The 62427-nt window shown below is 44.0% G+C and overlaps 1 protein-coding gene across 1 annotated transcript; it reads right to left on the bottom strand.

Moving 5' to 3' along the window:
* Positions 1-8787: 8787 nt before the first annotated feature.
* Positions 8788-35419, bottom strand: LOC124043552 (ETS domain-containing transcription factor ERF-like). Its single transcript, XM_046362249.1, has 5 exons — positions 34722-35419; positions 15835-16069; positions 13903-14015; positions 12023-12906; positions 8788-11913 (listed from the first exon to the last, which is right to left on the bottom strand). Exons 1-5 carry the CDS (start codon positions 34741-34743, stop codon positions 11347-11349), a joined length of 1821 nt encoding a protein of 606 aa, XP_046218205.1. The 5' UTR covers positions 34744-35419; the 3' UTR covers positions 8788-11346.
* Positions 35420-62427: the final 27008 nt, after the last annotated feature.

The following is a 62427-nucleotide window of genomic DNA, read 5'->3' as shown; positions in this document are numbered from 1 at the left end:
TCTCTTTCCCTAAACACACACACACACACGCATGTTCTCGCACAAACACGCACACAAAGTAACTCTTGGGCTTTGAGTTTCTGCTGAGTTCCTGTTTACAAAAGGGGCCTGATGCAGTCTGTCTTTAATTGGTTACAGGGACCCTGGATTAAAATTACTTTAACTGGAAACAGTACATTGAACATACTTTGTACTCCAAGAGTTGGCTTATCTTGGGTCCATGTAACCAGTCACTTATGTTCAGAAAATGATTATAATGGAGGTAGCTTCGAAACTAGCAGAGAACAATATGTGATGTAAACCAATGTAAACAAAGGCAAGGACAAATGTACACTTTTGTCACATCCTGACCATAGAGAGTCGTTATTTTCTATGGTGGAGTAGGTCAGGACTGACTGGGGGGTTAGTCTAGTTTATTATTTCTATGTGGGGTTCTAGTTTTGTTTTCTATGTTGGTGATTTTGTATGGTTCCCAATTAGAGGCAGCTGTTAATCGTTGTCTCTAATTGGGGATCATATTTAGGTAGCTTTTTTCCACCTGTGTTTTGGTGGGATATTGTTTATGTGTAGTTGCATGTTAGGACTCCATTGTCGTGACGTTTCGTTTAGTCTTCATTGTTTTGTTGTGTGGTTCACTTATTTCTAATAAAAGATGTGGGACCCAGATCACGCTGCACGTTGGTCCGAGTATGCTTCCAACGATCGTGGCAACTATGTAACCCATAATGCAATAGGCTGGAGTTCTATAGATGGATACCATCTGAAGCCTATAAACCTGCATGAAGCAGACAATGCCCAAGGTTCTATTGGTAGAACGATATTTTACAGCACATGAAGTTGCATATTTACTACAGAATGTTAATTGCACTGTAATAACCTATGAATAACTATTTGTTTCTACTACTTATCAATACATTATGTAGTTTTGTTTTATAAATGTTCTGAAATAAAACTAAACTGAACAAAAATGTGAATGCAACATGCAACAATCTCAGAGATTATACTGAGTTACAGTTCATATAAAGAAATCAGTCAATTGATATAAATTAATTAGGCCCTAATCTATGGATTTCACATGACTGCGAACGCAGATATGCATCCGTTGGTCACAGATACCTTAAAAAAATAGGTAGGGGCGTGGATCAGAAAACCAGTCAGTTTCTGGTGTGACCATTGTTTGCTTCATGAAGCGAGACATCTCCTTCGCATAGAGTTGATCAGCCTGGTTCCTTTCTAGGTTTCTTCCTAGGTTTTGGCCTTTCTAGGGAGTTTTCCCTAGCCACCGTGCTTCTACGCCTGCATTGCTTGCTGTTTGGAGTTTTAGGCTGGGTTTCTGTACATCACTTTGAGATATAAACTGATGTAAGAAGGGTTATATAAATACATTTGATTTGTTGATTGTTGTCTGTGGGATGTTGTCCCTCCTCTTCAATGACTGTGCGAAGTTGCTGGATATCGGCGGGAACTGGAACACGCTGTATAACACGTCAATCCATAGGATCCCAAACTTCCTCAATGGGTGACATGTCTGGTGAGTATGCAGGCCATTGAGGAATTGGGACATTTTCAGCTTCCAGGAAATGTGTACAGATCCCTGCGACATGGGGCCTTGCATTATCATGCTGAAACATGAGGTGATGGCGGCGGATGAATGACACGACAATGGGCTTCAGGATCTCGTCATGCTATCTCTGCGCATGCAATTGTGTTCATGGTCCATAAGCTTATGCCTGCCCATACCATAGCCCCACCGCCACCATGGGGAACTCTGTTCACAACATTGACATCAGCAAACCGCTAACCCACACAACGCCATCTGCCCAGTACAGTTTAAACCAGGATTCATCTGTGAAGAGCACACTTCTCCAGTGTGCATTGAAGATGAGCATTTGCCCACTAAAGTCGATTTCGTTGCCGAACTGCAGTCAGGTCAGGACCCTGGTGAGGATGATGAGTTGAGCTTTCCCTGAGACGGTTTCTGACAGTTTTTGGAAATATTATTTGGTTGTGCAAACCCAGTTTCATCAGCTGTCCGGGTGGCTGGTCTCAGACGATCCCGCAGGTGAAGAAGCCAGATGTGGAGGTCTTGGGCTGTCATGGTTGCACGTGGTCTGCGGTTCTGAGGCCAGTAGGACGTACTGCCAAATTATCTAAAACAACATTGGTAGATCATGGTAGAGAAACAAACATTCAATTCTCTGGCAACAGTTCTGGTGGACATTCCTGCAGTATGCATGCTCCCTCAAAACTTGAGACATCTGTCGCATTGTGTTGTGTGACAAAACTGCAGATTTTAGAGTGGCCTTTTATCATCCCAGCACAGGGTGCACCTATGTAATGATCATGCTGTTTAATCAGCTTCTTGATATGCCACATCTGTCAAGGTGTATTATCTTGGAAAATGAGAAATGCTCACTAACAGGGATGTTAACCAATTTGTGCACAATAATTTTGAGAAATAATATTTTTGTGCGTATGGAAAATCAGCTCATGATACATGGGACCAACACTTTATATGTTGCATTTATATTTTTGTTCATTGTAGTTCCCTCAATCACAGAGAAGTTCTGTCAAATAAATCAAATCACAAAAGCAACATTAATGTATTTGCTATCCCCACTAGCTGACACACAACATTCTCTGTCTGTGTTGAGTTAGTGAGAGCATAAAAGAGTCGGTACTACGGCAAGACACACAATGAAGGATAATTAGCCTTGTTCTTTGGGGCCCAGCCTCCATCTCTTCTCAAGACTTGGACCTCAGCCCTCGCCCCAGGCCCAAGCAACATCTCTCCCAGCGGGTAGCTTAAAGTGCCCTGTCAATCAACCTTTGTGGGAAGCACCCCCCCCCCTGCTCTAATGAGGTGGCAGTCAGAGTGGTGACGTCTCACTGGGGACGAGCTCATTCTGAAATTGCACATTCTGAAATTACTACCTATCGGCAGCACCATGCAGATGCTGCCGACAGGTCGGGTAGGCTGTTTGGGGTGTTTATCCGACTGTATTTAGGACTGCGCTGACACCACAGAGCTGGCTGACAGGCTGTGTGAAGGAAAAGCTTCTGGAAGGCTGGCTGGACCAGCACGGGAGAGTTGAACATGGTTCAGTGTGTTCCTGTTGCACTCTTTCACCAAGTTGTAAAAGGTAGCAGAACAGAAACGGTCTACTCTTTAGTTGACTGATATAGCTGGAAAAAACGAAACAAGTGTTTATTCGTAGTGCTGAGCTAGTATAGTAACTGACATGTGACGTTAGCTAATGTTTTATCCCTTCTCGACTGAGGTGAATGAATAAGCTACGCTAGCTAGTAGCTACCACAGCCAGGTCAGCTCCAGCTTCTAGTTATCTGTCAGATAGCGAGGTGGCTGTTATTACTATCTAACAGCAGTTGCTGACCAAAAGTTGGCTTACATTAGCTATTATTTTTGCCTCTATCGAACTCTACCTGAATCAAACGATTCAACTATCAGCCAAACGATTGAAGATTGATATTCTGACTTTTTTTCACTGCAATGTGAGTTGTATTAGTCAAATAAAATGAAATGTTATTGGTCACATGCACATACACATGCTTAGCAGATGTTAATGCGAGTGTAGCGAAATGCTTGTGCTTCTAGTTCCTACCGTGCAGTAATATCTAATTAGTAATCTAACAATTTCACAACAACTACCTTATACACATAAGTGTAATGGAATTAATAAGAATATGTACATATAAATATATGGATTTTTTTTATTTAACCTTTATTTAACCAGGTAGGCAAGTTGAGAACAAGTTCTCATTTACAATTGCGACCTGGCAATGAGTGATGGCCGATTATATAACGTGGCATTGTTTAAAGTGACTAGTGATACATTTACTACATCCCATTTTTAATTATTAAGTGTCTGGAGATTTGAGTCAGTATGTTGGCAGCAGCCACTCAATGTTAGTGATGGCTGTTTAATAGTCTGATGGCCTTGAGATAGAAGCTGTTTTTCAGTCTCTTGGTCCCAGCTTTGATGCACCTGTACTGACCTTGCCTTCTGGATGATAGCGGGGTGAACAGGCAGTTGCTCAGGTGGTTGTTGTCCTTGATGATCTTTTTGGCCTTCCTGTGACATTGGTGTAGGTGTCCTGGAGGGCAGGTAGTTTGCCCCCGGTGATGCGTTGTGCAGACCTCACTACCCTTTGGAGAGCCTTACGGTTGTGGGCGGAGCAGTTTCCATATCAGGCGGTGATACGGCGGTATCAGGCGGTAAAAGTTTGTGAGTGTTTTTGGTGACAAGCCAAATTTCTTCAGCCTCCTGAGGTTGAAGAGGTACTGTGGCGCCTTCTTCACCATGTGGTCTGTGTGGATGGACCATTTCAGTTTGTCTGTGATGTGCAAGCCGAGGAACCAGAAGAGCGCTCCGTCTGCCCTCTCTACGGTGCCATTGATTTGGGTCGCCAACTGGGATCCGATCCAATGTCCTGTGTGGTGGTCCAAACAGAGGATCCGCTTCGGGAAAGTCCTATTCCTGGTCGTGATGTTGGTATGTTGAGTTTGCTCTAATATCCAATAGTTCTTCCCGGCTGTATGTAATAAGACTTAAGATTTCCTGGGGTAACAGTGGAAGAAATAATACATTAAAAAAACTAAATACTGCATAGTTTCCTAAGAACGTGAAGCGAGGCGACAATCTTTGTCGGCGCCATCACATATGGCAATATAACTTTATTGATCTGTCAGTTTCCCTAGCGAATTTCCCACTTTTCACACAGACAGTCAGTAATAAACATCTCTAACTTTACAGGCTTCACTGTCATGGTGCACATTAGATCCTTATATGGAATACTGCATGACAAAAGGAGTCTGTATTGAAAACATGCCCACATCAGGGGAGATCCTTATATGGGCAATCTCTAGCTGCTGGGCTGCTCAGTCCTGGCCCTGCGGGCGTGTCGTACTGTCGTCACTCAGGCCTTGCCCTAACACACCTGAAACCAATAATGAATGTTTCACTAAGATCCTAAAGTGGTGTGGGGTGTGTTGGGGCGCTACAGGGCTGTGGATCCCTAGGTGCAGGATAGGGTGACCCAGCTATATTGTGTGCAAGTAAAGAGCGCTCAACAGCCCTATGATATGAATTATATGACGGATGTACTGTTCCTGTGTGTTAATGTGTAGGTGTATGTGTGCTTTCCCTTAAGACATAAAAACAAGATGGGAAGGAAGTTGTGGTGGGGAAAGAGTTCAGTTATTGACTAGACTGGTGGGAGTAGGCTGCTCGTAGGCTGCTCGTGTTGGCTGGGCGGTCTGGCTGAAATTTGATATAGAGTATGTCTTAAAGACAATCAATTACCATGGATCTAGTTCAGTCTTAGCAATCACTTAAACATATTTAATCATCTCTTACCTAGCTTGATGACTGGGGATGTTTTCTTATTTCTTACTTTTTGTTGTTCTAAAGAGATTTGCCAGGTCGCAGTTGTAAATGAGAACTTGTTCTAAACTGGCCTACCTGGATAAATAAAGGTGAAATAAATACATATAAACTGGCTAGAAGGGCCATGGGTCATATTAGATTGTGTAAACATGCAGGAAATGTTCTTCGGATGCCCCTAAAAATGGGAGGACCCCCAGACTCCCTGCCAAGTACATTTAATTTACAATCTGTAGAATCTACAAGAATAGAAAGGTTCAGAACTTTTGTGAAAAATCACCGCACAGTTGAGAAATATGTCAAATAGAAATCAAACCTGGATGGTGTTCAAAGATAGATGGGAGGGGTTGAGTGGAGCTTGAAGGGGGGAATAAAAACAAACAAAAGATAACTATGGTAAAATATTCTGTGTCCTTAAAATGTAAAAACAAATTTATTCTCACTGTCAACTGTGTTTCTTTTCAGCTAACTTAACATATGTAAGTATTTGTATGAACACACGATTCAACAACAGAAAAACTGAACAAGTTCCACAGACATGTGACTAACAGAAATTGAATAATGTGTCCCTGAACAAAGGGGGGGGGGGGGGGGGGTCAAAGTCAAAAGTATTAGTCAGTATCTGGTGTGGCCACAAGCTGAATTAAGTACTGCAGTGCATCTCATCCTTATGGACTGCACCAGATTTGCCAGTTCTTGCTGTGAAATGTTACCACACTCTTCCACCAAGGCACCTGCAAGTTCCCGGACATTTCTGGCGGGGAATGGCCCTAGCCCTCAACCCCCGATCCCAGACATGCTACATGGGATTGAGATCTGGGCTCTTAGCTGGCCATGGCTAGAACACTGACATTGCTGTCTTGCAGGAAATCACACACCGAACGAGCAGTATGGCTGGTGGCATTGTCATGCTGGAGGCATGTCAGGATGAGCCTGGAAGGAAGGGTACCACATGAGGGAGGAGGATGTCTGCAATGACAAGCTCAGTCAGATGATGCTGTGACACACCGCCCAAAACCATGATGGACCCTCCACCTCGATCCCGCTCCAGAGTACAGGCCTCGGTGTAACACTCATTCCTTTGACGATAAACACGAACCCGACCATCACCCCTGGTGAGAAAAAAAATGTGACTCGTCAGTGAAGAGCATTGTTTGCCAGTCCTGTCTGGTCCAGCAATGGTGAATTTGTGCCCATAGGCAACGTTGTTGACGGTGATGTCTGATGAGGACCTGCCTTACAACAGGCCTACAAGCCCTCAGTCCAGCCTCTCTCAGCCTATTGCGGACAGTCTGAGCACTGATTGAGGGATTGTGCGTTCCTGATGTAACTCGGGCAGTTGTTGCCATACTGTACCTGTCGAGCAGGTGTGATGTTCAGATGTTCCGATCCTGTGCAGGCGTTGTTACACATGGTCTGCCACTGCGAGGATGATCAGCGGTCCGTCCTGTCTCTCTGTAGCGCTATCTTAGGCGTCTCACAGTACAGACATTGCAATTTATTGCCCCGGCCACATCTGCAGTCCTCAAGCCTCCTTCCTAAGACATGTTCACCCAGATGAGCAGGGACCCAGGGCATCTTTCTTTTGGTGTTTTTCAGAGTCAGTAGAAAGGCCTCTTTAGTGTCCTAAGTTCTCATAGCTGTGACCTTAATTGCCTACTGTCTGTAAGCTGTGTCTTAACAACCATTCCACAGGTGCATGTTCAGTAATTGTTTATGGTTCATTGAACAAGCATGGGAAACAGTGTTTAAACCCTTTACAAAGAAGATCTGAGGTTATTTGGATTTTTACAAATTATCTTTGAAAGTCAGGGTCCTGAAAAAGGGACTTTTCTTTTTTTGCTAGACTTTGTCTCCCGTGGACATTACTGGTTAAACATGGACATAACACACTAATTGAACTAATCTCAAAGCATTACCATAAATGACCAGTAGAGGGGGGCAGTCTCCATGTTAAAGCCATTGGAAATTCCTAGGACAGTTACATCTTTCAGTACAGCTTACTTCTCTGTTATGAAAGTTTGGTTGGTCGTGATGTTCACTGGACTGGCCTTCAACAACAAGAGCTAGTTGTTCGTGATGTTTACTAGCTTACAAGTGCGAGAGCTATTTTATTTATGGATGGGTTTGAAAACGTCACAATCAAGGGGGAGCGGAATCTTAAATGGAGTTAGATGTACAATGACACCCAAGACAGATGGTGTGGGGTTATTCTAAGGGACTTAAACAAACCGTTAGGAACACACACAATTCCTACTGCATGAGCATTTCTATTACAATAGCTACATTCCATGTTCAAGGACACTTCGCATTGGCGGTCAAGAGTCATTTGCTAGATGGCATTTTGTGAGCTGTTCAGGAGAAAAGTGTAAATATTGTCATTGTTGAACTTGGAGAATGTGTCTGCTACACTTCAGTTTCCTATGGTTCATAAAAAGTTCATAAAAAGTTACATCTGCACAGACCTTAAAAGGGCACTGGGTAATTGTTAACCAAGGTGAAACCTTAGAATACCATTTTGAATCAAAAGGTTGACGTGTCTCTGTGACTAACACATTCACAACAGTGCGGCAGTAAAACGTGTCAAGGTGAAAGAAAACCTGCTCACAAATATAGTACAGCTAAGCAGGGCGAGGTCGAAAGGCATTACCCTGAAGCGCCTGTAATGAATATAATAACTCATGTGTAGCTCATATATTTTTTTTAAATACAAAGAAAGACACTTGTCCATTTTTACCTGTTTTAATTAACCCCGATTACAATTTAATTACAAATGAGGGGAAAAATACAAGAGAAACAGAAGGTATACATGTTGCCTCATGGTATGGAGTCCTCGCTGTTTGACTGTTAAGTAACCACTGAAAGGAGAGTGAAAGCAGAGTGAAAGAGTGAAAAGAGAGTGAAAGAAGAGTGAAAGAAGAGGGAAAGAAGAGTGAAAGGAGAGTGAAAGAAGAGGGAAAGGAGAGGGAAAGGAGAGGGAAAGGAGAGGGAAAGGAGAGGGAAAGGAGAGGGAAAGGAGAGGGAAAGGAGAGGGAAAGGAGAGGGAAAGGAGAGGGAAAGGAGAGGGAAAGGAGAGGGAAAGGAGAGGGAAAGGAGAGGGAAAGGAGAGGGAAAGGAGAGGGATAACGACACCATTCAAATAATACAATGTCAAAGCAATAGAATGTATTTCTTACCGAGCCACCCCCAAAAAAAAAATATATATATACACAAAGACCCAAAAAGATATTTCAAAACAAAGGTAATGTGATAGGATTATGTGAGCTCCTCTTTTCCATGTGTCCATAATTACAAACACAACTAGCTCAGTTGGAGTTAAAACTACTATTTTAGTTCAGCTAATAGTAAGATGGAGGAGTTGTCGTTGTCTGGAAAATACATACTGAAAATATAAAATACATACTGAAAATATAAAATACAAAACATGAGGGATTCAAATAGCCATGGAAAAGAGGTAGGCCCAGAGGGGTACAAAATAATCAAATAGTAAATCATGTTAATAATAATAACAACAATGACAGTAAATAATCATGAGGGACAAATAATAAACAGCAACGACGAGAGGGAAAAGTGGGAACATTTTTAGATTATTTTCTTTTGAAGCAACAAGGCAGCTGTCAGTTACAATGCAAGGCAGGACAAAAGACTGTACTGGGTGGCTACGGCAACACCAACATCTGCATACAGACACCCACTTACACCATACTAGTGCTATGAACATACTCTTGAGTCTTTTTTTTGGGCCCGGCTCCTGTTGAGTCACAAAGGCTGGAGGGACCCTAGACGGCACCCGCAGAGCGTCTTCTCAGATTACGGGAAGTCCCTCTCTGAGGTTTTGTGATGTCATATCCTGCATGGGTGAGGGTTGTTTCTTTGGTTAAGAGTCTTCCAACCCAGAGAGACTAGTACGGGGGTGGGGGATCATGTCGCTAGTGATGTCACCTTCCTTTTACTCTAGGTTAACCCACATTACAGACCTCTCAGCAGACCAGGTCTACCTCAAACATGTACATATTCAGGTGGCGGAGTGTTACTGATGCATTCTCCTAGTATAGTTCATGGTCCAAGACAAAGGCCAAGTCCAGACAAACGGTGGGTTCAATAGACAACAAAGGTGCCCTGTCCTTGTGTTTCCAGGAGAGTTTGGGTTGCTGAGAGGGGGTGGGATCCTGGTCGTAAAGTTGGGGTTCGGGTGGGGGACAAGACAAGCATGTCTGTTCTTTAGTGATGGCCAGAAAAGGTGACCCCAAAATCTTAAAGTTTCCACGATGCAACATTTCTCCATTATTTGTTCATTTACTGGTCACTTTTCATCCACCAATCTTCAAGCCCCCCCAAACAGAACACTTGTTTTTACATTATATGTGTTCCGATTCCTCTTGCACATGAACCCTTTCCAATTCAGCTCCACTGTCAAGAGAGGCAAGGTGAGGAGAGGCTCCCTCTTATATATATATATATATATCCGACAGAGTTATCATTAAAAATAGCATTTCTTGCATTTCCTGATTCATATCAAATTATAATTTTTTGAATTATAACATTTGTATTTAATATATTCAAATAAAATATGTGTAGTATTGGTTTTAGTCATTCAGATTCTGTTTCTTGGTATAAAAAAAGGCAAAGTGGCAGTACGGTATGCTTGAGGCTTCTATAGTGTGTAAGTGTATACATTATTTGGCCAGGGCAATTCACGTATAGTCGCCTGTCAGCTTAAAAAAAGCACAATCTCAATTTGTGTTGTTTGTTTTTAAAAAAATGGGCTGCGTATTTGTAAAATACAGAAAATAAAATGGAATTTTAAAAAGTTAAAAATGTCACTAAAAGGCTTTGCATGAGCTCACCTAGGTACTCGCATTCATTTCACTGTATACTTTTTTGGGGAGTGAGAAAAAATATATATATTCGTTTCAGTTCAAGAACATTGTATATACAGAGGTACTTCTAACCCTCCGTGCACCGCGTCTTCCCAAATACTGTCCTTTTTTTCTTTTTTGAGGCGCTCTCTATGGGAGAAAGAAGCAGCTCAAACCAGGGGAACGGAGGAGACCTCTAAAATACTCTTTCAACACCATTCCAAGCGGACAAATTACCAATCTCCTCATTTCACTCTCCTTATAAGATTGTGCAAAAGTCATGTAGGGTCCCCACATTAATGGCCCCTAACATGTAGGGCCCCAACTTGAAGGGTTTTTGCTGCTCCCCTTTTTGGACCCTGCCCAGTGCACGAGCTGTCCATTAAGGCTTGGATGCACGCCATTTTGGTCTTTTTGTCCCTACGCTCAAGTCGATGGGGGACGATGGTCAAAGAGAGAGCGCTGACTCAGACACAAATTCAGTCCTAAGTCTCTAAGTCAGTCCCTGTGATTAGACAGATATGGACAGGGAAGTCTCTTCGTTATGACTCCTGAGCTCCCTTCCCAGTCAAAGGTCATGGAATAGTTGACAAGAGTTGGTACGAGGCCCCTCGCTTTCCTTTGCTTTGTAAACCATTGTATGTGAAGACAGGCACTTCTGTAATCTCTTTTCAAGTCTGTTGAAGATAAGGGGGGGGGGGGGGGCGGGATTCTTTGCCATCTGTGTTGATGCATCTCTGAAATGCAAAAGGAGCTATGGGTGTTACTGGGAGATGTTGAGGAGAGATGGGAGGCACCTAAAGGCAGTGTACAGGTCTAAGGGATTTAGGCCCAGGGGTCTTTCGTTTAGAGGGGGTGTCAGTATTAATTTGTGTCTATGACCATCCCTTAGTGTCTCAGTCACAGAATGCTGAGCTGTTTGTTAATGTTCTGGGTTTCATGTGTTGCAAATGGGAGAAAAAAAAGCTTTTTGCCCAGGCACTTGTTTCTATGTGCATGCTTGGTTATATGAGTGAATGTGTATGTAGGTACGGGCATGTGATTGTGTGTATGCGTGTCCACGGTTTGTGCGTATCCCTGCCTCAGCAAGCTCCATGGCTCTCCAGAGACAGCTGGGCTGTGGCTCTCTGCAACTCGGAGCTGGCCCTGCGCTGGGCCGGAGGGGGAGGAGCGCGCAGACTCAGGGACAGGCTTCTCCTTGGCCCCTCCCCATTCTCTGACTCCCTCCTTGCTGGCTCCACCTGTTTCTCTGCCCGCACTTTCTTGTCCTCGGCCTCGTCACGCTCGCCATCGGCCTCCATCTTCTGGTCCTCGCTCCAGCGGCGCTTGAAGCGCAGCTTCAGGGGGATGCAGAGGGTGCCGCCAGGGCTGATGGGAGGGCCTTGGCCCGGCTCGCGCTTCAGGGCCAACAGGGAGGGGGTTAGAGGGCCCATGGGAGGGGCGGCGGGGGTCTTGAACACGTCCTCGTCCAGGTCGTCCTCGACGATGGCGCCCAGGTTGCCGTTGGTGATGGCAGTAGGGGCGGTTCCGTTGGTGGGATGAGGGGGGGTGAAGACGTCTCCCTCGTCATCATCAAGCAGCTCGTCCTCCTCGCTGATGTCGGTCACCTCCACCTCCTCATCGGACTCAACGTCGGAGACGGGCTCCACCTAGACAATAAGAGACAACAGATGAGTCATTGTTGAGAACATCTCTTTTTACATTAACAAACTGGTGGTTCGTCAGGCTAATCTTGATTCTGGTTAGGAATTGGCTCACCTTGATTTTTGGGCCCACTGAGGAGGAGGAGTTAGAGAGTAGTCCTGAGGCAGCGTAGGAGCCTAGGCTAGAGGAGGAGCCCCCGGTAGAGGAGGTGGAGCCGTCCTTCTGTTTACGCCCCAGCGGAGGCGGCTGCAGCTTGAACTTGAAGGGCGAGGGGTGCTGCTCCTCCCCTTGGTGGTGGTGCAATGAATGGGAGTGGGGCATGGGCGGGGCATGGTGGTGGGCTGTCATGGGCTTGTCAGGGACGGCAGAGGGCCTGTGGGGCTGGGGGACCACGATGTTGGGGTAGTGGAAGAAGGCTCTGGGGCTGAGGTGGTAGTTGTAGACACTCTGGTGGTGGGCCTGCAGGTAGCGCTTCATGTCGTCCGGGTTGAAGGAGAAGTGGGAGCCCAGCATGGGGCTGAGGGAGGGGGATGGGGTGTAAGGCAGGTGGGAGCCAGGGGTCATGGAAAGGGCCGGAGACAGGGTGGGGCCCAGGAGGCCCCCAGGGCCCGGCAGGGGGGACACAGGGAACGGGGACATGGGGTCACCATGGACCCTGTGGCCGGGCGGGGGGCGGCCTAGCCCACCAGGGCCTCCGTAGGCGCGAAACAGCGAGTCGTGGGAGAGGCGGGGGTGGAGGAGGCCACGGAATGCCCGTTCAGGGCCCGTGCCGCCACGATCTTCACCCCCCACGCCTTCCTCCAGCTCAGAGTTGGTGGAGGTGCCGTCGCTGCAGTCGGAGACAGAGCCACGGCCCAGGCGGCGGGCCACGCTGCTGAACATGCCCGGGCTGCGCAGGTCCTCACTGGGGGAGAGCACATCGGACGGGGTGGAGGGGGGAAAGCGGAAGTGGCTGCCCCCAGTCGGCACGGGAGGGGCGCTCTGGGGGACTCCCCTACCTGGAGAGACGACGAGTGAGTTAGAGGGTAGGAATGAAACTGAGGTAATCAGAGAGTAAAATAAGAGAAAGAGAGACGAGGAAAACAGTAGAGGAAAAACAAGTGAGAGGCACTAGGTGACAGAACGATGAGTGACTGAAAGTGAAACCAAGTAAGAAGAAGCAGGTGAGTGAGAGGAAAAGTCACTGTATACCGAGACCGAGAAACACACGGCTCACACTGGCCACGTGTTTACATTCCACTTTCCGACGCTTCCATGCCAAATTGTGGCACACAATAAATTCTTGGCATCCTTGGCACACAATAAATTCTTGGCATCCTCGCCCGTGCCAAAATTAAATATTGGAAAGTTATTTTTTGCCATCACAAACATGGATCAGGTTGCTCCATTTCCCTAAAACCGCTGAGTGAGTTAACGTCGGAGAGGCATGGGTGTGTGTGTGTGTGACCGTTATATCAAAACACATGTCAAAACCCCGGAACCACATCACATATGGAGTATAATAAAAACATCACGCAGCAGTTATGCCACATGGTATCAGAATTCAAGTGTGCCGTATTTACACTGTGGTGGTTGTGATCACCGCTGGAGGGGATTTAAGGGAAAACAATTGGTATGAAGCGGATAAACACAGATGCAAACCTCGCTGCACTACATAAACCCGATGGGGATGGATTCGTGTTTTAGCATTCAGCCCGCGCCATTACCAGTCAGTCGGAGTAGCGGTTTCCATTACAAAATGGCGCTACTACGGGTTAAGCTCTCAGGTCTGTATTAGCGTAGTCTTTGAAACGTTTGTAATTGGACAGATGCATACAAATGAAATAAAACATCTCTGTAAATAACACGAGGACTTCATGGAAATGCTTCCAAACGACGGACGCGCACAACGTATTCAGCTATGCTCAAACTGCTAACAATGTTGATGTCTCGGATCACTCTGTGCCAGTGATCATCGCTGGTGGATTTTTAACCAGACTAGAGAGAGTACTGACCAGAGCCCATGTCGATGAAGGGGTAGTTGACCAGCACCAGCTTGTTGAAGTTGAACTTGTAGGTGAACCTCTTCCCTTTGGTCTTGTGGAGGATTCTCTTGTTGTAGTAATATCTGTTGGGGGGGGGGGGGGGGGGGGGTTGCATGGTTACTAACCCTTTGTTCAATTTCCATGTTTAAATAAGGATTAAATACATTCAATCACATACTTTCCAGCATTACTGAGTGCAATACACAGAAAACCCCCCAGAAACGTGCAGTATCCATCACTGTGTAGTTGTTTGTCTAAGGGTCTCATTATGTGCCGTAACCAACCATGCCTCAATATGAAACGTAATGAGTAGACAGTGTAGTATACTACGCCTCTCTTGCAAGATGCGTTTTACCTCAATGAGACAAATATTTACAAACGACGGTTAACTAAACACACTGGGAAACTGATTCAGGTCTCGAAGAACTCCTGTTGCACTGAGTGGGAGGAAGTCCTCAGAGACTGAGTGCACTACAGTGGCTGCTGAACCAAAAGGCAGCTAGTTCTAGCCTTTTCATTGCCGATCCTCTCACTCAGTGTCCGCACTGACTCGATGAATGAAGGAAGGGCCTCTTCCCGATTGCTGCGACTCCAAAATGATGACTAGAGTGGGCTCCCACCTACACACATGCTAAATGGCAGTGGTAGTGGAGGGCTGCCTGGTGCTTGCTTTGATATAGATGATGTGAAGTGGAGACGGGGAGGTTTGGACTGGAACATAATGTTCACAGGCGCAGAAAGAGAGGACTCGAACACGTGGGTGGGGGGGGGGGCAGGAAGTATCACGCGAGCGCCAACACAAGCACACACTCTGGAGTTGACAGAGACAGAGAGAGAGAGAGAAAGAGGGAGGTAGGCGAAACATGCGGGGACACACACGCTCACACATGGGCTGCGGTGCTTTGAAGAACATTTGAACTCACTTCAAACAAAGCACAAAGGGCTAACATTACTACTGCCTGAATGCCACAGCTTTAAAGCACCACATTTTGAACACTAACGGAGCTCGTCGTCCCCGAATCAAAGCCTGAACCCTAATGAGGAAAGAACATTGCAGTCTTTCAATTACTTCCGAATGGAAAACTACTTTCATTGAAGAGTTTTACGACGGAACAATAGTACCAGAGGTTAGGGTCCGTCCGCCCGCCAGTCCGTCCGTCCGCCCGGTCCAGGAGACTAGTTTACTATAGAAACAAACCCACAAGGCGCAGATGGGATGGAGGAGGACTGGCAGAGAAAGCAGCAGTGACGAGTCATTGGTAGGATGAGCACTAGCTGACCCACACCAACCTACGACTTGAAGGTGATGCTGACAAGCTGGTATGTGTCCAGCGCTGGCTGCTAAGTGTGTGTGTGTGTGTGTGTGTGTGATAGCCAGAGATGTGTGCAATTGAGTGAGGGAGTGAGTACAGACAGAAGACTAAATAAAAGCTCTCCTCTTCCCACGTGTGTGGGTTTCTAAAAAGACAAAACGTTATCTAAATGAGTGGTCACATTAAAACGAGGGACCTTGACGTACGTCGGAGATCAACAAGTCGCGATGAGCCGCGCTCCCGCTTGCTCCTGCGCTCTCCTCCCACTCTCATTGAAAGAGTAACGAGGAGGGAGCCACTCCAGAGCTCTCATTATTCCGGCCCAACTTAAATCAGCTAAAAGCGGTCTTCACATGGAGAGATACGAGTTGGGTGTGTTTGAGCAGAAGCAGAAGTTTAAGCACACTGCAGCCCTGAATACAGATTTCCCCCACTCCTGGTCTAAGAACAAAATACCACTCAACCTGTATTTACACAGGTTTCTCACACTGAAATAAAACCTATTTTGCAAGAGAGATTTGTTCACATCCTTCCATCCTACAATACCCAAAACCCCTACGTCGTAGTGACAGTTGTTCCCGTTTCTTACCGAAGCGCCCTGCTCAGCTTGTCGTAGTTCATCTGAGGTTTGCACTTGCGGGCGCCCCACAGTCGGGCCACCTCTTCGGGGTCCTTGATGACAAACTCTCCGTAGTCGCCCTGCCAGGCGATGACTTCATGGTACTCCTCCTTCCGCAGTAGCTCCAGGATGAAGCACCACAGCTGGATCTGTCGCGAGCCGGGGCTCGACTCGGGCTTGTAGGCCCAGTCGGGGAAGGCGAACCCTGTTGACGGGGAGAAGGAGACAAGGGGTTAGATGGAGACGTAGTGTTCATATGCTGGGGGTGGTGGAACATGGAGCTGAGAAAAGCAGAGGCAACAGGGAAAAGGCGGGTAGTGGAGAGTCGACAAAGGGTTGAAGAATGGGTAAAAAAAAAACATCTTTGAATTGTGTTTGATTCCCATGTGGCGGGTCACAAGAAGATTACTGACTAAGTCACTTTGGATAAAAGGGTCTTACAGAGCTGTGCTGGGATCAGTGTATAAAAGCAAAGGAGTGTTGGCTTTTGGGGTAAACTTGTTTTGAGTTTGAAATCAAAGCTGTACAGGGATTGTACCTGGCACTTTCATATCAGTTTCATGTTGGTCGTATATCAGCCTTGAGTACGAAGAAAAAATAAAAGATAGAACGAGCATTAGAACGAGCATTAGACACAGAACATGTGAGAGCAGTGAGAGTGAATGTGTTTTAGCGAGGTAGGTTGTCCTTAAAGACTCAACACCACTTCAACGCAAGGCCAGGCAGACTAGCAGAGACACCACGCACATGCACACACACCTCCTTAGGACTAAATGTGCTCTAGCAACCATGCCAAGAAAATCTCTCATAGAAACATATGGGCACAATACAACACATAAAAACGCCCTACGGAGTGCATACCAGAGATATTTATGTTGTCATAGGAAAACATTAGGACATATCTAAAACACTAGAGTAAACGCATAGATAAAAACACACAAGAACACAGTCCGCAATGCAGACATTGTCCCATTGAACCACCTGTTGGGCCAAAGTCCACATTTGTAACTTTACATCTTCATTCCAGTTCAAATGCTGCTGCACCAGAATGACTGTGATGCCCATTGTCACTAAACATCTTTGTAAGCCGACACGTTGAAATCATGAAGGTAGAATCGATTTTGCAAGTCACCCAGTTAAAAGCCTATGACACGTGACTCATTCCGAGCAATCGGATAGGCTAAACCATTGAACTACTTCAATTGTCTCGTCTGAAATGACTAAACAATGAATGGTTTCTGATGGCCATCCGATGTGTCGCAGCCCATAAAGCATACGCATATCATTCCCACATCGTAGACGATAAGGGCCCAGATCAATGGCGCCACTTCAGCATCTGTACCACTTGGGCAGATGCTGGTGCCAACGCACATGTAAAGTCCAGCAGGAACAGAGAACATGAAAGCAAGTGAGCAAATTGAACAAACACACATGTACAGAAAAGGTAAAAGTGGGCGCAGAGTGCTCACACACACGAACAGCAGCAATGCCCACTGAGCGTGCGTCAGTGCTGACTCATGGCCTGTTCTTGTTTGTCATTCAGCTTTCACATGGAGTACGCCTTTCCCCTCCGCGCTGCCATCCCTTTCTTTTCTTCGCTCCCTGACACCATCGCCTAGCAACAGGGTATTTTAGCTCTATAAATAAACACACCGAACAAAAAAACTGTAATTCAATTAAAAGGTTCCTAATTTTTCCCCCAGAAAGTAGGTGGGGGGGGTGAGAGAGAAATTGGGCGAGAGGGGCCATGGAAGAGGCGTCAAAGGATAAAAAAAAAAAAAAAGAGAACATCTTGTCATCTGTGGTTTCACTGATGAAAGTTCACTGTTCCGCTGTCCATTAGCCGGCTGCCTTGGGAAAACGACAGACATCCACCGGTGTCCGTCACATACAACAAATCTCCAACACTCACAATGCTGCTCCTATCTAGACAGAGTGAAGGGAAGAAAACAAAGAGAAAACAAACGCACAGCTATTACAAGCCTGTTTTCTGCTCTGTTGCGCTAACTACAAGTGGTCCTGGTGGGACTGCTGCTGGTCCTGCGGGTGACAGTAACTATGATAGGAATAACACACAGATAAACACGCTCATAGCTCGGCACCATAATAACACACGCGTGTGGTGTGCTGATACCTGGGACGACAGTCAGTCAGTCAGCCATAATGACCCAACGAACATCAAACGTGTGAGGTCAGTAAGAAGGCACAGTTGTCCAACCATTCTCCATGGGTCTTTAAGGGAAAGAACGGAAGGAGTAGTGACAGAAAGTGTATTTTTAGGACAACCACAAGAGAGCCTATTATTCGAGGAACCTGAATTTCCCTTCCAGCAGAACACACAGGATCTTCACACGAGAACCATTTTCATACAAGGCTTTCAATACAGCTATTTTTATTTAAAAAACGTCCCCCTGATGTCATGTGTTTATAATAGTAGCTTTAATAACAGGTGTGCATTGTACGCCAACTGCTCTGAGACCAGGGGCTCCGTCTCTTTCTCACCCTGTTCCCGCCATCAATTCCCCCTTTTCCCTCCCTTCCTCCTATTCTTTCCTGGCTCTATATTTAACTTCAGGAAAAAGGTTGGCTGGCCTCCGTTTGCTAGTGATGGCTGTCTGGCCACAGAGCTGGGTAGGTGAGGGCACGGGGGCGAATGGACTTGTTCTCCATGTGAGTAGAGCGTAGTCACTGGACTACACTCCATTGGCTTTCAACAGGGACATGCCATGGTGCACTGTTATTGCGAGAGGGCGAACACTGTCAAAAAAACAAGCACAAAGCTGCTTGATGCTAAAAAGTGGATGCTAACATTGACTCATGCTCGCATAAGGGCTAATAGTTCCCGATCCTAAAGACATGGCCATCAACACCAACTCGTGATTTTATTTAACTAGGCAAGTCAGTCAAGAACAAATTCTTATTTACAATGACGGCCTGCCCCCGGCCAAACCCTAACGACACCGGGATAATTGTGCGCTGCCCTATGGGACTCCCAATCGCGGCCGGTTGTGATACAGCCTAGAATTGAACCAGGGTCTGTAGTGACGCCTTAGATGCAGTGCCTTAGACCACTGCGCCACTCAGGAGCCTTAAAGCCAGATAGGTCCAAGTATTAAAAGTGAGAGAAGGGGGTGGCTTAATAAAAACAGGAATGAGACAGAAGAAAAGCTAATTAACATGTAGAAGAAAGAGGGGGGGGGGTATAAGGAGAAGAGTAAAGAAACTCTTGATATGCGATCGTCATCTTCACGTCAACAATCGTCAATGTCGAAGCCACAGAGATGAAAGCGGGTTAGAATGCAACGGTGGTCGGACCGATGTGGGGCCAGACTGCGACGGTGTAATGGATCCCGAGGTGCGCCGGGGCCAACTGTGCCCAGACAGAAACCAGACGCGTCTCGGGGAGTTCCGTGCAGTGCAAGCTGTGATTAAAATCAGCCCTAGATGGTTAGACAGAGTGCGTGTTTGCGTCAATTTCCCTGCTATGTGAGGACTGTCGAGTAGGAGTGCAGGTCTCGCCTCGTGCGGGGAGGACTCGGAGCCAGTGTTTAAGAGCACGCCTGTGCAGGCTCTGCTCAGTCTCCACCCTCAGCAATAGATCCCTGGGACAGACGTCCTAAATACTAGTCCTGGAGACCTGAGGTTAGGAAATGGAGTTGTGTTGATCTCCATAATAACTTGATTTGTGCGTATATTATTAGCAACTAAAACAGCACTCATAATTCACTATAAAAGTATTTGGTAAAGCTCAACCAATTTGAAGATCTGAGTAGGAATTGTTTGACCAGGCTTGACCCTTAACACTAGAACTGCTAAAACAGTCATTTGGACAGCTCACGAATGAAATAAAATAAAGGGTTTTTAAAGTACAACTGCCATTTTTAAAGTCATGCCCCACTCTGTCCTTGACTTTTCCTAAAATAAGTCTATATGACACACCATTGTTGTTAGAATCTTAATATCAAACATAATTGAAGGTAACCAGTTTTAGGAGGGAATGTCATTTTGTGAATGGTTTTCTCTTTGTCCCTCCTTTACCCGACAGTAGGGCCTGCTCCTCTCCTCCAGAGAGTTGAAGATGCTGTGCCCAGCTGATAATCACCCTGATAGTGGTCTAAAACCTGAACCACACCGAAAATTATTTCACAACAGAATAAATAAATGAAGTGTGATGAATGAGAAAGGAGGAGAATGGGTGAGTTGATGAGCGAGGGGAAGCGAACGACACAATTATGTAATCACCAAATTGTGAATGAGCAGGGGAGCCATTCTATTGAATCAGTCTACCTCAAAATGGTATGCACCCGTTATCAGTCCACCGAATCTAAGCCGTTTTAAATCAGTCTACTCGGAGTACACAGTGAGAGCGTGAGTAATGTACAAATGGCAAGAAGAACAAGACGAATGGATGCAACATGCTGCGTTAGGGTTGCTACAAAATCTCAATGTAAAGAGTCAAGATGGTAGGAAAGAAATGAATCATGACACCTGATGATTTTGTCTTCTTATTCTCCGCCTGAACCGACACCTCCGAGGCCTAAGCTCCAACAAAAAAAAACAAAAAGCCAGAACGGTACACGTGCCCGCACCACCACCAAATGAAAACAGAGAGACTTGAGAGAGGAAGGGACAGCACTGTTTGGATAGAACCTGCCGGTGACAATGCTGTGGCCCAATTGACAGCACAACATGTAATTGAGAGGGTAGGCGCTACATCTTAAGGGGAAAAACAAACATCCGTAAAGCGCTCACCAGCTTTTGTTGTTTATGTGACAACTGCCAACTGATGCCATTGTGTGAAGATGCTCCAATTGGCTGAAAAACATTGAAAAGTTCACTGTTGTGATAGACACATTCATTAGAAATGCCAGTATTTCTTTTGTGCGGATTTGCACGATTTACCGAGCACACTTGGCGCTTATCATGATGTTTAGGCTACTGAGGTCATCATTTGACCAGGCATCTTGGAGGTATGGAGCCTTTTTTGTTATCGTAAATAAAATAGAAACTGTTACCGCGTTCCAACACATATGCTTTCAGTTTCATAGTTGTAACAAAGGCATTCCAAGAATAAAATCGATTGAACACTGGGGGTGTCACCCGATGCCGAGCAGTTCTAGTGTTGAGGAAATGGTAGAATAGCAACACAAAAAGAACACAGAGAGGTATTTGCACACTAATCTAAGCCTCATCATCCCAACGATGAACCATGTGACTTCATAGAGAGGAGAGCCAGTGACCTGGAGGTCCTGGAAGCGATCAGAGGGGACATGGAGGATTGTCGGCTGGGTAAGCCTGGCTCAGTGCAGGCTTTTTCCTCCATGCTCTGGGCTTGTACTAAGAGGGTCATTTGTAAGACCAAATCAGGTCCGGCCCAAGTGAGAGGACGACCGTGTATTTATTGTCTAAATCCCCACTACCCCAGAGAATCAAATCAAATGTTATTTGTTACATGCGCCGAACACAACAGGTGTAGTAGACCTTACCGTGAAATGCTTACTTTACAAACCCCTTAACTCTTTGTTTCTTCTTAAAACTGCCTTGTTGGTTGAGAAAATATTTTCTAAAACTAAAGTTAAATAAAAAATATAAAAAATGTTTAAGTAACAATAAAGAGGGGTATCGAGTCAATGTGCAGTGGTACAGGTTAGTCGAGGTAATATGTACATGTCAGTAGGGGTAAAGTGACTGTGTATATATAAACAGTGAGTAGCAACAAAGTAAAATGTTGATGAATTGTTCAGCAGTCTTATGGCTTGGAGGTAGAAGCTGTTCAGGAGCCATTTGATGAATTGTTCAGCAGTCTTATGGCTTGGAGGTAGAAGCTGTTCAGGAGCCATTTGATGAATTGTTCAGCAGTCTTATGGCTTGGAGGTAGAAGATGTTCAGGAGCCATTTGGACATAGACTTGGTGTTCCGGTACAGCCTGACTAGGGTGGCTGGAGTCTGACACTTTTAGGGCCTTCCCCTAACACGGCCAGTTATCAAGGTCCTGGATGGGCGGAAGCTTGGCCCCAGTAATGTACTGGGCCGTACGCACTACCCTCTGTAGCGCCTTGCGGTCAGATGCCGAGCAATTGCCATACCAGGCGGTGATGCTACCAGTCAGAATGCTCTCGATGATGCAGCTGTAGAACTGTTTGAGGATCTGAGGACCTATGACAAATCTTTTCAGTCTCATGAGGGGGAATAGGTATTGTCGTGCCCTCTTCACGACTGTCTTGGTGTGTTTGGACTGTGATAGTTTGTTGGCGATGTGGACACCAAGGAAGCTCTCGACCTGCTCCACTACAGCCCCATCGATGTGAATGGGGGCGTGCTCAGCCCTTCTTTTCCTGTAGTCCACAATTAGCTCCTTTGTCTTGATCATGTTAAGGGAGAAGTTGTTGTCCTTGCACCACACTGCCAGGTCTCTGACATCCTCCCTTTAGGCAGTCTCATTGTTGTCAGTGATCAGGCCTACCACCTACCACAGACACTGTGGGGCATGCTGTTGAAAGAAGTCAGCTCTGATTGGCTTTTTCTCATAGACAAGAATCCTGGCTGTGACATGGAAATGGGCCAATCTAGAGGGCAGTGGTCTGAAGGTGGGTTCTGACTGGTCTGTCCAGACAGCCTCCCAGACGGGGTGGACCCAGATTGGCCCGTTTGCACAGTTGGCCCTTTCAGTCCCCTGTGGGTGACAAAGACGGAGACAGTCGTCTGGGCCCCAGGTTATTGGTGGTGGTACAGGGGCCTGGCAATCACACCATGGGGAGAAATGCAAGTGAGTTCCATTGTCTTAGCTCATGTCAGTTTGTTATATCTTACCCCCTGCTCCTCTGGTATTTGTTCTATTATTTGAGACACACCATCTCCTGGCTGTGCTCAGATTCTTATTCTGTATCATTCCGCCAAGGAGGGAGATTCATGATATGGTGCACTAAAGTCGGCTTCTGAACTCAGGGGCATCCAGGCAGCACAGATTAGAGGTATGGCCTGTGCTCTGTTGGAGACAGACGGGGCTTTGGCCTCTGTAGACCACAGCCGTGTCTGGCTTCTTCTAAGCCAGATCGGTCTGTTCAAATCCTCAGACAGCGCACGCTACAAAACTTCACTCAGCGAGGTAAGACATCTCACGTCTGTGAGTTCGCAAAAACACCAAGACTTGCTGGATGACGGGAGAGATTCTGTAAAAGTAAGAGCAAACAGAGCAGGAGAAAGTGTGGGGGGGTGACATGGAAGAGAAGGCCAAGAGCTAACATGGACACTGAGCCATTCAGAAAGTCAGTGAGAGAAAGATCAAGACCTAGTAGGCCAAGACAGAGCAGGAGATCCAGGAAACGTTAAGGGTAAATAAAGTGGACCAGGGGGGCTACAGGCAGTGGACCGGGGGACTAGAAATGGGGATGGGGGAGTAAAAGTCAGAGAAACAGATAGATTGCCCCGTTTAGAACATTCTGTGTTGTGGTTAGGTCTCCAGACAGTCTTTACTTTCATTTTTGTTCAGACAGCGGCTGACGACAACTTGGTGGCTCCAGCTGTGGGATTAGCGCACAGTCGACACAAGGGCTCCCTCCCCTAACCGACGGCTGTCGCCACAGCCCAGAATAAAACACCAAACCAAGGGAGCGAGATGAATCAGTCAGGGCTGACGCTGCCAATTCCTTCACTGACGGCTAATGCATCTTTCATCTTCCATCTTTCCATGGAGACCAAAGGTCTTCATAGTCATAAGTAATAGTAGTCATGGTGGCAGTACTCTACGTGCTTCCACTCAGAGACCTCTCGTAATCAATAACTAGCTTCAAATTGACTCGATACAAATACCTCAACAGATTAGGCTACATGGGAGCATTTTGCTGTAATTTCAGAGCCGTGTTCAATAGCAGGGCATCATTAATGATGTTTACACCAATCGGTTTTAGGTAGCCTGCATACAGGCTACTGGAATGTGTACAGTCCATATTTCAGCAGAAACTAACTCGACCTCACGACTGCCCGGCCGCCCCGTCTTTAGTCAGCTGTTCGTACAGACACACACACACACACATTTGTTTTATACATTTTTTTGATGGTTATTTATTTTGCGATAGTCTTCATCCGTATGCGCCGGTTACGCAGTTATACGGTAACCGTGCCGGCCCTGAATGTAGGCTGTGTGCAAATCAAACTTTAGGAAGGCTACATTGTTTATTTTAGTGGGACATGCAACACAGCTACGGCGGTAGGCCATCATTGTAAATAACTAATTGATCTTAACCGTCTTGCCTAGTTAAATAGAAGGTTAAATATTATTATACTTGTTTTGTTATCTACTTGAGTGTGATTGATGATCGGCTGTATGCAAAAACACTACCCCTGAAGGTGACAATTTGAATCATCTCAGTGTTCACATTTTCCTCATTCGGTTTATTCTAAGCCCTTCTGCATCAACGCGGGATCCTTCACCGAGACTACATTTTGTGCATAAAAATAGAGGGAGCCAATGTGGCGTCGCCACAAAGATGGCAAACAGCATCAGCACTAGCGTGAGAATTGAGAAAGAGTGTGCTGCATTTGTCTGTGTGTGTGTGGGCAATACAACACATTCAGCCATTTAACTGCTATGTGGGGGATCCGGCCCGGTAATAAACCGCCATGTGAGTGAGTGTGTGTGTGTGTGTGTTCAGCAGAGCACAATACAAAACGCAGAGTAAATCTTCACTCCCCCTCTATATATAGTAAGTAGAGGCGGTCTGATAGAAGTAACATAATTGATCTTAAAATAAAAAAAGGGGGCAGGGGGTGGCCTTGGTGACATTCTGGGGGTTCTCACTCATCAGGTAAAAGAACAAATGTTCTGCTGAATTAACTCCGAGCTGTGGTCTCTGGCTGTAAAGTTACCAACTGGAGAGAAGACGGGGACAAAACAAACATACCGAGGGAGTTTTAAACCTCCCCTGATAAGATGGAACCATTTGTAGACTAACGGGAAGAAGGCTATGATTCCCTTCTGTTCTGTAGCAGCCCGTAAAATGACCACCCCTCTGCTTTCTCCTTCCTCACACCTTACACGCTTTGATCTTGCATCTGGTGAAGAATCGGGTGCAAGCTGTCACGTTTGTGCGAAGTAGCGTGAGAAAGGATGGAGTCCACACTGCTGTGTTCTCACCAGTCCAGCCTTCACACGGGCTTGTGTTCCAAGGAAACATGCTACAGAATCTCACTGAGAGTACACCACTAACACAAACATTAGTTTGAAGTAAAACACACCACCACACACACATGTGGAAAAGCCAAAGCCACAAGGATCCAGAGAGTTCTGACAGACACAGGCGAGACAAAACCTCGGGGTTCCCACCAAATCCAGGGCGTGAGCAGACAAGAAAGAAATACCCATGGTGCTTCCCTACGTCCACAAGCCACAGGACAGAGCAACCAGCACTATTGACAATTTGGGGGACAAAGATTGCCATGGGTGAATGATGTGATGTGTTAATTGTGTCCAAATACAGTCCTTTGACATTAAAACAAATAGTGTACTAGAAAAGGTATTCTGTTAACTTATTTTAGAAGTATTTTCACACCCGGATGAAATGCATGCCCAAATTCAACTGCCTGCTACTCATCCCCAGAAGATAAGATATGCATATTATTAGTAGATTTGGATAGAAAACACTCTGAAGTTTCTAAAAAACTGTTTGAATCATGTCTGTGAGTACAACAGAACTTATTTAGCAAGCGAAACCGAGGACAAACCATTCAGATTCTTTTTTGTTTGTTTGAGGTCACTCTTTTCAATGGGTTTTCACTGGGAATCCAGATTTCTAAGGGACCTTCTTGCAGTTCCTATCACTTCCACTGGATGTCAACAGTCTTTAGAAATTGGTTGAGGTTATTCCTTCGTGTAATGAAGAAGTGCGGCCATCTTGAACGAGGGTCACTTGAAGTGTACTGTTAGATAGAGGCACGTGACCAGAAAGCATGCTTCAGTTTGTTTTCTTCCTGTATTGAACACAGATCATCACGTCTTCAATTTTATAGATTTACATTAAAAAATACCTCAAGTTGAATTACAAAAGTAGTTTGAAATGTTTTGGCAAAGTTTACAGGCAACTTTTGAGATATTTTGTAGTCACATTGACCAAGTTGGAACCGGTGTTTTTCTGGATCAAATGCGCCAAATAAGTTGACATTTTGGATATATATGGACGGAATTAATCGAACAAAAAGGACCATTTGTGATGTTTATGGGACATATTGGAGTGCCAACAAAAGAAGCTCGTCAAAGGTAAGGTATGAATTATATTTTTATTCTACGTTTTGTGTCGCGCCTGCAGGGTTGAAATATGGTTTCTCTTTGTTTACTATGGTGCTATCCTCAGATAATAGCATCGTTTGTGTTCGCCCTGAAAATTAGTTTTGAAATCTGACATGTTGGCTGGATTCACAACAAGTGTAGCTTTAATTTGCTATCGTGCATATGTAATTTAATGAAAGTTAGATTTTTATAGTAATTTATTTGAATTTGGTGCTCTGCATTTTCCCTGGCTTTTGGCCAGGTGGGACACTAGCGTCACACATATCCCAGAGAGGTTAAAGTGTGTGGTATAGTACTTCACAACGTTAATCTTTCTGTAATTATGCCCATTTCATTTAGGTTAGACTTAAACCTTTAACATTTTTAGTTAAAGACCAAAGGACTAGATTTGAAAGCAAAAAATATATATATTTAAAATAAAGTCTGTTCAGATTTCAAATGGGGGAGAAAAGCCAACCATAAGCCTAAGTATTCATGACATTCTAGAAAGAAATGCTCCCTCTCCCAGAGTAAAATGTACACAAGTTGACTTAAAATTGATGGGTCACATCAAGCTCGGAGTTTGTGAATTTGTGTAGAAGGCGGAACCTCGAAAACACCTGACAGGATACACAGATCGAGAAGCCCCGACATGTTATCTGCTCAGCGGCCCGACTATTATTTGGTTCCACTTGGGCTACCCTGGCGTTTCATCTACACTGCAGGAGCCCTTTCAACCACGGAGCCGGGAGGGGAGGTAACCCTACTGTAGTAGTACACATACTCTACTGTAGTCAGTCAGTGGGTAATGGAGTATGGTGTGTGCTTTTGTTTGACCTGCATTACCTGGGCTTGGTGTGTGAGAGCTATAACCAAAGCACAGTTCCAGGCAACAACAACAAAAAAATCTTCCTACGCGTCGTCATCACGAGTCAGAATACGGAGTTCACTTGAGATGGTGCAGGTTGCCAATCAGACACTTGAAGTCTGACGACAGTCATAACCTGTTAATTAGGGGTTTTCCACAACCTTCATCTATTACTTGGCCAGCTAGGCCTAGCCAACATATTGGGGCTATGCTATTAGCCTAGGCCTAATTCAATCCACTATGCTTACTAATTTGCTTTCCTGACAGTCATGTTTAAAAAATGCAGACAGGAACCATGTTGAATATTCCCACTGACAAACATGAGCACCCTGTGCAGGCTAATTGCTCATGTATGGGTCCTTTCACTTCGCACACAGGAGAAGACAACAAAAAGTGCCCGGCTACAGCTGTGATGTCTTACATGGCGGGTTGACATAATGAGTAACACAAGTGGAAAATTGGAGCTAGCGGGCCAGACTCCACTCACGCCCTACCAGGATGGGAGCAGTGTGACCCATTTAACTGGACTCCCAGTGCAGTTGACAAGGCACCTTTGCGCAGTTTCACCTGGGCCAGTCAGCCAGGAGCACGCAATGTTCCAAATTAAACAGACTTCAGTCTATGTGGATTCGGGAACCATGTAGACCTATATGACATTACATAATCTACAACATAAACATGTGCCTGAATACAGTCGCCTATTGAGATATATATATATATTTTTTTTTTTATCACACTAACAATATTTCCTGGAATGTTGGCATAAGTCTACGTTACAATATTAACACAGAGTAGCATAATGTGACTCCCATATGGCATAATGACTGGGGCTGTCTACAACAAAAAAAATATATTGTTCGACCAAGAGTCTGTTCTTTGAACCAATTGATTGGTAGAAATGTTAAAACGTGTATTTTTCCATATATAGACACATCCTATGTGTTCAAATCAAATCAACTATATGCACTGAGCTTGTCTGATGCTTTAAACGAACTGTTTGATGAAATAATTAAAAAGACACAAATGACTAGAGGGAGTCTGACCACAATTGATTTGATTCTGCTGGGCCTGGCTCAGACTTGCTGCGCTGTGTAATTTTTAAAATTTATTTTAACAAGCACCCATTGTCTCCCTCTCCTCCCTACTGCAGCGACCACCACAGAACATCAGTGTGTATCGCACTGTCCGCGTTGCTGAAGCTGCAAAATAATTACAGCCATTTCCAACTGAAAAGTTGTAAGGAAAAACATTTGTTTAGGAATAACATTCCCTATTCCCTCAACCCTTGCTCTCGTTACATGACACATGTATGCATCGTATTCACATGACCAATAGGGCCGGACCTATGGTATATCATAATTACATTAATAAACGGGTAACCGTAAACACTAACACATGACAGCAAATTGGATGGAGAGGATGTAACAAACTCGAAAGTGGGGGAATGTTTACTGGTTGCTCAGGAGATAAAGGATACGTGGAATAAATGTGACTAGTTGTGGAAAATATGAAGATGAAGAGAGAGAAGGTAGGTAAGGAGCAAGCAGCTGCATGGATATTATGTGTACCAAACAGGTGCCGTTAGAGTACAATACTTTTCCCGGCTGTTTGGAACAAAGTAAACAACTCTAAATAAATAAGCTTATAAGAGTGTGGTAATGTTTATTTTTATAAAGCATTTATTACAGCAAAGAGTAAAAACAGTTGTATATATTCATGTATGCAATTTCCAAAAAATGGAATGGTTTAGGTCTATATGTTGTTGACGCAAATTATTCAAATGGTCACTATTTTATTTTAAAACTAAAATGCTTGGATTGCATTTCAAACAGTGAATGACTCCTATGCTGTGTGATGACATTAACAAATAAATGATTGATTGATACAGTAGCCTACATGCGTATTGAAATATGCACCCTAGTAAGTTCCGGTATTAAACAGAATTTGCTCATAAGCCTACAGCTTAAATGGTGGTTATTCAAGGATACTATACCTACTAATGATAACGACATGACTTATTATTATAACGATGACCATAATAATAACAATAACGAGATCAAGGAAAAAGGAGGGTTATCATCATCGTCATTATTAAAAATTTAAATTCTGACAATTTGGAACAGCGCAAATACTAAATAAATTATAAATAATACCAGAGAGACTGGTCTAATGAAAAGAAAATGTTTTTAAAAAATTAAGTGTTAAGCCTTTATTACAGCATATTCATAGATTAAAAAGGGAAATGGGGATACCTGGTCAGTTAAACAACCGAATGCATTCAACTGAAATGTGTATTCTGCATTTAACCCAACCAGTGAGGGCTGCCTTAAATCGACATTCACGTCTTTGGCGGCGCAGAACAGTGGGTTAACTGCCTTGCTCAGGGGCAGAACGACAGATTTTTTACCTTGTCAGCTCTGGGATTTGATCCAGCAACTTTTTCAGTTACATGTTGTGGTTGCCTGAGGCTTGGTGCTCATTGAATCAGTAGGCTACTAAACAAACACTCAAACAGAAGCAGAATCTGTATTATTTATGTAGATATGATTTATAAAGCCAGGCACATTTAAAAAGTTGGGTTATTGATTATAGGCCTAATTAAGTTGGAGTTTCTTCTCTCCTCATTTTTCTTAGACAATTATATCCAGGGCTGTTTTCTCATCCGACCCAGCTGTTGCCTCTGCCGCGTTGTTCTCAATACTAATATGCTGGCTAACTGTTCTAATATGCACATAGCAACATGGTCTAGGAAGAACTTCAGAACTCCAGACAGCGACCATTATCCAACGCCGGAGAAGGCGCATTTGTTATAAAATCATCTTATTTGTTGCACAATTGTTCTTACATAATATAACCATATAAAATTTCCATAGCAAATGTCTTCTTCGCCTGGATGGACTGTGCCACGGCCTCCACAATGGATTAGTCCAAACAGACAGGTGTCTTACACGCCAGGATTACTTTTTTTGCTGCTGCTCAGCTAAAGGACTCTTGGTCAACCGACAGCCTATCGACCAGTCGTCTAAATGGGGTCAGCCATAATAATGACCCAGTTTTTAGACAACAGAGTTGGGACACAGATGTGGGAGAACAGTGGCTGAGCCTACAAGATGGATTCCCGAAATGTGACGCATTCAGGAACAATTTGAACCAATGAGTGGATTGCAGAGGAGTGCAAGCCATGAAACTACTTAGGAACACTAAATCTGCCCTGGGGGATGTACAACTGCTCCTCCTGCAATCTTTCTTTTCAGAGGTAGTAAGAGATACCTGGAATCCTGCACAATAGAGGAACCTGGGTGGGGTGCTGACTGAAGGCCCAAGGCAAGAATAACATTTGGTGTATGAAAACAAAATCCACATTTTACCTCACCCTTTAGTTTCCCCAGTTCCCACATCCCATTAGTCACCTTTTCCACATGTTGTGGTGTTACAATGTGGGATTAAAATGAATTAAAATAATTTTCTGTCAATGATCTACACAAAATACTCTGTAAAGGTGGAAGATTCTAACATTTGTAAAAAAGAATATGTATATATATTTTTTTAAACACAAAAAAACTAGCTAATATATCTTGATTAGATATGTTTTCAACAACCTGAGTCAATACATGTTAGAGTCACCTTTGGCAACGATTACAGCTGCAAGTCTTTCTGGGTAAGTCTCTAATAACGTTCCAGACCTGGATTGCGCAACATTTACCCATTATTCTTTTCAAAATTCTTCAAGCTCTGTCAAATGGTTGTTGATCATTGCTAGTCAACCATTTTCAGGTCTTGCCATAGATATAAGTCAAAACTGTTAACTCAGCCACTCAGGAACATTCAATGTCTTCTTGGTAAGAACCTCCAGTGTACATTTGGCCTTGTGTTTTAGGTTGTCTGCCAAAAAGGTGAATTAATCTCCCCGTGTCTGGTGGAAAGCAGACAAACACATTTTCCTCTAGGATATTGCCTGTGCTTAGCTCCATTCAGTTATTTTTTTTATCCTGAAAAACTCCTGAATGATTACATGCATACCCGTAACATGATGCAGCCACAAGTATGTGTGGTATTGGATTTGCCCGAAGCATAACACTTTGTATTCAGGATAAAAAGTTAATTGCTTTGCCACATTTTCTTGCAGTATTACGTTAGTGCCTTGTTGCAAACAGGATGCATGTTTTGGAATATTTTTATTCTGTGCAGGCTTCCTTTTCACTCTGTCAATTGTGTTGTGGGGTAACTACAATGTTGATGCATCCTCAGTTCTCCTATCACCGCCATTAAACTCTAACCGTTTTAAAGTCACCATTGGCCTCATGGTGAAATCCCGGAGCGGTTTCCTTGCTCTCCGGCAACTGAGTTAGGAAGGACACCTGTATCTTTGTAGTGACTGTGTGTATTAATACACCATCCTAAGAGTAATTTATAACTTCACCATGCTCAAAGGGATATTCAATGTCTCCTTTTAAAAATGTTGACCCATCTACCAATAGGTTCCTTTCTTTGCGAGGCATTGGAAATTCTCCAGTCTTCACGGTTGAATCAGTGTTTGAAAATTCCCTGCTCAACTGAGGGACCTTACAGATAATTGTGTGTGTGGGATACAGAGATGATGTAGTCATTCAAAAATCAAGTTAAACACTATTATTGCACACAGAGTGAATCCATGCAACGTATGCGAGTTGTTACGCAAATGTTTTGTCCTGAATTTATTTAGGCTTGCCATAACAAAAGGGGTTGAACACTTATAGACTCAAGACATTTCAGCTTTAATTAATTTGGAAAAACATAGACAGAACAAAAATATAAAAATTCTAAATGTTAGTCCCATGTTTCTGAAATAAATGATCCCAGAAGTGTTCTAGACGCACAAAACTCTTCTCAGATTTTGCGCACAAATTTGATTACATACCTGTTAGTGAGCATTTCTCCTTTGCCAAGATAATCGATCCACCTGACAGGTGTGTCTTGTCAAGAAGCCAATTTAAAAAATAATGATCATTACACATGTGCACCTTGTGCTGGGGACAAATGACAACTCTAAAATGTGCATGTTTTGTCACAGGACACAATGCCACAGATGTCTCAAGTTGAGGGAACATGTAATTGGCATGCTGACTGAAGGAATGTCCACCAGAGCTGTTGCCAGAGAATTTAATGTTAATTTCTCTACCAACTTTGTTTTAGAGAATTTGGCAGTACATCCAACAGGCCTCACAATCGCAGACCATGTGTAACTACACCAGCCCAGGACCTCCACATCCAGCTTCTTCATCTGTGGGAGACCAGCCACATGGACAGCTGATGAAACTGTGGGTTTGCCCAACCAAATAATTGTTAATAAACTGTCAGAAACTCGTTATCCTTACCAGGGTCTTGGCCTGACTATAGTTCGGTGTTGTAGCCGACTTCAGTGAGCAATTGCTCACCATTGATAGCCACAAACATGCTAGAGAAGTATGCTCTTCACAGATGAATCCTGGTTTCAACTGTGCCGGGCAGATGGCAGACAGAGTATGCTACCATGTGGGCGAGCGGTTTGCTGATGTCAACGTTATGAACAGAGTGCGCTATGGTGGCCGTAAGATCATGGTATGGGCCGGCATAAGCTGCAGACAACGAACACAATTGCATTTTATCAATGGCAATTTGAATGCACAGAGATACTTTGATGAGATCCTGAGGCCCATTGTCGTGCCATTCATCTGTCGCCATCACCACATGCATGGTCCCATGTCGCAAGGATCTGTACACAATTCCTGGAAGCTGAAAATGTCTGTTCTTCCATGGCCTGCATACATGTCACCCATTGAGCATGTTTCGCCGTGTACGACAGCGTGTTCCAGTTCCCGCCAGTATCCAGCAACTTCGCACTGCCATTGAAGAGGAATGGGAAAACATTCCACAGGCAACAATCAGCTGCCTAATAAACTCTATGCGAAGGACATGTATCTCGCTGCATGAGGCAAATGGTGGTCACACCAGAAACTGACTGGTTTTCTGATCCACAACCCTAGCTTTCTTTGCTTTTTTTAAAGGTAACTGATCAACAGATGCATACCTGCATTCCCAGTCATGTGAAATCCACTAATTCATTTATTTCAATTGACTGATTTCCTCATGTGAACTGTAAAATCTTAAATTGTTGCATGTTATTTTTGTTCGGTGTAATTACACTTTAACATTACGGGGTATTGTGTGTAGGCCAGTGGCAAAAAAATCTCAATTGAATCCTTCAAATTCAGGTAGTAACAACAAAATGTGGAAAAAGTCAAGTGGTGTGAAAATACTTTAGCAAGGCACTGTATAGGCTGGTAAAAATAGCACCATGCTCTGAAATACAGTGAGTAAACCAAACTTTAGAAACACCTTCGTAATATTGCGTTGATACTCAGTGTGTAGTGTAATATAATTTTTAATTTATTATTTAACTAGGCAAGTCAGTTAAGAACAAATTCTTATTTACAATGACGGCCTAGGAACAGTGCCTTGTTCAGGGGCAGAAAGACAGATTTTTACCTTATCAGCACGGGATTCAATCTAGCAACCTTGTGGTTACTGGCCCAACGCTCTAACCACTAGTCTACCTGCCACCCCTTTGCCGTGTGACATGATGCATGACACACCTATTTGTATTAAACTAGAGAAGGCCTCGATCTTGCAAACTAGACCTACTCAGGGAGGCAGAAGGGTGTGATTGCGGCCCGCAATTCAGGGTGTTCCTGCATATATACTTCTATTGGCCCATTTGTAAACCACAAACAAACAAATTTGCAAATGACTGGGACTACAGTAGCTGTAAGATAAAGGTCCTAAAAAGGCTTCTCTGTGACGTCACAGGGTATAATGAAAAATGTTTTAAATCTTTGATTTTCAAAATCCGAAAAATGTCTATCTGGGTCAAGTCATTGGGAAACTCAGTGTTTAATGTTTTAAATTGAAACGTAGGAATGTTCACACATATGTAGACACTGGTTTTGTGCTGAAGATAATAAAAATGGGGCTGAAAAGCAGTGGCTAAATGTCAAATGCGTGTTCTACAATGTCCAACTAACATCCCTGGTTGCTAATTAGCTAATGGATAAAAACAAAATATAGTTTGTCTATTTTCTTGGTCATCAACAGGTCAGTAGTGCCCGTTTGATAGCTAACGTTACCTTGCTTAACATGGGCTAATGTTACTCGCCAGGAATGTCCATTTTGGGCGAATTGGCTAGTTAGCTAGTCAAGTGTGGAAGTTTGAAAGTTGGTTAGCTAACTGCCTCGACTAATAATAGCCATGTAAACTTCGCTATCAGAGACACCGATATAGTGAACTGTTCGCTAACAAATAGACAGTGGTGTGAGCAACGGATTTTCCGTAATTACTTCACAAACTTTCCCTGACAAGTTAGCTAGCTAGCTCTGCTTGGACTCGAGTGGGAAATTGCGGCAATTCTATTCTAACGTTAGTTAGCTAACTAGCCTAGTGCTATAGCTTGTATGGATTTAACGTCTCATTACATAAGAGTTCTCACCGACTTATTAGTACGATAACCATGGGTCATTTATCACACAATGGTATATCATTACAAGTGCATCGTTTGCCATTACCAAATGTATCCAGGTGAGGTTGTGTTGTTACGTGAAACAATAACAAGTGCCAGTCGAGCGCCATAAAGTATCAAGCACTTTCCAGTGGACAACAGGGTCAGACAGCTCCATTCGGACAATAGTTGGTCCGCGAACATTATCGTAACTTACCCGTATCCCCCGGGGTTTTCATGGTGACTCTGGTCAATTCAGACAGTTTCCCGTTTGGTTTCTAGCTCGCTTGGTATCCGACACCCAGACTTCGTTGTTCTTCTTGATGTTGCAAAATTCCTCGTTAGCTTTAAAACTTTTCCGTTTCTAAGCTTAGCCTAAATCCCTCTGTTCTCAAGCGCTCTAAACCCCTGGCCCCTACTGTTCCCTAGTTACTTTTGAGCTCCAAGTTGTATTTTTGTGTTCTTTTTTCACAAATCGTTGAGACGAATGGTGTTCTCGCTTTGTATAAATCCAATCGTGAGCTCTGAATGGCGTTGAACTTTTATGTCCGTCGTGCTGATAGCGGGGGAATGCCTTGAAACACTCGGTTCTAATTATTTAGCTCATCAGTTTAACCGCGTTACAATGTTGCATGGTCGAATCTTCCACATCATCATTCCAGCCGTCAAAACAACGCAAGAAAAAATCTCAATCTGAATAGTATGGAACCACGTTTTTTTTCTTTCTCTTTCTACAGACTTTTCATTTTCCACTCACTCCGTATTCTCTTACCCCCCTTCCTCTCTAGGGGTGTCGTGTTTCGCTCTCCCTACCACACGGGGCCGCCCACGCGGACCTGGGAAGGAGCTACGCCCACTTGCCATCCGCCTGGTTGGCGTCACTACACGGTGCGACGTTGCTGTGGAGACCCGCCGCCGGTAAATTGGTGTATCCTGTTTTGCCGCGAGTATGTAACGCGTCAAATCATAATCAGTGATTATTTTATAGTCTTCCCACTTACTGGTCAAGCAAACATATGGTTTCAAAGTGGTGCACCTGTAAAGCAGGATAGCATCAGAAACCACCAAATCAAAGTAAGCATCAACAAACTAAAAAAAAAATATTAACGCTGCATCTGTGTCTCTCTGGGCCATGGCTCCTGGTGGACTTGCTATCAAGTGGGGCCATTTTTCAGCTTTCATTTAAACAACAATGGCTAACTGTGAACTTTAGCACCTTCGCACAAAGCAACTGTTTTGAATATGCAGAGATTGTTTCAACTGTTCTGCCTGCAGCTATGGAATCCTGACCTGTTCACCAGACGTGCTGTTTTCAACTCTCTAGAAAAGCCAACTGACATTTACTCCTGAGGTGCCGACTTGCTGCACCCTCGACAACTACAGTGATTATTATTATTTGACCATGCTGGTCATTTATGAACATTTGAACATCTTGGCCATGTTATGTTATAATCCCTGTGCCAGAAGAGGACTGGCCACCCCTCATAGCCTGGTTCCTCCCTTTTCCTAGCCACTGTGCTTCTACACCTGCATTGCTTGCTGTTTGGGGTTTTAGGCTGGGTTTCTGTACAGCACTTTGAGATATCAGCTGATGTACAAAGGGCTATTTGATTTTGTTGATTGTGCGCTTCATAAGTCCTTACTGTCAGCCCTAGCTGTGAAAACACAATTTCCCTTGTATAACATAAGGGTAAGTATACACAATGCACATGCAACAGTCAAAAAGCAGCATATTTTGTGTATTGATGGTAAGATATTGGCTAGTGCAACATTGTGGACTCAATTTGAACCTGAATGCATCACCGACATGTCCTGTTATCATTTTCAGTCATAGTTTAAAATAAAAAAATTGACCTTTATTTAACTAGGCAAGTCAGTTAAGAACAAATTCTTATTTTCAATGACAGCCTAGGAACAGGAGCAGAGCGACAGATGTTTACCTAGCCAGCTCAGGGATTCAATCTTGCAACCTTTCTGTTACTAGTCCAACACTCTGACCATTAGGCTACCTGCCGCACCTGCACCAAAGGAGTCTGCTGGATCTTTCTCTAAAAGGGGGGCTGAACTGCCTCATTTAGTCTTGGTTTCAATTCTCCCCATTAGGAAATGCGAATGAGATTTGGGTTTTGGAGGCATGCTTTTACGTGGGTGTCTCTCATTTGTGTGTGTGTGTTTGTTCGAACCAGAGGAGGCTTGTAGGAGGAGCTATAGGAGGACAGGCTCATTGTGATGGCTGGAATAGAATAAATGGAATGGAGTCAAACATGTAGTTTCCATATGTTTGATACCGTTCCATTAATTCCATTCCAGCCATTACAATGAGCCTGTCCTCCAAAAGCTCCTCCCACCCACCTCCTTTGGTTCAAATGTGGGAAGCTATTGTACTTTCACTCTGCCAAAACAATACACAGTTACAGTCACTCACCCTTCTAGATAACTTGAAACAGTCTAACCAGGTCTTGTTTCTGGAAGTAGCCTAGCTAGCCAACTTCCTTCAACAGTTAGCTTCAGCCACTGATGTGGGACCATGGCAAAGTTGGTTTGACTTTGGATAGCCTATCTCTGGGGATAGATAGCGACTCAATAAATTACACAATGTAAATGGGACAATATTTTCATGTTGCACATCTTTTAGGTGTCTCATTGTATGTTCATTTCTACAATTTTTAGTTGATTTGAGGTTTTAAAGTCATTGAAATTTGGAGCTATTGATATTTTAAAATATTGTCCTATGTGCATTGTGTCATTTACTGATGGTCCCTAACTAGCCCCATAGGGATATCGAATGTCAAACCAAATTGACCATGGGCAATTGATGATTACTTGGGTGCCACCAGCTGTGGGCATTGGGCAGGGTTAAATTAAACCCAACTCAGGAAAACTGTTATGGTACCCTTCATTCCGTGACATACAATTGTTTCCTAATTATCTCGCAAATCTCTGTTTTGAACAAGACTGACTTTATGACCACGTTATCCTATTTCCACTTTGTACTCAATCGACACTAGAATATATTTTTCGGACTAATATCAATGCCACATAGGCTGTTTCCTACCAGAGAAATGGTTTATTGCCTTCAGTTGCATTCCTCATTCTATTCGGTCTAATGAAGGATCCTTCAGACTTTTCGTTATAGGAGTGTTTCTTTAGAGATCCGGGAGAGAACATACATGAGATTAAGGGAGAAATAAATAGTTGATGAGACCCAAGAGGAGGGTTGGAGAGGAGATGGTATGTGCGCCGTTGAAGAGACCGACGGAGGGGAAATTGAAGTGGAGAACAACAAGGGATCGTAGGTGGCCTTCTGTTTCTTTTCATCCAACTCTCTCTCACTCTTTCGCGTTGCTCCCACTCCCTCTGTCTCTCCCTCCCCTGTTCTTGTTTCCTCTAAGTGGTTGTGTGTGGAAACTGAAGGGTAGTAGGTGACATTTCATAGACTGTCCTACACAAGCACCAGAGTAACAGAACAGTGTAACGTAGCCGAAAACAGTCCTCCACCACTGTGCCAAGCATCTCTGCCTCTCTTCTACCAGCCATTGGCATCATATGTTTCCATATACTTATTATTAATCCAAAACCTCAAGCCATATTCCATTATTCTTGTCATCCCTCACTCCCATTCCTTCTCCAAAGAGTGTGAAGAAACTGTGACCCCCAGTAGCCAACTTGTCTAGGGTGAGGTAACAGTTTTGCTGTTATACACAATAACGTAAGGAAGTAAGCACACTATATACAGGAAATATTTAAAAAGTTAGTTTTTCAACCACTCCACAAATTTCTTGTTAACAAACTATCATTTTGGCAAGTTGGTTAGTACATCTACTTTGTGCATGACACAAGTCATTTTTCGAACAATTGTTTACAGACAGATTATTTCACTTATAATTCACTGTATCACAATTCCAGTGGGTCAGAAGTTGACTGTGCCTTTAAACAGCTTGGAAAATTACAGAAAATGATGTCATGGCTTTAGAAGCTTCTGATAGGCTAATTGACATAATTTGAGTCAATTGGAGGTGTACCTGTGTATGTATTTCAAGGCCTACCTTCAAACTCAGTGCCTCTTTGCTTGACATCATGGGAAAATCAAAAGAAATCAGCCAAGACCTCAGAAAAAGAATTGTAGACCTCCACCAAGTCTGGGTCATCCTTGGGAGCAATTTCCAAATGCCTGAAGGTACCACGTTCATCTGTACAAACAATATAAACACCATGGGACCACACAGCCATCATACCACTCAGGAAGGAGACGCGTTCTGTCTTCTAGAGATGAACGTACTTTGGTGCGAAAAGTGCAAATCAATCCCAGAACAACAGCAAAGGACCTTGTGAAGATGCTGGAGGAAGCAGGTACAAAAGTATCTATATCCACAGTAAAAATGAGTCCTATATCGACATAACCTGAAAGGCCACTCAGCAAGGAAGAAGCCACTGCTCCAAAACCGCCATTAAAAAAAAGCCAGACTACGGTTTGCAGCTGCACATGGGACAAAGACTTTTTTGAGAAATGTCCTCGGGTCTGATGAAACAAAAATAGAACTGTTTGGCCATAATGACCATCGTTATGTTAGGAGGGAAAAGGGGGAGACTTGCAAGCCGAAAAACACCATCCCAACCGTGAAGCACGGGGGTGGCAGCATCTTGCTTTGCTGCAAGAGGGTCTGGTGCACTTCACAAAATAGATGGCTTCATGAGGAAGGGAAATTATGTGGATATATTGAAGCAACATCTCAAGATATCAGTCGGGAAGTTAAAGCTTGGTCGCAAATGGGTCTTCCAAATTGACTGACCCAAAGCATACTTCCAAAGTTGTGTATTGGCGTGGCCATCACAAAGCCCTGACCTCAATCCTATTGACAATTTGTGGGCAGAACTGAAAAAGCATGTGCGAGCAAGGAGGCATACAAACCTGGTTCAGTTACGCCAGCTCTGTCAGGAGGAATGGGACAAAATTCACCCAACTTATTGTGGGAAGCTTGTGGAAGGCTACCCGAAACATTTGACCCAAGTTAAACAATTTAAAGGCAATGCTACCAAATACTAATTGAGTGTATGTAAACTTCTGACCCACTGGAAATGTGATGAAAGAAATAAAAGCTGAAATAAATCATTCTCTCTACTATTATTCTGCCATTTCAAATTCTTAAAATAAAGTGGTGATCCTAAAACAGGGAATTTTTACAAGGATTAAATGTCAGGAATTGTGAAAAACTGAGTTTAAATGTATTTGGCTAAAGGTGTATGTAAACTTCCGACTTCAACTGTACATGTGCAGGGATACTGGAGTGATGGAGGTGCATTCGGAAACTATTCAGACCCATTGACTTTTTCCACATTTTGTTACTTTTCAGCCTTATTCTAAATGGTATTTTTTTCCTCATCAATCTACACACAATACCCCATAATGACAAATCCAAAACAGATTTTTAGATAAAACTTAAATAATTACATTTACATAAGTATTCAGACCTTTTACTCAGTACTTTGTGGAAGCACCATTGACAGGGATTACAGCCTTTAGTCTTCTTGGGTATGGCCCTTCAAGCTTGGCACACCTGTATTTGGGGAGTTTCTCCCATTCTTCTCTACAGATCCCCTCAAGTTCTGTCAGGTTAGATTGGGAGCGTCGCTGTATAGCCATTTTCAGGTCTCTCCAGAGATGTTCCATCGGGCACTCTGGTGCAGGTTTTCATCAAGGATCTCTCTGTAGTTTGCTCCCTTCACCTTTCCCTTGATCCTGACTAGTCGCCGTTCCCTGTCACTGAAAAACATCTCCACAGCATGATGCTGCCACCACCATGCTTCATTGAAGGGATGGTGCCAGGTTTCCTTCAGACGTGATGCTTGTCATTCAGGCCAAAGAGTTCAATCTCGGTTTCATCAGACCAGGTAACTTTATTTCACATGGTCTGAGAGTCCTTTAGGTGCCTTTCGGGAAACTCCAAGCGGGCTGTCAAGTGTCTTTTACCGAAGAGTGGCTTCCGCCTGGCCACTCTACCATAAAGGCCTGATTGGTGGAGTGCTGCAGAGATGGTTGTCCATATAGAAGTTTCTTCCATCTCTACATAGGAGCTCTGTCAGAGTGACCATTGGGTTCTTGGTCACCTACCTGACCAAGGCTCTTCTCCCCCGATGGCTCAGTTTGGCCTTGCTACCAGCTCTAGGAAGAGTCTTGGTGGTTACAAACTTCTTCCATTTAAGAATGATGCAGGCCACTGTGTTCTTGGGTACCTTCAAAGCTGCAGAAATGTTTTGGTACCCTTCCCCAGATGTGTGCCTTGACACAATCCCGTCTCAGAGCTCTACGGACAATTTTTTTTTGCTCTGACATGCACTGTCAACTGTGAGACCTTATATAGACAGGTATGTGCCTTTCTAAATCATGTCCCATTAATTGGATTTACCCCAGGTGGACTTCAACCAAGTTGTAGAAACATCTCAAGAATGATCAATGGAAACAGATTTCACCTGAACTCAATTTCGAGTCTCATTGCAAAGGGTCTGAATATTATGTATAATGGCGCTGGAGCCGTTTAACGGGCAACTAACCAACTGTGACATTTAAAAAAAATATTTAAAAATCTGTATTGTTTGTAACTAATTTTGTATATAATGTTGCTGCTACCGCCTCTTATGACCAAAAAGAGCTTCTGGATATCAGAACAGTGATCACTCACCTCAAACTGGACAAAGATATTTTCTTAAATGAGTCTGACGCGAAGGATGTACTGTTTCTCCGAGACCAGGCCCAAATCCTCATCATTTGTGTCAAGAAAAGATGAAGGTACAGGGGGCGGAGATTGGGGTGCCTTGTGAGAATTACCCGCCTCTACCATCCGTTCTATTGGCCAACATGCAATCACTGAAGAATAGAGTAGCAGATGCTTGCATGTGAGTGGGTGTGTAGAGTCAGCATAAATGTATGTGCATATTATGTGTGAGTGAGTGTTTGTTTGTGTGTTGGAGTGACAGTGTGTGTGTAGGGCCCTGTGAGTATTGATAGAGAAAATAAAAGGTCAATAAAGGTACTAGCTAAACTCAGTCCGTGTCGCTATTTTGTTAGCTATCTTTCATTCGTATTGCTTGGGGATAGAAGCTGTTCAAGAGCCTGTTGGTCAGACTTGATGCACCTGTACCTCTTGTTGTTTAGCAGCAGAGAAAATAGTCTATGGCTTGGGTGGTTGGGCTCTTTGATGATGTTTTTCTGGCCTTCTTTTCACACAGCCTGATATAGAGGTCCTGGAAGGCAGGGAGCTCGTCCCCAGTGATGTAATGGGCTGTCAACACAACCCTCTGTTGCGCCATGCGATCGAGGGCCGTGCTATTGTCATACCAAGAAGTGATGCAGCCAGTCAATATGCTCTCGATGGTGCAGCTGTAGAACCTTTTCAGGATTTGAGGGCCCATGCCAAACTTTTTCAACCTTATGATGGGGAACAGGCACTGAGGTACGACTGTGTGTTTGGACCATTTGAAGTATTTCGTGATTTGGACACCGAGGAACTTGAAGCCGTTTACCTGCTCCACTGCCCCCCCCCCCCCCCCATTTCCTGTATTCCACAATCAGCTCATTTGGTCTTGCTGACGTTGAGGGAGAGGTTGTTGCTCCGACACCACACTGCCAAAACATTAAGGGTTCTTCTCCTCCTTTGTGAGGCGACCTTGGCGTCCCTAATCAGAGTGACAGTCAGACGCTGGAGGCGAGAAAGGGGGGGAGACGGGGTATATTTTCAGGCCCTACTGTGCCTTCAGAATGTATTCATACCCCTTGATTTATTCCACATTTTGTTGTTTTACAGCATGAATTCAAAATGGATTAAATTAATTTGTTTCTCTCTTAACCATCTACACACAATACCTCATAATGATAAAGTGAAAACATGTTTGTAGAAATGTTTGCAAATATATTGAAAATGAAATACAGCAATATCTAATTTACATAAATATTCACACCCTTGAGTCAATACTTTGTAGAAGCACCTTTGGCAGCGATTACAGTCTTTCTGGGTAAATCTCTAAAGAGCTTTCCACACCTGGATTATGCAACATTTGTCCATTATACTTTTCAAAATTCTTCAAGCTCTGTCAAATTGGTTGTTGACCATTGCTAAACATCCATTTTCATATCTTGCCATAGATTTTTTAAGTAAGATTTAATTCAAAACTGTAACTCGGCCACTCAGGAACATTCACTTTCTTCTTGGTAAGCAACTCCAGTGTAGATTTGGCCTTGTGTTTTAGGTTATTGTCCTGCTGAAAAGTGAATTCATCTCACAATGTCTGGTGGAAAGCAGACTGAACCAGGTTTCCCTTTGGTATTTTACCTGGGCAGTGCTCCATTCAGTTTATTTTTTTATCCTGAAAAACTCCCCAGTCCTTAACAATTACAAGCATACCAATAACATGATGCAGTGACCACTATTCTTGAAAATAAAGTGTGGTACACAGTAATGTGTTGTATTGGATTTTCCCCAAACATGACAGTTTCTATTTAGGACAAAAAGTGAATTGCTCTGCCAATCTTTTTGTAGTATTACTTTAGTGCCTTGTTGCAAACTGGATGCATGTTTTGGAATATTTTTCTTATGTAGAGGCTTCCTTCATTTCCTTCAATTAGGTTAGTATTGTGGAGTAACTACAATGTGGTTGATCCATCCTCAGTTTTCTCTTATCACAGCCATACAACTCTGTAACTGTTCTAAAGTCACCATTGGCCTCATGGTGAAATCCCAGAGCGGTTTCCATCCTCTCTGGCAACTGTGTTAGGACGGATTCCTGTGTCTTTGTAGTGACTGTGTGTCACTACAAAGACACAGGACACTATATAAACCATCCAAAATGTAATTAATAACTTCACCATGCTCAAAGGGGTATTCCATTTTTTTTACCCATCTACCAATTGGTGCCCTTCTTTGTGAGGCATTGGAAAACCTCCCTGGTCTTTGTGGTTGAATCTGTGTTTGAAATTCACTGCTCGACTGATAATTGTGTGGGGGTACAAAAATGAGGTAGTCATTCAAAAATCTAAAGTGTTGAATACTTATTGACTCAAGACATTTCAGCATTTCAGGTTTAATGTATTTGTAAGTATTTTGAAAAACATAATTCCACTTTGACATTATGGGGTATCGTGTGTAGGCCAGTGACAAAACAAATCTCAATTGAATCCATTTTAAATTCAGGCTGTAACACAACAAAATGTGGGAAAAGTAAAGTGGTGTGAATACTTTCGGGAGGCACTGTAAACGTCGTACTATACACTTTTCATCTTCTGTCTTAGTTGAATTAAAACACTGTTGCTTTGTCTGTGCTTACCAGTATTACAACTAGCCTAAATGCAGCCTTGGAATTGAACTATAGGCCTATATACAAAGTACAACTAATTATGACAAGTTCATTTATGGTACAGGGAAACTAGTTTCCACAACAGGGTCTTGAGATCAGGGTGTCAGGTGCATACCGTTGTGGGTGAAGCTTATTGCTTTTCAAAAGACATTTAACAAAAGCTAGATGGGGAACCTTGTTCTGTAGCCGTGAACTGTTGCTTGTGATGGAGGTAATTGATGATAATGAGGCTTATGCAGGAATCAATCAATCAATCATGATGAATAGTTAGGCTAACTTTGATTTAACCATTATTATCTATATTGTGAGATCTGAAATATAGGGTAAGCAACCTGATGATTGGCTAAGGTTTTATAATCTGACCAGAGGTTACATAAAATGTATTTGACTTGTCTCCCCTCTCCTCTCTTATTTTAAACCGCAGGATTGTAATGAGGAAATCTATTTATTTTCCTAAGTGGTGCTGAATGGCATAGGGAACCACACTGAACAACAGAACACACGAGCCGACACTGACATGGGGAGTGTCAATGATGTTATGATGAAGATATTTTCAAATTGACAGTCTTCTCAACACTCTACAGCTTTCTTCCCCCACAAGATGATAGGGGGCCCCATATCTTCAAGGCCTTTTAAAAGCCCAAAGACAATATCAACTGAGGCCCTCAAGTCATACAAGTGACAGGCACACAGTCGAGGCACAGCTACTGAGGAAAAGAGAGGTGAAATGGAGGGAAGAGAGGGAGGAAGGGTTTTTAAAGGAGGAAAGGGGATTAATAAAGAGAAGGGTCAGAGGGAGAGTGGAGATTTAATGGCCAGAGTAGCAAGGGTAAGTGGAGGGCTCAGAACGGAGGGGGGAGGGGGAGACGGAGAGAGAGAATGAGACGGAGTGAATGGGGCCTTTGTGATCAAAAGGCTTGTTTATTTTCTTGGTGCTTGAACTCTTCAGGAAACACATTGGGTCTGTCTCTGCTGTCTAGCGTCCTCACCTTACAAGCCCTCCCCGAGCTAACTTCAAATGTGCCTGCTTGTGCCCTTTCGCCTCTCAACAGCACTGAGATACTTCCAACATTAGATTACATACTTTAGACTGAGGAAAGTGGAGACGTATACTATATAGACACACACGCACACACTGTTCATTTTCCCCTCTCTCCCCACTCCTTCCCTCTCCCAGCTGGTATTCACACGTGTGTAATGGGATTACTACGCTCTTGCACTGGGGAAAGGGGGCCGAAATGGAGGGAAGAAGAGGGGATGATGAGGCCATGGAAGATAAGAGCTGGGGGAGTAAGAGGGTGGGGAGGTTATAAAGGGGATGGTTGAGGAAAAGACAAAGTTACAGGGGGCGGAGATCGGAGTGCCTTGTGAGGATTCATCGGGGAGTGGGTAATCGGCCTCTACCATCAGTCCTATTGGCCAATGTACAAGCATTGGATGAAAAAATGGATCTCCGATCAAGACAAACCTACCAACGGGACATTAAACACTGTCATACAGTGCCTTGCGAAAGTATTCGGCCCCCTTGAACTTTGCGACCTTTTGCAGAATTTCAGGCTTCAAACATAAAGATATAAAACTATTTTTTTGTGAAGAATCAACAACAAGTGGGACACAATCATGAAGTGGAATGACATTTATTGGATATTTCAAACTTTTTTAACAAATCAAAAACTGAAAAATTGGGCGTGAAATGAAGCCTGAAATGTGGCAAAAGGTTGCAAAGTTCAGGGGGGCCGAAAACATACAGTGCCTTGCGAAAGTAATGTTTCACCAAATTGTGGCTGAACGAAGACATGGATAACATACAGCTGGCTGGGTTTTCTATGCATCTGCAACATAGAACAGCTGTCTCTGGTAAGACAAGGGGTGGCGGTCTGTGTCTATTTGTAAATAACAGCTGGTGCACAAAATCTAATATTAAGGACGTCTCAAGGTTTTGCTCACCTGAAGTAGAGTATCTCATGATAAGCTGTAGACCACACTATTTACCAAGACAGTTTGCATTAAAAAAATGTCGTACCTGTCTCTTTACCACCACAAACCGATGCTGGCAAACAAGAAATTGCTCATCCAGCGGTGGCACTCCTAGTGGCCAGGGAATTTAATGCAGGGAAATTTAAATACGTTTTAACTCATTTCTACCAGCATGTGCGACCACAGCATGTGCGACCAACATATGCGACCAGAGGAAAAAAACCTCTAGACCACCTTTACCCCACACACAGAGACACGAACAAAGCTCTCCCTCGCCCTCCATTTGGAAAATCTGACCATAACTCTATCCTCCTGATTCCTGCTTACAAGCAAAACCTAAAGCAGGAAGTACCAGTGACTCACTCAATACGGAAGTGGTCAGATGACGCAGATGCTATGCTACCGGACTATTTTGCTAGCACAGACTGGAATATGTTCCGGGATTCTTCCGATAGCATTGAGGAGTACACCACATTAGTCACTGGCTTCATCAATAAGTGCATCAATGACGTCATCCCCATAGTGACCGTACGTACATCAACACCATTTTCCCAGAAACCCTAGATCCACTCCAATTTGCATACCTCCACAACAGATCCACAAATGATGCTCTCTCTATTGCACTCCACACTGCCCTTTCCCACCTGGACAAAAGGAACACCTACATGAGAATGCTATTCATTGATTACAGCTCAGCGTTCAACACCATAGTGCCTTGAAAGCTCATCACTAAGCTAAGTACACTGGGACTCAATACCTCCCTCTGCAACTAGATCCTGGACTTCCTGATGGGCCACCCCGCAGGTGGTAAGGGTAGGTAATAAAACATATGCCACGCTGGTCCTTAACACGGAGGCCCCTCAGGGTTGCGTGCTCAGTCCCTTCCTGTACTCCCTGTTCACCCATGACTGCATGGCCAAGCATGACTCCAACACCATTAAGTTTGCCGACAACACGACAGTGGTAGGCCTGATCACCGATGACGCAGCCTATAGGGAGGAGGTCAGAGATCTGGCAGTGTGTTGCCAGGATAACAACCTCTCCTGCAACGTGATCAAGACAGATGATTGTGGACCACAGGAAAAGGAGGGCTGAGCATGCCCCAATTCTCATCGACAGGGCTGTAGTGGAGCAGGTTGAGAGCCTCAAGTTCCTTGGTGTCCACATCACCAACGAAATACCATCGAGGGCATCCTGACTGTTTGCATCACTGCCTGATATGGCAACTGCTCGACCTCCGACCGCAAGGCATTACAGAGGGTAGTGTGTACGGCCCAGTACATCACTGGGGCCAAGCTTCCTGCCAACCAGGACCTCTATACCAGGCAGTGTCAGAGGAAGGCCCTAAAAGTTGCCGAAGACTCCAGCCACCCTAGGCATAGACTGTTCTCTCTGCTACCGCACGGCAAGTGGTAACAGAGCGCCAAGTCAAGGTCCAAAAGGCTTCTTAACAGCTTCTATCCCCAAGCCATAAGACTCCTGAACAGCTAATCAAATGGCTACCCGGACCAGTCAAAAGTTTGGACACACCTAGTCATTCAATTTTGTTTTTTCATTTGTACTATTTTCTACATTGTAAAATAATACTGAAGAGAAAACTATGAAATAACACATATGAAATCATGTAGTAACCAAAATATATTTTTTATATTTGAGATTCTTTAAAGTAGCTACCCTTTTCCTTGATGATAGCTTTGCACATTCAAAAAAATGAAGAAAAAACCCTTGAACGAGTAGATGTGTCCAAACTTGGGCTCAATTTTGAGTCTCAGAGCAAAGGGTCTGAATACTTATGTACAGTGGCTTGCGAAAGTATTCACCCCCTTGGTATTTTTCCTATTTTGTTGCCTTACAACCTGGAGTTAAAATATATGTTTTTTTGTTTGGGGGGGGGGGTTGTATCATTTGATTTACACTTCATGCCTACCGCTTTCAAGATTCAAAATATTTCATCGAGAGCATCCTCACAGGTTGCATCACTGCCTGGTACGGAAATTGCTCGGCCTCCGACCGCAAGGCACTTCAGAGGGTAGTGCGTACGGCCAAGTACATCACTGGGGCAAAGCTGCCTGCCATCCAGGACCTCTACACCAGGCGGTGTCAGAGGAAGGCCCTAAAGATTGTCAAAGACCCCAGCCACCCCAGTCATAGACTGTTCTCTCTACTACCGCATGGCAAGCGGTACCGGAGTGCCAAGTCTAGGACAAAAATGCTTCTCAACAGTTTTTACCCCCAAGCCATAAGACTCCTGAACAGGTACTTGGACTATTTTCACTGTATGCACCCCCCCCCCCCCCCCAACGCCTTGTTTAACGCTGCTGCTACTCTGTTTATCTTATATGCATAGTCACTTTAACTATACATTCATGTACATACTACCTAAATGGCCCGACCAACCAGTGTTCCCGCACATTGGCTAACCGGGCTAATTGCATTGTGTCCCACCACCCGCCAACCCCTCTTTTTACGCTTCTGCTACTCTCTGTTCATCATATACAGTACATGCTACCTCAATAAGCCTGACTAACAGGTGTCTGTATATAGCCTTGCTACTCCTTTTTTCAAATGTATTTTTACTGTTGTTTTATTTCTTTACTTACATACACACATACCTTTTTTTTCTCTCGCACCATTGGTTAAAGCCTGTAAGTAAGCATTTCACTCTAAGGTTGTTGTACCTGTACCTGTTGTATTCAGCGCACGTGACAAATAAACTTTGATTTGATTTTATATTTTTTATTGTGAAACAAACAGTCAAAACTTTGTAGAGCCATCTTTTGTAGCAATTACAGCTGAAAGTATCTTGGGGTATGTCTCTATCAGCTTGGCACATCTAGCCATTGGGATTATTGTCCATTCGTCAAGGCAAAACTGCTCCAGCTCCTTCAAATTGGATGGGTTCTGCTGGTGTACAGCAATCTTTAAGTTATACCACAGATTCTCAATTGGATTGAGGTCTGGGCTTTGACTAGACCATTCCAAGACATTTAAATGTTTCCGCTTAATCCACTCAAGTGTTTCTTTAGCAGTATGCTCAGGGTCATTGTCCTGCTGGAAGGTGAAACTCCGTCCCGTCTCAAATCTCTTGAAGACTTAGTCGCTCTGGATAAGAGCGTCTGCTAAATGACTTAAATGTCAATGTAAAGACAAACAGGTTTCCCTAAAGAATTTCCCTGTATTTAGCGCCATTCATCATTCCTTCAATTCTGACCAGTTTCCCAGTCCCTGCCAATGAAAAACATACCCACAGCATGATGCTGCCACCACCACCATGCTTCACTGTAGGGATGATATTCTCGGGGTGATGAGAGGTGTTGGGTTTGCGCCAGACATAACGTTTTCCTTGATGGCCAAAAAGCTCAATTTTAGTCTCATCTAACCAGAGTACCTTCTTCCAGATGTTTGGGGAGTCTCCCACATGCATTTTGGCGAACACCAAACGCGTTTGCTTATTTTTTTCTTTAATTTATGGCTTTTTTCTGTCCACTCTTCCGTAAAGCCCAGCTCTGTGGAGTGTATGGTTTACAGTGGTCCTATGGACAGATTATCAAATCTCCTGTCTCAGCCTCCAGTATTTATGCTGCAGTAGTTTGTGTCGGGGGGCTAGGGTCAGTTTGTTATATCTGGAGTACTTCTCCTGTCCTATTCGGTGTCCTGTGTGAATCTAAGTGTGCGTTCTCTAATTCTCTCCTTTCTTTCTCTCTCTCGGAGGACCTGAGCCCTAGGACCATGCCCCAGGACTACCTGACATGATGACTCCTTGCTGTCCCCAGTCCACCTGGCCATGCTGCTGCTCCAGTTTCAACTGACCTGAGCCCTAGGACCATGCCCCAGGACTACCTGACATGATGACTCCTTGCTGAACATTTGAACATCTTGGCCATGTTCTGTTATAATCTCCACCCGACACAGCCAGAAGAGGACTGGCCACCCCACATATGCTCTCTCTAATTCTCTCTTTCTTTCTCTCTCTCGGAGGACCTGAGCCCTAGGACCGTGCCCTAGGACTACCTGACATGATGACTCCTTGCTGTTCCCAGTCCACCTGACTGTGCTGCTGCTCCAGTTTCAACTGTTCTGCCTTATTATTATTCGACCATGCTGGTCATTTATGAACATTTGAACATCTTGGCCATGTTCTGTTATAATCTCCACCCGGCACAGCCAGAGTAGGACTGGCCACCCCACATAGCCTGGTTCCTCTCTAGGTTTCTTCCTAGGTTTTGGCCTTTCTAGGGAGTTTTTCCTAGCCACCGTGCTTCTACACCTGCATTGCTTGCTGTTTGGGGTTTTAGGCTGGGTTTCTGTACAGCACTTTGAGATATCAGCTGATGTACGAAGGGCTATATAAATAAATTTGATTTGATTTGATCAAATCTCCGCTGTGGAGCTTTGCAGCTCCTTCAGGGTTATCTCTGGTCTCTTTGTGGCCTCTCTGATTAATGCCCCCCTTGCCTGGTGGGTGGCCCTCTCTTGGCAGGTTTGTTGTGGTGCCATATTCTTTCTATTTTTTAATAATGGACTTAATGGTGCTCTGTGGGATGTTCAAAGTTTAGAATATTTTCTTATAACCCAACCCTGATCTGTAGTTCTCCACAACTTTGTCCCTGACCTGTTTGGAGCGCTGTTTGGTCTTCGTGGTGCCACTTGGTTCGAGGTGTTGCAGATTTTTGGGGCCTTTCAGAACAGGTGTGTGTATGTATGTGTGTGTGTGTGTGTGTGTATATATATATATATATATACACACATACTGAGATCATGTGACACTTAGATTGCACACAGGTGGACCTTATTTAACTAATTATGTGACTTTAGCAGGTAATTGGTTGCATCAGGTCTTATTTAGGGGCTTCATAGCAAAGGGAATACATATGCACGCACCACTTTTCCGCTTTAATTTTTTGTTGTTGAAACAAGTGATTTTTTTTTCACTTCACCAATTGACAATTTTGTGTATGTCCATTACATGAAATAAAAATCAATTTAAATTACAGGTTGTAAATGCAACAAAATAAGAAAAATGCCAAGGGGGTGAATACTTTTGCAAGGCACTGTAAATAAGGTATTTCTGTTTATTTTTATAAATGAGCAAATAATAATAATAATAATGTTTTGCTTTGTCATTATTGGGTATTGTGTGTAGATTGATGATGAAACAATTTATTCAATCCACTTTTTAGAAGGTCAAGGGGTCTGAATATTTAAGAATGCACAGTAAACCTTATTAAAGTAACCAGTGTTCCATGTCTATGTACAAAGGGCAGATTCTCGAAGTTGACGGGTTGAGTAACTGGGTAGTGGCCGGCTAGTGACAGTGACTAAGTTCAGGGCAGTGTACTTGGTGAAGGCCAGCTAGTGATGGCTATTTAACAGTCTGATTGCCTTGATATAGAAGCTGTTTTTCAGTCTCTGTCCTGCTTTGATGCACCTGTACGGTCCTCGCCTTCTGGATGATAGCGGGGTGAAAAGGCTGTGGCTTGGTAGCTGAGGTTCTTGATAATCTTCTTGGCCTTCCTGTGACACCGGGTGCTGTAGATGTCCTGGAGGGTATGCAGTGTGCCCTCGGTGATACACTGGGCAAACCGCAACACCCTCTAAAGAGCCCCGTGGTGCAGTTGCCATACCAGGCGATGATACAGCCCAACAGGATGTTCTCAATGGTGCATCTGTAAACGTTTTTGAGGGTCTTAGGGGCCAAGCTGAATTTCTTCAGCCTCTTGAGGTGCTGTTGCAATTTCAGATTGTCAGTGATGTGTACACCAAGGAACTTGAAGCTTTTCACCTTCTCCACTGCGGCCTCAGTTGATATGGATGGGGTGTACTTCCTCTACTGTCTCCTGAAGTCCACAATCAGCTCCTTAGTGTTGTTGACGTTGAGGGAGAGGTTATTCTCCTGGCAGCACTCCCCCAGGGGCCTCACCTCCTCCCTGTAGTTAAGGTAAGTTGGCAAATCATTTTACAAACTGATGGCAAAGATAACTGAATTTACAGTCAGCATGAATTTGGTATGGTTTGTGTTATGGGGTTGCGGGTGGTTAGAGGTAGCCTGAGGACCACAAAGTACCTTCCAGACCATGTAATCAATTTAGTCCAACCCCCCCCTTTTTTTACCTTTTATTCTTTTTGTAAAACTCAGGTTATCTAGAGTCATTCCACAGTGCCCTGCTGAAAAATATCCCAAAGTGGTGGCATTTTGGGTACACATGCATGTGGGAGCAGACACACCTTGGAGCACAACACGATTGTGGGACAGAAACCAGCAATGGACACTGAAAAGTGTCAAATCAAGACTACAGCATTAATGACACAACCACCTCATTCCTCTCTCTGCAGATTCTCCAAACACAATACAAAGACATGTCTGCAAAGGGCTACGATTGACAAGAGTGATCTGTCAACGTTAATGGTCTGGGGGAGGTTTACTGACAGTACTTTGAGATAAGGAAGGGGGTTTTGGTTGTGCTTAGACAGTAAATGTATTGTTGTGTATGAGTGATTGAGGTGCAATTTCTCTTCAATCTCCCATACACAACAATTCATACTGTGTAAGAACTGCCCCCCCCCCCCCCCAGCCAATTCACGTTGTTGACTGATCTTTCCTCTCAAACGCAGCTCCCAATGTCCCCTCATTGTCCCTAAACAATACGTTAGCCGGTCCCATTCGGTTGATACCTTCACCAACAAAGGCCTGTTGCCCTATGTCCCTTCCACAAAAAGTGTAAAATGCTAACACCACAACCACGTCTTTCCAGGAGAAGTGCAGTACCAGCAAATCTTCTGCAAAAGAACCCTAAATAATAACAGTTGGTGGTTAAGAATCCCTACACCACTTTTGGCAGAGCCTTATCCAGCTGGCTGTTCACCGCAGACAGGACAAGCCCATTGCCATAAGCACAAAGAGTCTCCGCTTCCCCAGCCCACCATGCTGAACACAATTGCCAGTGTACCGAAGCCGGATAAAGGATTATGGCTGCATTTACACAGGCAGCCCAATTCTGATCTTTTTTTCACTAATTGATCTTTTAGTTCTGAAAAAGATCCGATGTGATTAAGACCAGTGGAATTAGTGGAAATAAATATCAGAATTGGGCTGCCTGTGTAAATACAGCCAGTGTGGCTCAACATAAAACCATGTAGAACAAGGGTCTCCAACCCTGTTCCCTTCTGTAGGTTTTAGCTCCAACCACAGTTGTAACTAACCTGTTTCAGGTTATCAACCAGCTAATTATTAGAATTGGATGTGCTAGATTAGGGTTGGAGCGAAAACCTACAGGACTGTAGCTCTCCAGGAACAGGGTTGGTGAGCCCTGATGTAGAATCACCATAAAATAAATATGGATATTTTCTATCGATCTTTGACATTTGACTGCTCTTATGGATTCACCTAAGGTATGTATATTAGTTGTACAGGGCTCTTTAGCATCAAGCAGATGCCAGACATTCAGATATCAAAATAATGTTGTCAAATTCCAAAATACAGGGGAGTGTCCACTATTTAATGCTAACTCAAGAGAGCTGGGTATTCAACAAGAATGTTACTTTTAGTATGTAACACATTTTTATATGAACAGTGTAATACAGTTCAATGTGTCGCAGGTGTAGAGACACAAGTTGTGACATTGTGAGGTTGGACCCAGGTGCAGAGAAGAGACCAGCTCAGGAGTCAGCGGTGAAGGATAAACAAACCTTATACTTCACTGAGACCGGAAACGGAAGGATCACTGGGACAACAACCAACACGAAGTCTCACCAACTCACCCAGGAGGCACACAATCCAAGCTTGAGCGAAGGACAATAGAAAACACACCTCTTTTAACAGGGAAATCATAGCGAGTAAAAGGGACACACCTGAGTGTCGTTAACGTCTCCAGGAGAGTCTCTCTGCCGCCCCCTTTAGACAGGTGGAACCATGACACGAGGGCAGAGAACTGTAGCTACAGATTGTTACACCAGGTGAGGTGATTTTTGCGGACATCTTTTCTATTTCAGGTCTTCTCTCATTGATTGAGACAGGTGGATGTCCACCCCAAAGTGCTGCATGTCACGACGACCGATACCGGTCTCGATCAATGAGTGAGAAGACTTGAAATAGATAGCGGCACACATGTTGTTGGATTATTTTATGGAGCAAAATAAGTATTTCTTTTAATAACGGAGCATTTTCTCAATTCAAACGAACCCGCTGCAACTGGGCACAGACTTTTCATGAGACTCATGTTTCCCCGAAACAAGGGTGAAGAATGCATCGCTAAGGTCTCTGTGCTACACCAAACTGTACATATCCTGTAACTCCCAGTAATGGATGCCAAAAATATTTTGTTAAATCACATTATCTGGTGTAACAATCTGTAGCTAAGCGAACTGGTGATCAGCAGATGATGGGAGAGGTGGTTATGATGAAATTGCCATTCCAAAGAAACATACAGTAAATTCAGGGAATACTTGTAAAGATGTGGGAGGAGTTTTGTCCATACCTTTTTTTTAAGGTATCTGTGACCAACAGATGCATATCTGTATTCCCAGTCAGGGGAAATCCATAGATTAGATCATTTATTTATTTATTTAAATTAACAGATTTCCTAATGAACTGTAACTCAGTAAAATCTTTGAAATTGTTGCACGTTGCGTTTATATTTTTGTTCAGTATAAATGGAGTATTTTGGATTTACGTATAGAATAATAAGAAATGCTCTGAGACCAGGTTGGAGAGGGAAAGTTTACAGGAGTAATGAGCGGAAAGAAGTGATGGGAAAGTGTGTGTGTGTGTGACAGTGTGAGAGGGTTGGAGAAAGGGGGGGGAGAGAGAGAGGGGCAGCAGTCTGAGGTATGTGTGGAACGATGTCAGTCTATATTGAGCAAAGTATGTATGCGAGGACAGGGTCTCCTGTGTCTCAGCAAGGAACTTTCCCTTCCTATACCTATTGGCACTATGCACTCCACTTCCCAGTACTCTCTCTCTCTCTCTCTCTCTCTCTCTCTCTCTCTCTCTCTGTCTCTCTCTCTCTCTCTCTCTCTCTCTCTCTCTCTCTCTCTCTCTCTCTCTCTCTCTCTCTCTCTCTCTCTTACACGCTCTCTCTCTATGCCCTTCCTTTCTGCAAACTATGTCAGAAATCAACACACCCACTACTTAAAAACTTGGACTGGGTAACAGAAACTCCTGCCTCAACATTAAATTACAACTCTGGGAATTTTTGTCACTCTTTGGCTAGGCTCCATTTGGGCACATAAGGAAAAGGATCATGGCGGTGGGCACAGGTTGCCAGCGGTCCAGAGGCGAGCGCCAACTTCAACCATGTGAGGCCGAACACTGAGCAGACAGGCATTTGCTTCACCAGGACTACGCGTCTGCAAGAGCTGACACATTGAGAGGGTGCCTGTTGTCAAAAGCAACGTGGCCTCAGAACATTTTGTATTATTCTGTACGTAAATCTGAGACACTCAATTTAGTATATGCTACAAATTTCAATTCGTACGATATGTTACCAATTGCAATTCGTATATTATATTTCAAATTTGCAAAACGTACAATATATTCCAAATTTGCTAGACACATATTATAATAGTAGAGAGAATGATTTATTCAGCTTTTATTTCTTTCATCACATTCCCAGTGGGTCAGAAGTTTACATACACTCAATTAGTATTTGGTAGCATTGCCTTTAACTTGTTTAACTTGGGTCAAACATTTTGGGTAGCTTTCCACAAGCTTCCCACATTAAGTTGGGTTAATTTTGGCCCATTACTTCTGACAGAGCTGGTGTAACTGAGTCAGGTTTGTAGGCCTCTAGCTTGCAGAGGCTTTTTCAGTTCTGCCCACATATTTTCTATAGGATTGAGGTCAGGGCTTTGTGATGGCCACTCCAATACCTTGACTTTGTTGTACTTAGGCCATTGTGCCACAACTTTGGAAGTATGCTTGGGGTCATTGTCCATTTGGAAGACCCATTTGCAACCAAGCTTTAACTTCCTGACTGATGTCTTGATGTTGCTTCAATATATCCACATAATTTCCCTACATCATGATGCCATCTATTTTGTGAAGTGCACCAGTCCCTCCTGCAGGAAAGCTCCCCCACAACATGATGCTGCCACACCCATGCTTCACGGTTGGGATGGTGTTCTTCGACTTGCAAGCCCCCCCTTTTTCCTCCAAACATAACGATGGACATTATGGCCAAACAGTTCTATTTTTCTTTTATCAGACCAGAGGACATTTCTCCGAAAAGTATGATCTTTGACCCCATGTGCAGCAAACCGTAGTCTGTCTTTTTTTTAATGGCGGTTTTGGAGCAGTGGCTTCTTCCTTGCTGAGCGGCCTTTCAGGTTATTGCGATTTAGGACTTGTTTTTACTGTGGATATAGATACTTTTGTACCTGTTTCCTCCAGCATCTTTACAAGGTCCTTTGCTGTTGTTCTGGGATTGAGTTGCACTTTTCGCACCAAAGTTAATCTCTAGGAGACAGAATGCGTCTCCTTCTTGAGTGGTATGACGGCTGCGTGGTCCCATGGTGTTTATACTTGCGTACTATTGTTTGTACAGATGAACGTGGTACCTTCATGCATTTTAGAAATTGCTCCCAAGGATTTTAATTTCCCATGATGTCAAGCAAAGAGGCACTGAGTTTGAAATGCATCCACAGGTACACCTCCAATTGACTCAAATTATGTCAATTAGCCTATCAGAAGCTTCTAAAGCCATGACATAATTTTCTGTCATTTTCAAACTGTTTAAAGGCACAGTCAACTTAGTGAATTTAAACTTTTGACCCACTGGAACTGTGATACAGTGAATTATAAGTGAAATAATCTGTTACGTTCTGACCTCAGTTCCTTTGTTTTGTCTTTGTTTTAGTATGGTCAGGGCGTGAGTTGGGGTGGGCAGTCTGTTTGTTTTTCTATGTTGGTTTTTGAGTTTTGCCTGGTATGGTTCTCAATCAGAGGCAGGTGTCGTTAGTTCTCTCTGATTGAGAATCATACTTAGGTAGCCTTTTTCCACCTGTGTTTTGTGGGTGTTTATTTCCTGTTTAGTGTTTTTTCATTCACCTTACGGGACTGTTCATTTGTCATTTGTTGTTTTGTTCAGTGTTCAATTATTTTATTTAAAAATATGAACACTTACCACGCTGCGCTTTGGTCCTCACCTTCTTCCACCAACAACGACGGCCGTTACAGAACCACACACCACCAAAGGACCAAGCAGCGTGGTAACAGGCAGCAGCAGCGATCACAGGACTCCTGGACATGGGAGGAGATTCTGGACGGCAAGGGACCCTGGGCACAGGCTGGAGAATATCGCCGCCCCAAGGCTGAGCTGGAGGCAGCGAAAGCGGAGAGGCGGCGGTATCAGGAGGCAGCACGGAACGCGGCTGGAAGCCAGAGATGCAGCCCCAAAAATGTATTGGGGGGGGCACACGGGGAGTGTGGCTAAGTCGGGTAGGAGACCTGAGCCAACTCCCAGTGCTTACCGTGGAGAGAGAGAGGGGACCAGGCAGGCACCGTGTTATGCCGTGAGGCGCACAGTGTCCCTGGTGCGCAGGCTTAGCCCGGTGCGATACATAGCAGCGCCTCGTATCGGCCCCGGCTAGAGTGAGCATCGAGCCAGGTGCCATGAAGCCGGCTCAGCGCATCTGGTCTCCAGTGTGTCTCCTCGGGCCGGGGTACATGGCACCAGCCCTACGCATGGTGTCCCCGGTTCGCCGGCACAGCCCAGTGCGGGCTATTCCACCTCGCCGCACTGGCCTGGCTACAGGGAGCATTCAGCCAGGTAGGGTTGGGCAGGCTCGGTGCTCGAGACCTCCAGTGCTCCTTCACGGTCGGGTCTATCCGGTGCCACCTCCACGCACCAGCCCTCCGGTGCCCCGCACCAGGCTGTCTCTCCATCTCCTCCCTACAGGTGCTCCCTCCTGTCCGGCGCTGCCAGAGTCTCCCTCCTGTCCGGCGCTGCCAGCGCCGTCAGTCAGCCAGGAGCTGCCGGAGCTCCCGTCCTGTGCTGCAGGAAGCTCCCGTCCATCTGGTGCTGCCGAAATCTCCCGTCCATTCGGGACCCGTGGCTTGGGTCTCCAGTCCAAGGCCTGTGTGTAGTTGCTATTTAGCTAAAATTCTTAAATTGTCTGTGATGGGATTCGAACACGCAAAGTTTTTGCCTTAAGTAACCTTCTACATGCCTAACATATCATACTAATTTGAGTGTCTTGAGTTATACATTTCCTATGTTACGTCTAGTCTAAGGAAGATAGTTATAACCATGTTTTCTACTCTGGTCCTGGCCAGGTCATGTTAGCTACAGAGAGACTCACTCCCTAACTGACTCAACTGTGTAAATAAGTACAGTGCATTTTCTGTGATAGTTAATGTGACAGGTGGAAATGAATTGGGCTACAGGTTAATACATGTCCACGTCTGCATGTGATTCATCCATTTTCACAATGACACTTCCTACACATAGACTTGTGATTCATTCATTAGCACAATGGAAATCCTCTGTTCATTCACATCGGAATACACTTATACCCGTATACGGCATTCATCAGTGAAAAGTAAAGGGTCCCTTTCTTATTCCGGTCAGAATCCAAATCAATCCGTACAAATTTGCACATGTTTCGGGCATAACATCAACAAAAAAAACAAAAAAAAACTGAAAACCACTCAAATTGTTCCTCCTCAGTACACGGTGTTACCTGCACAACTACTTGTGTTTACCTGAAATTCAAATAGGTATTCAAAATAACTTAAACCGGCATGACGCGTCTGTACGGGTTATGACACTGCCAGGACAGTTTAACAGTGATTTTGGGGAATAGCGTAGCATCCTGCCTGTCATTCTCAAGTCAGGAATGCAAGGTACTCAACTTCCAGGACATTTGTGTTCTTTGTCATTCTCATGGATTCTTTTTTTGTACTCAGTTCTATATTGGTCTGAATTAAAATACTCAGTAAGGTTGTCTTTGAATTGTCCAAAATTATACATGAAAAACACTTCCACGTTCAAACGGCAACATGGGAGAGATGATTGGCTGTCTGACAATTCTAAAATGTTGCCTACACACAGGCCAGCCAGGCGTTTCTCAAATTATGCTTTCGCATTCTAGTGTATGTGTCCATCTAGTGGTGGCTGTGGTTAGCAGCACCAATGTATCAGATGCCAAGGCATTGGCCAATGACAACAGAATGTGTTGGGCCATGCCACACTCTATTATAAATAGTCCAGTGTGGGCATGGATGTGGCCTTTCGCTAAGCCCACACCAGTCTGTGTGGTGTCTGGTTGGGAATTTTATACATACCGGCAATAAACATTAGAAGAAAATTGCCAATAACCTCAGCACGGTAATAAAAATGAGTATGAGCCAGTCAAATTTGCCACAAAATTTGTTGTTCTTGTAATATCAAAATGTTGTTTCCATTATATTTCACCCCTCCTTGTATTCATCTCTGTGTGTCAGAATATGTTAAAGCGTGAACAGGGAGTGTCATTCATGGTCACTGAACATGAGGATGAAGTTAGGGTGTGTGTGTGTGTGTGTGTGTGTGTGAGAGGGAGGGAGGGAGGGGCATGTGGGTATTTTTCTCACCACACCAGGCAGTGGAACGTGTGTTAATGGCCGACACACACAGACACTCTGTGAAACAGCCCAGCAGGCTCTCCAATCATTACTAGGCCTTGATGGATTCCTCGGTTAACACATGTAGGATAAACAAGAGTTCCCAGAAGAGAGGAGGAAGGACTGGGCTGGGACTGACTGGAAAGATCCCTCGTCACCCCCCCCCCCGTCCTCCTCCTGCTAGGCCACCCAGATCTACCACACCAGACCAAAAGCATCAGCAGTGTGTTACCCACGGTAACGCTCAGACAGACACTACGCTGTCTTGTGAAAGGATGATTTAAGATGAGCATTGTCACTCGATTAAGATGACGCAAGTGTCCGTTTGGTTTTGGGTACTTGGTATCCAAGTAACCAAAACACACACACACACACAATCTCCCAGAGTGGGCTCTAGTCCTATTATTTGAATGTACCGAAGAGGATGATATTTTCTCATTCACGTCATAAGGGAGGCTACATCTCTTTATGAGTTTCTCAGATGAACTGTTTGCTTATCAGAGACACTAAACATGGGCGTCTTTGACACTGACCCCGTCTCCTTTTGTGATGACGTTTCCATTGGTTGAATGTGTGTCTGACGTACTGAATACGCTTTGACAGTAGATGTTTTACCGTGAGGCTTCTTCCAAGCTTCTGGAAAGCAGCAAGTCGATTCCCAATGAATGAATGCAGCAGTCATGTAGGATGAGTATTGTAAATCACTTCAAGAGAAGAGGATCCGTGGAATATCCTTTGATTTCAATCTTAACACTGTGTGGCCCACATTTGCCACCAACTCATTTACTAGAAAGTCTGCACAAAGTCTGACCAAACTCCAAACCACAGTGTGGTTACAGCATACTATAGCTGAGTTTGGGTTCATCATGACGATATTATAAAATGATACTATAATATCCTACACCCATTAAAGTAACAGTAGCGTTTATGAATGAACAGTTGAAAGCAGTTGAAAGTGTCTAGAGACAATGGACCTCTAACTTACTTTTCTTTGTGTACCTACTGTGCTGATCCCTCTTATCAAGGTCTCTATTTTGCATATGGACAGATAGTCTTGAGTTTACCAACGTAGGACTCTCTTGATCAAAACCGGTAATAGGGTTTCAGGGATAAGACATTCATGCATTGATAAGACAAAATACAATGCATTCAGAAATGATTCAAGGCTCCTTTACTTTTTCCACATTTTGTTATGTTAAACCCATATTCGTAAATGGATTCAGTTGTTTTTTCCTCATTAATCTACACACAATCCCCCATAATGACAAAGCAAAAATAGTTTTTTAGACATGTATTGAAAATAAAAAAAAACAGAAATACCTTATTTACATGATTTGGAAAGGCACACGCCTGTCTATATAAGGTCCCACTGTTGACAGTGCATGTCAGAGCAAAAACCAAGCCATGAGGTTGAAGGAATTGTCCGTAGAGCTCCGAGACAGGATTGTATCAAGGCACAGATCTGGGGAAGGGTACCAAAATATGTCTGCAGCATTGAAGGTCCACAAGAACACATTGGCCTCCATCATTCTTAAATGCAAGAAGTTTGGAACCACTAATACTGTTCCTAGAGCTGGCCAAACTGAATCGGGGGAGAAGCTCCTTCTGTAGCTCAGTTGGTAGAGCATGGCGGAGCCAGGGTAGTGGGTTCGAGGCCTTAGAATGTATGCACACATGACTGTAAGTCGCTTTGGATAAAAGCGTCTGCTAAATGGCATATATTATATTATATATTGAGAAAGGCCTTGGTCAGGTAGGTGACCAAGAACCCGATGGTGACTCTGACAGAGCTCCAAAGTTCCTCTGTGGAGATGGGAGAACCTTCCAGAAGGACAACCATCTCTGCAGCACTCCACTAATCAGGGCTTTATGGTAGAGTGGCCAGATGTAAGCCACTTCTCAGTAAAAAGGGTTAGGGTTGGAGTTTGTCAAAAGGAACCTAAAGGACTCTCAGACCATGAGAAACTAGATTCTCTGGACTGATGAAACCACGATTTTAACTATTTTGCCTGAATGCCAAGCTTCACATCTGGAGGAAACCTGGCACCATCCCTACGGTGAAGCATGGTGGCAAAGTACACCGAGATCCTTGATGAAAACCTGCTCCAGAGTGCTCATGATCTCGGACTTGGGCGAAGGTTCAACTTCCAACAGGACAACGACCCTAAGCACACAGCCAAGACAATGCCAAGGGGCTTCGGGACAGGTCTCTGGATATCCTTGAGTGGCCCAACCAGAGCCCAGACTTGAACCCGATTGTACATCTCTGGAGAGACCTGAAAATAGCTGTGCAGCAATGCTCCCCATTTAACCTGACACCGCTTGAGAGGATCTGCAGAGAAGAATGGGAGAAACTTCCCAAATACAGGTGTGCCAAGCTTATAGCGTCATACCCAAGACGACTCAAGGCTGTAATCGCTGCCAAAGTTGCATGAACAAAGTACTGAGTAAAGGGTCTGAATACTTATGTAAATGTGTATTTTTCAGTTTTCAATTTTTTATAAATTAGCAAAAATGTCTAAACCTGTTTTTGCTTTGTCATTATCGTATATTGTGTGTAAATTGATGAGGAAAAAAACAATTGAATCCATTTTAGAATAAGGCTGTAACGTAACAAAATGTGGAAAAAGCCAAGGAGTCTGAATACTTTCCGAAGGCACTGTACTACATTCTTCCCTTGATGCAGAAATACCCATTTGTATCCTTTTTGGTCAATAAAACAATGTTAACCGTGAATTATGATCAAACTCAGCTTAAAATGGAGTTCAAAATACGGCTTTAAATCTACACACTGTAAATGTATCTCTTTAGTCAAATGCTTGATATTCAATAATTGGTTTTGATAGAATGAATACCTATTTGAAAACACAAAGAGGACCAATAAATAGAAGAAATAGAGAGATTGGTCTAAATTTGCACTTTATTCCTAACACTTACTGTTTCATTTGTCCCCCTCCCCCCAAACAACAGGCACACCGATAGCGATGAGTAAGGGGCAGTT

The sequence above is a fragment of the Oncorhynchus gorbuscha genome, linkage group LG09 (genome assembly GCF_021184085.1).
Source record: "Oncorhynchus gorbuscha isolate QuinsamMale2020 ecotype Even-year linkage group LG09, OgorEven_v1.0, whole genome shotgun sequence".
Classification (NCBI taxonomy): domain Eukaryota; kingdom Metazoa; phylum Chordata; class Actinopteri; order Salmoniformes; family Salmonidae; genus Oncorhynchus; species Oncorhynchus gorbuscha.
This window is presented reverse-complemented; position numbering and strand designations above follow the sequence as displayed.

What these genes read in the sequence shown, in the direction of transcription:
- LOC124043552 (XM_046362249.1), bottom strand. Translation starts at nt 34,743, where the DNA reads ATGAAAACCCCGGGGGATACGG. An exon ending in GAAAACCCCGGGGGATACGG is followed by an intron (nt 16,070 to 34,721) that starts GTAAGTTACGAT and finishes CCCCGTCAACAG; the next exon opens with GGTTCGCCTTCCCCGACTGG. An exon ending in AAGCTGAGCAGGGCGCTTCG is followed by an intron (nt 14,016 to 15,834) that starts GTAAGAAACGGG and finishes CCCCCCCAACAG; the next exon opens with ATATTACTACAACAAGAGAA.